Source organism: Vicugna pacos, chromosome 25 (assembly GCF_048564905.1).
Source record: "Vicugna pacos chromosome 25, VicPac4, whole genome shotgun sequence".
Taxonomy (NCBI): Eukaryota; Metazoa; Chordata; class Mammalia; order Artiodactyla; family Camelidae; genus Vicugna; species Vicugna pacos.
Window position 1 is genome coordinate 5,856,172 of NC_133011.1, and position 72,089 is coordinate 5,928,260.

Below are 72,089 nucleotides of genomic sequence, written 5' to 3' on the forward strand. Positions count from 1 at the left end.
AGCTCCACTTTCCAGTTGGGATTTTTGTCCTTATTTAGCCTTGATCAGAAGTGTCATGACCTCGGTTCATAATGGGTACTTCTTATCTACAAGGCTAATTTTATTGTAATGAGGGCATAATGAGCAAAAGGTTACATTTGGATGCTGGAGGTTCCTGCCTTTTCCCACCTTTCCTCGTCTGCCTCTAGGATCCTTGTCACCCCAAAATGTGTGGTTTCCTGTCAGTCTGGCGGTTCCTGCATTCCTTTGCCCAAGGAGCCCTGTTGTCTACAAGATGTATGGTTTCCTACCAATTGGCCCGTGTCCCCCTTTCTCTGCTCATGTTTAGCTATGTACCTGCTCTAGCACTTTTGTGTCTTACGTAAGTGAAATTCTGTAATTTGTCAGAGGCAGAAAACTCAGTTCAAAATGGCTCCACTAAAGAAAAAAAAAAGTATTGGCTTACCTAACTGAAAAGTCCAGACAAAGAGGCAGGCAGCTTCTGGTCCAGCCAACACCAATCAGGGCTGATCCCCCTCGCCATCTCCATCACTCAGGATCCATCAGGAAAGAGAAGCCACAAGGCCATTTGAACAGGGAAAATTTAATCTAAAGAATTATTAACTAAACAGGTGATTGGAGTAACATGGAATTGCCAGCAAGAAGTAAAGAGTCCTAAAGAATGCAAGATAGTGGATACCCCTCCGGGGCTGATATGGAACTCTCGGGAAAGATCTAGGCATTCCCATCTTTCCCCCCCAAGTTGAGATCCAGACTTCGTTGGAGAGAGCACAGCTGTTATCTCACCAATAGACAGACAAGTTACTGTCATGCTGTTTCAGTGTGACTTACTGCAAATCTTCCCCCTGCAACTTTCTGGAAATTCATCCCCTGAGATGCTGGGGAAAGCTTTCATGTGGAAGTGTGCCTGCCGGAAGTACCAGGGTAAGCTGCTGGCCACTGGGTGCTGCTGGCGCTGAAGGAGCAGATGCTAGGAGAAGCCACTGATGATGCAAGGGGCAGACGCTGGGGAATTCCCAGTGAATACGCTGGAACCGGGAAGCCAAACCCTTTCTTCTGCCATGTTTCTCCAGTGCTCTCTATTGACAAAGCATAACATCATGACAGCTGGTAAAGAAAAAAATATGTAAGGGCCCACTGTGTTTTTGCAAAGCAGACAATAAAGGGTGAATTTGGAGCCAAGAGGCCATCAGCTGATAACTGGTACACCATTTTTGCATTCTATTCCCCTCTTTAGGCTCTGTATACACTCTGCTTATGGTGACAAGACCGCTGTCAGAAGCTCCAGGCTTTTGTCCCTTTCTTTTGGTGAGTCCACTGGAAAGTGGATTCTAGTTTGTCAAGCTTGTGCCACATGTTCATTCCTGCGCCAATCACAGTATCCAGATGACTCTGTTGCTCTAATTGGCCAGCCCTGAGGTCTCCTACTTCTGGAGATAGTCAACCTCACCCCTATCAAATGTACAGTGAAAATTCCAAGTAAAATCAAACTGTTGATACCAGAAGAAGGAGGAATGGCTAATAGGCAGGCAGAAGTAACACTGGTGGTTGTTAGGAGCAGAGAGCATAGAACCAGATAGATCTCAACTAACCAATGCCTCTGTTTTCTCACTTCTAAAATGGAAATAATAATAACGTCTATTTGAGTTGGAAGGGATAAATAAATGACACACATTCATTTGGAAACAGTTGAGAAATACACTCAAGAGTCAGTAGGATGGAGAATAACATGTCAGCTTTATTACTGAGAAAAATTGATGTTGAATGACATTCAGTGAAAGACGTGTTCTCTAGCAGTGCTGACCAGCCCACAGGAATCTGCCCCGGCTCTCCCGCTGGGTGAACTGGCTACTGTAAAACTTCTGACATGGAGTTTGAGGAGAAGACCATATTCTGTGTTCTTGGTAAGTAGACAAACCCTAAAGACAAGGAGAGGCGTGAACTGATCCAGACATGCACAAGCCCTTTTTCTTAACTCCCAGCAAAATAAGTTATTCTTCCTCCCCTGGGGAAGAATAAGTGAGGGTGGGGCAGGAGGGCAGGAAAGTGATTCCAGGCGAGCTCCGTCTACATTTCCTAACTTTATGTTCTCCCAGTCTGATGCGTTGTCTCATGAAGAGTATGATCAGTTGAAGGTTTTAGCCACTCGCTTAGAAGAGGAGCTCAGGTGTCGATCAGAGCTGGCTCCCTCTTCCATGGGTCTGCCCACTCAGTTCCCACCCCACTTGTTCCTTTGGGTTTTCTCCTGAGCTCTTGTAGAATTTTAAATTTGAATTAGTCGCCAATGTTTAAAGAATGAGTGATAACACATAAAAATCCCATTTCCAAGTTCTTTGGGGAAAAAAAATCAAGCAACTTGGGAACCTAATTCTCAATAATCAGTCAAAGCTGAGAAGTGGCTGCCAGTTTCAGGCAGATCCTGGTTTCTCCTGCTGCTGTGGGCACCACTAGTCCTAGTTATTACAACTGGCCACCTCACTCATTTACCTACCTGCCTGGCTAAGGTAGGCATGAAATTTGTACCCCCAATGCTAGACTCCTATGATGGGTGCCTTCTCTGTCACTCTGGGTGGCCTAGTTCAACCAGGTGGACACCTATCTGTGCTCTTTTAGATGGAGCTGGTCAACACTTACCAAGTGCAGCCTAGAAGGACCCAGGCAAAGACTGGTCCATTTCTACAACTTTTAAAAGAATTCAATGGCAGTAAGCATCTTACTTTTGCATGAAGCTTTGCTGCAGTGGTCCATTATAGTCACTCTGCAGAAAAGATTTTAAAATGTCCACATTCACATTCATGAACATCAGATGACAGCACACACAGTAAAATCCTGTGGTCCTCAAAGTGTTTATACAAAAAGGCGAGGAAGGGGAATTTGCTAGTGACTACTGTTGGGAGATTATTCTCCATGTATCTTTCATGTTTCTGCATGGCTTGCAAGGGGAGGTACTGACTTCCCTTTATTCTGGATTATCTTTCTTAGCTTCATCTAACGATGTTTATATAGTGAATGGCCTTGAAAGATAGAGACAGTGTCTCCCTGTAGAGCAAAGGGCATCATGTTTACAGTCCAGTACAATAAAGGTGATGCCTCACCTGGAGCAAAGGGCATTACAACTGCCCATTGTAAAAGATTCACATTTCCTAATCTTAGGGTTCTGCTCCTCTAAGTTACCCTACTGCGTGTTCAGTTACCATCAGGCCCTCTTCACATCACCCTGACAGCTGTGTTTCTTTCTTCTTTTTTTTTAACTGAAGTATAATTGACCTACAACACTATGTTAGTTTCAGATGTACAACATAGTGTTTCAATATTTCTATACATTACTAAATGATCATCACAGTAAGTCAGTTACCGTCCATCACCATAAAAAGTCACTACAATATTATTGACTATATTCCCCATGCTGTACATTTCATCCCCATGATTCATCTATTTTGTAACTGGACGTTTGTACCTCTTAATCTTTTTCACCTATTTCACTCATCCCCCAACACACCTGCCATCTGGCAACCACGTGTTTGTTCTCTATATCTATGGGCCTGTCTCCTTTTTGTTATGTTTGTTCATTTGTTCTTTAGATTCCACATGTCAGTGAAATTATATGGTATTTGTCTCTCTGTGTCTGACTTACTTTACCTAGCATAATCTCCTCTATGTCTATCCACTACAGTGTTTTCAAAAAAAAAAAAATCCAGTAGCACTGAGGCAATTCTCCTGAGTAGTGAGTGAGGAGGGGGTGGTGGGCGTGGTGAGGAGTGGGGAATGCCTGAGAGGGATGCATTGAGATTAACCCAGAGAGGACATTAAATGATGCCAGAGACCATCACTCAGGTTCTATCAAGATAAAGGGCCCAGCAGAATTAAGCGGAGCCTTAAGATGAGTTTCAGACCAACATGGAATGTGTATGGGCTCTCTTCTCTCTCTGTGTCCAAAATTATGCATAAATATTCATATTCACATGTTATCTGGAGCCTAAAAACTGGAATAACATAAATGGACATGATGCTTAGACCCAAGGGCACAGAGAAGGGCTGAGAAGAGGCAGTGCTATGAGACTCAGGGAAGAAACTTTTGTCGAAGCTGCTGATGCCCTGGGGGCCTAGTAAATAGGACATTCCTAATTACAGGTCCTCTAAGATAGTGTTTCTAATAACTGTCATGTGAGCCTCTGGGTGTTCCATGTAAGAAAGGACCAAAGTCTCCCAACAAGGCTGATCTAGGTCACTGTCTCCCCCTGCCACCCCACCCTCTCTGCCTTTGTTGAGAAGGAAACTAAAACGCTGACTGGTAAAGTGAAAGTGACTTATCCAAGATTAGGCAAGTGGGTCTGTCTCTGCCTCTTTTTATGAAATATTTTGTCACCCTTCCAATCAATTCAGAGCTGCGAATCAGTATGTTCTTATAGGGCTTATTTTTCTCTCTATCGTCTTGGAATTACCCTTGTCCAATCCTCTGGGTGGTGGTAAAAAGCATTCTTACTAACTCAGGAAAGGGATCCTACGTTGCCCATGGAGCTGTGGCAATTGCTCCAATAATGGTGCCCATAGTCCAACAATAGCCAATAATGGTGATCAGTGACAGTGGCATATGCCTGAGAAACGGTTGGAGGAGCAAAGACTTCACTGTTCTGCCCCACGGTCTCATTAGCGTCTTGCTCCACCAACAAACCACGCACCAGACAGAACACGCTTCAGCCTCCTACCCAGTGGCCATCAAGACACCTTTGCGGAGTCTGTGTCAACAGACACAGTTTCATTGCTTTGTGAGTTTTGGTTCCCGGATGCCTCTTACTTAAGAAGCCAGATGGGTTACCTAAGCAATTTCCAGTCAGCAGTTTACAGTGTTGGACACATTCCAATAAAAATAACAGTAGCTAACACACTTTGAGTGCTTGCTACATCCAGGCACTGTTCTTTTTGTCTATTTACTCATTTAATCTTGAAAACACACCGATAAGTTACATGCTATTATTATCCCAACTGAGTAGGTGTAGAAACTAAGATAAAGAGTGGTTAAATCACTTGTCAAAAAGCAGCAGTGTCAGAACTGGGGTTTGAGCTCAGAAAATCTGGGTCCAGAATCTGCATTTTAAAATTTTTTTACTTTTCTTCCCTGCTCCCCAACTCCAGACTGTATGGTTTGATATAATGGATAATTATACTTCAAACCATGTTGTCTCCCAGTCTCCTGAAGGATATATCGGGCTTCTTCATGTTTGTTTGTTGTTTTTCCCCGTTAAGGTATAATTGGATAATCTCCTTTTTAAGCCTCAACATTCAGTGTCAGCGCTAAGATTTTTGTTGCTATGAAAAATTTCTGACAATACAGTTTTTCTTACGCTGATGGACAAATAGCTTGTAACTTTTTCAGGCAATGTGTTTCTGGAAAGGAATTATTATCCCATGTCTCTGATACCCACCCCACCCCACCCCGGGAGGTAAAAGCCGCTGGGCTGGCCTGACTTGTCTGGTCCTGGGAGGCCTGGGCAGGGAGTCTGATACTCTCAGCCACAGCTAGGAAGAGGGAGCCGAGCCCTCCAGACCAGCCGGCGCAGCCAGGGAACTCGGAAATCTTCTAACACGCCATCTCAACAAGGTAGTGTTGAAGTAGGTAAAGAGAGCTGAAGCAGGGAGGAATGGGGTCCAAAACCCAGTGAACGGAGGAGCAGGAAGAAGCGAGCCAAGGGCAGTCCCTGGAGGGCATTCTGGGCAGCTCTATGCAAGATCTGAGACAGGATGCTGTTGCCAGAAGCACAGACGTGTTTGAATAAACTTCACAAACTTCACAGAAAAGGTAAAAACTCTGTTAAAATCTTTATTATTTACATATTGCTGAAATACACAGGTAATCTGCATGAATGATTCTGTGCACCCACTGAGTGGTGGTGAGAATTCAAAGACATCGGCCACATGGCACGGCTCCTGGTACACTGTAGGAATTAACACCAGGACTCTTGCCAATGTCTGGTGGGCATGACCCACACCTAAATGGGTAATGCCTGGCACGGGCCTCCTGGACTTTGCTCCATCATTGCAGCCGCCAACTCTTCCAATTGGTCACCACCTGTGCCATTGCAGTTGCTAAATATTTTTAATCTGTACTATGTGTACTGAAAGCAAACCCACACTGAGAAGTGTGTGCTAATGAGTCCTGAAAGCGTGGAAGGAGGGACGGGAGGGAGCAGAGGGCAAAGTGACTTTTGTCTGCACCATGATAGGTAGACAGGATCTTAATGGCTCACAGCCTAATGGAGAAGCATAAGGAAGATTGTTGTATTGTTTTCTGTGGCTACCATAGTGAATGACCACAAACTGGGCTTAAAAATGAAAGAAACGTATTCTCTTACAGTTTCAGAGGCCAGAAGTCCAGACTCCCTCTGAAAGTGTTGTCAGGGCCATGCTCCCTCTGAAGACTCCACAAGAGAATCTGTCTTTGCCTCTTCCGACTTCTGGTGGCTCCAGGCTTTAACTGGCTCGTGGCAGCATCACTCCAATCTCTGCCTTCATCTTTGCGTGGCCTTGCCCCCTGAGTCTCTGTGCCTCAAATCTCCCTCTGTCTTTCTCTTAACCTTGTCGTATAAACATATCCCTTTCCTATCAAGAAGTTTTAGTAAAGACTTAATTATTTAATAATATTTCATTGACAAAGTACTCGACTGCTCTCAAACAGACTTAGTGTTTTCCCACTTATTTGATATTATAAATAATACTACAATAAATATCTTTGTGCACAGATTATTCTTTCTTTATGGACAGATTATATTCATTCACCTTTAGATCCTCAATTTTGAAAAGTTTTATCCTAAAAAAGTTCTCTTGGGATCATCCCTAACTCTAATCTCATTCCCCATCTCTCTGTGGACAGTGCCCCAATTCAGATTTTTCATCCTGATCTCCCCCCTCACTCTAGACTTGAAATCACTGCTTGTGATCACTAATAGTCATTTCAAACTAAATATGGCAAATGATTCTTGAATCTCCTGTCATTTTCTCAAACTAGCCTTTTCCAGGAATCTATATCTCAGTAAATGAGGCCACAATCTACTTGATTGCTCAAGCCTAAATCTGGGAGTCATTCTTCATTCTCTCACTTCCTTGCGGTCTGCTAGCAAGTCCTACCTGTTCTGTCTCTAAAATATACCTCACTTGTCCATTTCTCTTTCTTTCTAAAGCTGCCACCCTGATCCAAACTACTGCAATGGTCGCCTGAGAGATCTTCCTGCTTCCGCTTTTGCCTTCCATTCTTTTAAAACTGTAAATCAAATAGTTTTACTCCCCTGCTTATAATCCTTCTGGTTCAGGCCAGAACTTTTATGGCCTCTGGCTACCTCACTAAGCTTGTTGCATTTGCTCCTCCCCCAACCACACTGATCAGTTCTAGTCTGAGTTCACTGTAAACTCATTCTGCCTCAGAGCCTTTGCACATGTTCCTCCCTTGGCCTAGAACACTTTTTCTTAGCTCTTCCAAGAACTACCACTTTCTCATCTTTCAACTCAGTTACCATCTCCTTACTGAAGCTGTGTGGATCATCCTACCCAAAACAGCCAGTCACTTCCCATTAACAGCTTTATGATGACTCCAGAACTTTCCTAGAAGAGTAGTTTAGGGACAATAATCTGGTTGAGTGTATGTGATGGTGGGAGGAGATGGTGGTGACTTTTGGCTAGGAAAAGTCTTGCAGATGCATTTGCAGAAATGACTTACATAAGACTGAGAGGCTGTCAATTATCTTTCTCAAGGAAGAGTAATGGTGGTGAGGTTAAAGTACCTTCTACCCTAAATAATCCTAGGTTATGTCACAGTACTTACCATGTGTATTTCTTTTATTGCATTCTGCAGATCTGCAATTATTTTGTTTATTTTCTATCTTTTCTGCCCTAACTAGAAGGTAGGCTCCATGAGGACATGGCCCTTGTTTGTCTTTTCTACCTACTCTATGCTACCCCCAGCTCTAAGAACAAGACCTAGCTCGTAACAGTCAATAGGCAGTTTTTGAAAAAAATGGGTGAACTGATGTATAAATAAATAAGATTACTTAACCTTATCTTTTCTTCCACTTGAACCATTTCCTCAAGTGGAAGATTTCCATGGATTATTTGTGTATTCAAATCCATGGTGATGTACACGTTTATATTTCTATACGTAGACACAGCACTCCATATCTGGGAAAGCAGAATGTGTATCAGGACTCTTCCTGCAGTACAGGCTGGGAGAAAATAAGGTGAAGATATGTTAGAGATGACATAGGGGAAAAATAACTGGAAAAAAGTTCAGTATTTGAAGAAAGTAGGCAGAGGTGCAAGATGGTGGGAAGAGGCCATTTATAGCATCGCATCGCCATCAAAAAGCTATTCAGTGTTTTCCAGATCAAAACATCCTTTCCAACCCTTAGGAGTTTTGACCCCAGCTTAGAAACAGTCCTCTGCACCAAGTCCTATGGTCTCTGGCTGTGAGCCTATGTCTCTTGACTCTGTTCCCCATTTCTTGGCTGCTTTCGCTGCCTTGCCACTCAGTTTCACTTCCAAATTTGGACTTCCTTACGTGTGAATCAGAATGCAACAGTGATTTTATGCGCTGAGGCCCAGCTGTGGTGAAGCAGGACAAAAGCTCTGCAAGGAATCTGGACCTTTTCTCTTGGTCCAGCCACTTGCCTCTCTTCTTGTTCTATCTGGCCATGTCTGCCTGCTCCGGCGCCCACCAGACCTAGTGGGCTTGAGCTAAGAAATAAAGAAAACTGTGGGTGGGTTTGGGCAGAAGTCAGGGCTGGGGACGAGCATTGGGAGCAGCTCCATACAAAGTCAGAGGGAGACTATGTGATGAGCACAATTTGGTGGTTGCAGCTGAATGGCTGCTTGTTACGTAGGATTTGTGCTCTTTGTGGACATTCCTTGTTTGTTCTCAATTTCAAGTGTATAAAGAAGTGCAAATATGGAGGAAGGATCTTTGCAAGAACTGACCAGGGATCTGTGAATCAGGCATATCAAGGTTTAATATACTATTTCCTGCCTTTACATCATCTAACTGGTAAAAATTTATATTTTGTTAATAGTTTCAATAGCAACAACATTTCCTACAACTGTTACCACCACATCCACTGTTTACCGAGCGCGTATTTGCTATGTGCTTTACTTATGTTACCCCTTATAATCCTAGGGAGCAGGGATTATTTTTCCCATTTTACTGATAAGAAAATTGAGGTGCAGAACAGTTAAGCCATTTACACAAGGTTATACAGTTGCAGAATCTGAATTGAAACCCAGGTCTATCTGGTTCCAAAGTGTAAACTTTTTTCTTCTTGAAATGAATTTTTAATGAAATCATGCTTAAATTTCTTCTCTTGGCATAAAACTATGAGCAACCTATTTATACCAGTATTCTAGAAAAAATATATTGCTTTTAAAAATAGTTTCCTTGGATAATATTTGGATTTAAAGTTTCTATTGAATTTTATTTAATCCGGCACCGACTTTGACAAAGTTAATACAATGCTCTAACTTCGCAGCTAGTATACTTCTTTTGAGCTAGTTTCCTAGATGGTAAGCTTTCTCGATAACTGTTTTTGAGGTTAATATTTTGTCATTTACAGGAGTTAATGTTGAGAAATAAGGCATTTTTTTGTATAATTTCTCACTGCTGGCAGAGAAGGTAATATGCAAATCATTTAGGAGTTTTCTACCACAGAAAGCAGCCATTGTGTCTTTTTGTGTATAAGTATTTGAGTATGATTCATACTTCATTGAAAAATTTATGCATGACTATGCCTTATGTGTTTCTTTACAAAAATAAAACAATATGTACTTACTATAGATTGGTAGGTTACAGAGAAGAAGAAAAAGAATCATGCATAGTCCTACCAAAGATAGTTGTGTATTTTCTATGGCTTTTTTATACAAAATTTTAAATATATTACATGTAGTTCACTAACATACCTGGAATTTATTTTTGTGTGGGGTGTCAGGCCTTATGTTTCTAGTAAGACAGAAATGAGCATAAAATTAGTTACTTAGGTTCCAGTATGATAAATAAATGGTGTCCTTGTTGGAAATACATAAACTTAGTTTGAATTGAGGCAAATCCCTGATCCATTTATATCCATTATTGGGAAAAGTCACAGGATTCTTGTGGTATACTAGGTTTATACGTTAAAACTCCCAAGATCAAGATCAAATTTCTGCCAAGAAAACTTAATTTTTAAAAATATGGATAAACTTCTCTGTTCAAATTTAAATGTCATTTTTTGATCATAAGGTAAAATAACTTGACAGATGGTTAAAAGAGCAGTAGTCTGAGAAGTACTGTTTACAATAAATCTTTCAAGAAATGAATGTAAATGCTTGCCAAAAATCTTCTCAAATAACTCCCCAAGCTTACATTCCAATCTCTCCAAGAAACATATGCAATAACTTTTTTCTTTTTCCTATTTGAATACATTTTATTTTTTAGAGCAGTTTTAGGTTCACAGAAAAACTGTGTAGAAAACACAGAGTTCCCATATACCTCTTGCCCCGACACATGCACAGCCTCCCCTACTATCAATATCCCCCACAGATCGTTACAATTGATGCACCTACATTGACACGTCAACATTACCTAAAGTTCATAGTTCACGTTAGGGTTGACTCACGATGCTGTACATTCTATGGGTTTTGACAAATATGTAATGAGATATACCCACCATTATCCTGTCACACACAATAGTTTCACTGCACTAAAAATTCTCTGTGCTCAGTCCTCCCTCCGACTAACACCTGGCAATCACTGATCATTTTACTGTCTTGCAATACTTTTAAGGGATATTTCTATGTCATTTAATTGGGAAAGTTTTCTAAATCATCTTCTAGGAGCTGACTATAAGGCTCTCTGTTAAAACGACATAGAACTGTATTTCCATGAGTAACCAGGGCCTTCCTTTTTTACAGCAAAAAGTATGCAATGCTGCAATTTGAAGCTGTGGTTGTAATTTGGCTCTTTACATCATGAATTTTTATAAGGAATGTAATATTATTCCCACTTCGTGCAGCCCAGGATCTGCAGCAAGTATGATTGTGCTAAATTAGTTTGTAGGACACAGGGGCCAGAAAAGCCACAAACGTCCCATTTTAAATGTTTAGTATGACACCCTGGGTATGATAGGTTATTTTCCCATAGCCAGGAAGCATCTTGTCTTCTGCAAGAAGAGTAAATTCACTTTTGCTCATGAGAATTAGAAATAAGCATAAAATATATATATTTTTTAATTGTAGCTCTCAGTTTGGGTCTATTTTGAGACTCGATATTTAAGACAACTATCTAGTTTGTCTTGCATTATTCAGTATAGTTTATTTAGTGCTATATGTATTTTTTAACTGTTTTTTGGAGGGGAGGAAGTAACTTCAAACTTATGGTTTGCAAGAATAGAAATAGTGCTGATATACCCACACACTCTTTACACAGATTCACCTAACATTTTATTCTACTTCCTTTATCATTTATATATGTGATTTCTCTCTTTTATATTTAATATTTCAATTATATGCTATATATGAAATTTTTTCTGAATCCTTTTAGGGTAAATTATATACAGCATGGTCCTTTATCCCTAAATATTTCAGTGTAGATTTCCTAAAAATAAAGATATTCTCTTATATAACCGGAGCAATAAATTTAACTTTGATGCAACACTTTTATCTAATTTTCTGTTCACATTCTAATTTTGTCAATTGACCTAATAATATCCTGTGTAGCATTCTCCCCTTCCGGTACAGGACCAGTCTAGTGTCAGGTATCAACATCCTTCTGTATCTGCGGGGTTGGGTGGGGTGGGGTCGGGTGGGATTGGTTCCTGGAGGCCTTCCCTAGCCCATCCCACTCCCCACCTCCCTATGTACAGGATACCAAAACCTGCAGGTGCTCGAGTTCCTTATATAAAATGGCATAGTACAGTCAGACCCCCAGTATCCTTGGATTCTGCCTGTGCTGATTTAGAGGGCGGACTGTATTGCACTTAGTTGTCATGTCTCTTTTGCCTCTTTTAATCTGGAACATTTCCACGGCCCTTTTAAAGCATTCAGCCCCCGCACCCCCTTTTAAAAACAGGAGTCATTTTTTTCAGGTTTGTCTGATATTTTCCCAGAAGTCTAGGCAAACAGCCCCCTGTGCTCTGAGCGGCCTGAAGCTCTGCTGGAGGGTAATGATTTCTCCCTTTCTTCTGCCTTTCAGAGCCCACATATGTGTCTTCATTGGCAGAATTCAACCTGGAACCATTCAGGGTAAAGTCCTCTGGAAAACAGAATTCTAGGCTTTCTCCCCGTCTGCAGAGGAGAATGTAGAAAGAGGTGGCAGTAATGCTGAGTTGACTGACCACTACAAGCCAGCACACACACTGTCCTGTAGGGACCTGGGGGTAGAAATGAGACCAAGACAATGAACTCCCTGCCTCCACGGAGCTCACGGTCTCCAGGCAGACCTACGAGTCCTGTGGGGGACACACACGGGCCCTTGACGGACAATAGCAGGCAGTCTCTCAGGACACAGAGGCCTGGCAGACAATGAGGAGCTGCAGCTATGTGAAGGGCATGGGCTTGTGACTGTCTAGGTAGAGAAGTGGCTGGGGCAGTCGGCCCTATAGCAGAAACGAGCACGATATATTTTTGCAATGACAGAAGGTCAGCATCACTGGAAATTGGTGGGGTGTGACATCATCTTCAGATGGAGAGAATGGCAGAGGCTGGGCTGGGCTAGGCCTAAGGGGACCTGGCAACAAGCTGGCCTTTTGTTCTAAGTGAAATAGACATGTTCCTACCCTATATGGCATACCTTTGGGCAAATGAAAAAAAGGCATCCAATCCTCAAGGCATTTCCATCTTCTTGGGAAATTGTTGCAAAATACTTTTATTAGGACAAAGTACTTCACTGAAATCTGCTAAAAAATATTTGTGATAAATATAAAGTTTACAGTGCTTCACTGTGAGAGGCACGCTTCCATAAGCTTGTTCTATCACAGCTTGTGCAACTGTATATGGCAGTCTCGGTGGGGAGCCATGGAAGGGCTTCTGCAGGGGAGTGATACAAGAGGTGAAGAGATCAGACGAAGCATTTTGGAGGTGGATCCTACAGCATTTTGGAGGCAAAGGGATTGGATAAAAAGAATGAGATAGTGATGATTCATCAGGTTTCTGGCTGGGGGGGGGCATGTCACTGAGATGGGCACAGGCCAGGGTCTGTCTCTGGGTTGGGGGGACAAAGAAATCAAGGAGTAATTAAAATCCAGGTATTTGCTGTTTTCTTATGAATGTTCTGTTTTCAACTAAAAGCTCACCAAACTCATCTTTTCCAAAGTAGGTATCCTTGAAAAACTTACCCATTGGCATCAAGGACCACAAGATCTTTGCATTTGGGCTTAGAGAATTGAGTTAAACTTAAATTTTACTAATATTTTTAAGCGCCTCTGTGTTTTAGGCACTCTGCCAGAGACTTTACATACCTTACCTCATTTCCTCTGCTCAGCAGCCCATGGGGTAGTTCCTACTTTCATCTTCAGTTGATAGAGATGTGAAGCTCAGAGAGCTTATTATTTGATTTAAACAGGGTACCACAGTTACAGGTTAAAGTCAGGAGATGATCCTACTGCCCTTGTTTTTTATCAGCACTATTCAATAGAACTTTCTGCAGTGATAGGAATATTTTATATCTGCACTGTCCAGTAGTCATGTGACCTTAAAGCACTTGAAATGTGATTGATGTGACTGAGGAACTACATTTTTAATTTAAGTAACTATATGTGGCTAGTGGCTACTGTATTGCCAATACTGTATTTGTCAATAGTCTCCAAATTGGGGTGCACACAGCCCAGGGAGGGTACAGAATATGCAGAATACAGAAAGAAAACATATACATAGACATATATATACAATGTATGTTTTAAATAATTATTTTTGTTTTTTTTGTATGTATGTTTTGTAATATACCTTTTAGGCATATCATTGTAAATATTAATAAAAACAGAAACCACAATTAATACAGAGTCAGGAGCCCAGAAGAGGGCGCTCTTAATCCCTATGACTTTAGCAGAGCTCACCAGGAAGAAGAAAGACTTCCTCTTCTTGCTTGGCAGGAGCTCGGCCAATAAGAGACTGTCACAACTCAGCCAATGAGAAGCCACTGTCCTTGGAAATCTCAGTTCCACCAATGGCCTCTTTGTTCACCGCTAAGCCTCCCAGCTTCCTTTCCCCCTCTTTAAAAGAGTTCTCCTCTCTCTGCTGTGTGGTGACTTGTGCATGGCTGGCCATATTAGCATACTCTGAATTGTAGTTTTTTGTTGATCCTGAGTAAACCTATTTTTGCCAGAGAAATAACTGTCAGTTTATTTGTTATGTCAACATTATAATAGATATAGTGCATGCACACTATGTATTATCTATTATTTTAAACGTAGTTAATTTTATATATATATATATATATATATATATATATATATATATATATATATATATATATATATTTTTTTTTTAATTTAACACTTACATAGCCCTTACTGTTACCAGGCACTATACTTTACAAATATTAACTCATTTAATCTTCATAATGACACCATGACATAGATATTTTAATTATCCTTATTTTACAAATGAAGACACTAAGGCAATAATTGGATGTACCCAAGAACACAGGTAGCTGGTGGCAGGGACAAAATCTGAGTAGTTGTTTTGGCTTCTAAGTCCATGCTTTTTAGGGTAAGCTAAGTAAGTATACTGGAGGTGGAAGAGGGCAAATATTTTTACTGATAGATGTGTGACCAAAAATGTTTGCTCTCTTTAGACTAAACCTTAGACAATCAACCAGATATGGCAATCCCTGATCTCAAAATTTAAAGGGATTTTGGAGATGATCAGTGCATCCTTCTTTCCACTGACAAATGCTGTTGTGTATGTAGAATGGGATGAGGCTAAATGAATTTGGGGTAGGGTGATGGTTGAGATGAGAGTCCTGGGGACATTCAAAATTGTCCACAGAGGCAACTATAGCTAACACATTTCGAGATTTCTGTGATGGTGATTTTCTACATTTCCCTATTGAAAATTTTTATCCTTGTCAGTTTTGTTCTAGTTACTAATTTTTAAAAAAAGATTTGTTTGTTTCTGAGATATTGAAATGGGAGAGGATGGGAGGCTGAAGAGTTGGAGGGAGTAGAAGAATCCCAGACCAAAAGAAAATTGGTGGGAACCAGGACTTTATGTTCCCTATGTGGGCGCTCTTTTATGTGGCTTGGGTGCCGGCGGCTCTAAATCAAGAACAATCAAAGGTAAAACATCCTTGAAGTAATAGACCAATGGGAAAGATAAAATTTACCCAAATCTAATTTCCGTTTATACACTTTTTGTTTGAAGTGAATATGCTGTCCCCTCCTCCCATTCCCTGTCTACCTTACACATCTTTATGATCCCTCCACGTACCCACTAGCACGCTTAGCTATGGTATAAAAGGGCAGGTTTAACCTTATATAGTATCATCACCGTTTCCATGTGTATGGAGTAGGTAGATGAGGTTTGCGGCGTCAGAGAAAAATTTTGGAAAGACCACAGTTCTAAGTCAGGGAATAAAGGCACTATTTTAAAGAAAAGGCTCTGTAGAGTACGTGGGGTATGTGTGTTGTAGTCGCAGCTCCCTCTGCTTCAAGTGGTAGGGTTTTTAGGAAATACAAGTGGAAGATGTGAAGGGGCAGAAACGCCATACTAAGTGGGAGTGGCAAACAAAAGTCAGCCCAGACGCCTTTGGGCATCTAAACGCAAAGCTTTTATTTATTTCTCGGCCGAGGAAAGTTCTTGAGTTCCCTGCGGAGGCCCGATAGGTGATAGGGGAGAGGGAGATCAGCCTTCCTTCTGTTCTTCCAGCTTCCCTAAGAGCTTCGTGGAGAGATGAACAGTCCTTTCTAAGCCCCCGCCCGGGCCAGGCAGCCCAGGTAAGCCGTCCCACGTGCATCCAATACTCTCCAGGGCGCGAGTCTGCACACCGCGCTCGGGAACCAACCCCGCGCGCCCCAGCCTCGGTGGGTGTGGCCTCCGCGGTGGCCCCGCCCCTCGAGCACGTCGCGCGGGGCCGCCCGGGCGGGGCGAGGAAACAGACAAGAAAGGGCGGGGAGCGAGCGGTGTGGGTGTGCTCGTGCCCGCGCTCGCGGCTGGCGTGTGGGTGGCGGCGCGTCCGTGCGCGCGCAGGGGAGAGGCCAGCCCCGGCCGCCGTTGTGGGTTCGACTGAAGGGGCGGGAGGGTCACCTGCGAGCGGCTGCGACGCCCGCCCGCCCTCCCTCCCGCCGCGTCCGGATCGCGCCGGCTGCGCGGGGCCGCTGGCCGCACACCCTGAGAGGCTGGGGCAGGGGAGCGAGGAGAGTCCGCGCCCGGCGCCCGGGACGAGGAGGAGTCGGACCTTCGCCGCTGCTGCTGTCGCCGCCGCCGCCGCCGCCGTCCGCGCCCGGCCGGGTAGGTGAAGCCCGGGTTGGTTGTCCGCCGGCCCCGGCGGGCCGGGAGAGGAGAAGCGAAACTTTCCGGGCGCTTCCCTCGGCGGTTCCCGTGCCGTCGGCGGCGCGGGGAGGTGTCGTCGTCTCGGGCGGCGGCGGCCGACGCCATGTTGGGGTCTGTGAGAAACGGGGCGCTCCCGGGCCGCTCCCCCGCGCTGGGGGCGCCGCGCCCGCCCGCACGACCCAGCCGCCGCCGCCGGAGGGCTCCGGGGGCCACCCGGGGGGCCGCGCCGGTGCTCGTCCGGGCCGCGGGGCGGGGGCCGGGCGGGCGCGCGAAGGGGGGCCCCGAGGTCGGGCGAGAAGTTGTGAGGCGTGAAGGCTGGGGTCCCAGCATCTTTCTGTCCAAAAAGTTTGCAGGGTCTGGGCATCAGGGACGTTGTAACTTGAACAGCGTATTTTTATGTGATTTGGGGCAAAACATGGTAGTGCAGAATTTGCTCTGGTAGACGCGTTGGCTCTAACGCCTTACTCATTTAGAACCTTTTCAAGTTGTATGGTCTTTTGCCGAATTTATTTTTTCCTTTAAGAATTTTTATTGCAGGCCGAGAGCTTGCTGTTCATGTTGCTTGAACACCCTTGTGCGCTCTCGGTACCTTATAGCAGTAACTTGTGAGTGTGCGGTGGAAATAATGGGTGGTATCAAGGTTGCAGATCACCAAGCCTTTCTCTGTAGTTCATAGACTCACGAAGTATATAAGTTGACAGATACCTTCTTTGTTGAGTTTTAGTACGTTACTGAAGAAATTCAGTAAAGAAAGACTTAGACGCGAATATTGACTGAGAGACTTAAAGGCATGTGGTGTTCTCTTAATAAGGTGAAGTGATCTTGACATTGCGAAGTTTTCTCCCTCCCTTTGCTTCCTTAAAGGTGCATGCCTGCTGTGTTTTGGCATTTACATTTTTTTCTGTACTCTGGAAGTTCGTGGGGTCCTCAGGTTAATTCTGTATTAACGAAGGCTCCTATCTTTAATCTCTTTGGGTCCTCACAGCACTGGAGGTGAATGGTATTAAGTTACTTATTTGGAAAGCACATGTAATCGCCTCAAAAAATAAAACTAGTGTCCTGACCAAGGCATCAAAAAAGATTCAGCTTGAGTTACCCCAGTAAATGAATGTAAATGACTGGTTTTTAATAAAGGCATCTGGGCTTTAAAATTCTGTTAAATGAACTGGAAGGACTCTGAACCACAAATAAGATAAACCCTGAAACGTCTTGGAGAATTTCTCTTCTTAATCTGTAGGTAAAAATAAAGCGTCTGCTGAGATTTGATAGCTGATTTCCTTAGTTCTTAAAGGGAAAAAGCCTTTTTCCCCTTCATTGTCAAGTAATTGCCATTATACATTTATTTTTCTCGATGAAGAGTTACCTAGAAATGAAGTGATTTAAGTAATTTCACAAATCTAGTAGCCAAGCTGCTATTTAACTGAGGTCTTAGGACTGAAGCCTTCTCATTTTTCCTGTAGCATAACTTTGTGGGATACATAACTCATTCCTGTGGAGCAGTCTCCACTTTGTTTCCTGTCTTAGCCGCTCTTTCTGATTTTAATTTAGTTCCTCAGTATATATACTTCCTTCCTGGAGAGCTGATTTACAAGGATTCTTGTACTAAAATTTTTCCTCTTAACAATACTCACTTGAGCTTATACTCATTGCAGCTTTTTCTGCCCTGTTCTCCTTACCTCCTTTTTCTCCCCAAGAATAATTCACTTATCTATCCCACTGCGTCCCAGTAAATACTACATTTATCTGTCATGGCACCTTCTTGACAGCAGGCATTACATGACGTCTGACTTGCCTCTTCATCCCTAGTGTGCCAAGAACCTAGCAGATGCTCAGGAAAGGTTCGAATGGATAAATACACGTATGTTCCTTGTAAATATACTTTATGAATTTCTTATTAAATTACACTTTCCATGGGCACGGTAAAATCTTCTCTAATCATTTTAAAAAAAAAAAAGAATTTATCTTGGTAACTCAGTTCTGGCCTGGGGATACAGAACTTGAATTTTCATGAAATTTCTAAGTAAATAATGGACTGAAGGATATTAAAAAAGAAGTAGCAGCTGTGGATCAACAAAAGGATAATAATCATAATTTTAAAGTGCGACTGTATTTAGTATTTGCACCTGATGGGAATAGAGTTAATGCCTGAAAAATTTGAAGGTCATCTTTTTATATTTAAGTTCTTTGAAAGAGCAACTCTCATTTCTCTACTAATTATTGTTTTGTTAGAATTGTGTTAGAATTTTGTTTTAGGATGCCTGCCTTAATGGAAAGCATAAAAATTGCTTTTCTATTGATAAATTTATCTTTGAGAACCAGCTTCGTACAGCAGCTACATGCTTAATAGCAATATGCATGTTGGCTTAAGTGAATTAAATAGACTTCATTAGTATTCTCTCAGTGCTATTTTAAGTTACCAAACCTCTCTAGGTGAAGGTGTTCTGTAATTTTGTAATGAAATTACTGTAGAATTTGGGGTTAATTCCCTGTTGCTACCCAAGGTAGCTTTCTCTCCAATCAATCCATAAAGTGCAAACTGGTGTGCTCAGTTTGGGAGGTCCTGAGGGGAGAATTGAAGACATTCAGGTAGTTGCTGTAAGTGCTAGAGAAAGCAAGTTGCATATAGGGTGGACTGGAACAACCAAAAAACCAAACCTGAATCCCGACTCTGCCCCATACAGGTTTGTGGTTCTTGAACGAGTCACTTCACTTCTCTAAGCTTCACTGGACTCATTTGTGTAATGGACACAGAAGTATTTGCCTCACAGTATTACAAGAATTTATTAAGATGTTTGTCAACAGGGCGTGGTGCAGGATATTCAGTAAGTTAATTAGCAAATGAGCAGAGTGACAGTGCATTATGTAGAATCATAGAATTTTTAAAGGGAAGCAACCTTTAGAAATACCTGTTCAGTTCTCAACCTTAGCTGCACAGTAGAATTCCCTGAGGAGTTTTTTCAAAATAGTGATGTCTGAACCCCCACCCTTGAACAAATAAATCAGAATTACTGGGTTTGGAGTCAAAGCATAGGTAGCTTTGCCACTTGTTTGTTTGTTTGTTCTAATGTGCAGTTAGGGTTGAGAACCCTTAATTTAATTCAGTCTCCCTTCTTATTCTCTTCATTTTGTGGTTGAATAAAATGCAGAAAGAGGTTAAGTGCCAGCCAGATTCCTATCAGTCAGGCTAGAAAGGATGCATTTGCAGCAGAAGAAGGTGAAGTACACAGAGGTTTAAGTAACAGTTACCTTCATTTGAGACCAGAAAGGCCACATTTGGAACTATAGCTCACTGAGTCCAATGACCTTCATCTCCACTCTACATCAGCAGCCTATGTGCGTGACTCTGTTAACCTTTGTCATCCTTTAGAACTCAAGTTTTAAACTTTGAGACCAGAGGTGATGATTCAAGGGCCTATCTTTCTATTTTTATTTTTCATCATACCTGATAAACCAACTCTTTGTTCTCATTGTTGCCTGCAGTGCCTCTCATGCTGTTAGTTTTCTTCCTTCTTTCCAATCCTAAACTCTGTAGTGCACATAGTAAGTAACAACCCACTAGTACCACATAGCCCTCCTCTCCTTGACCCTTATTGTGTATAAACAGGTCAGTTCTCAACTTGTAAGTATCACTGTTTACTTTTACTAATTCTGTCCTTGCCCTGCACCCCTGAAACAAGTCACACCTCTGGTGACTGTTAAATACTTGTCTTCCACCTGCCTGTGTACTAGTTCCTTTCTAATCCTTTTCTCATCCAAAAGTTGACTCATTTTTTCTACTGCTTTTTCATTCTTAATTCATGTTGCTAACCCCAGTCTTGAAATGCTTGACTCTGGGCAGAAGACCTTGCTTCCTTCTAAAATGATTTAAGATTTTATGATGTAAATTTTTTATTTTCTTCTTTGCATCAACTTGTTCATCTCTTTTCCCTGTTTATCTCCATAAGCGGAACTATCTTAATTCTTTATACTTGTTTCGTTTAAACAATACCGGGGGAAAAGTCAAAACTTTTTTTTATTCTTTGGTCATATTTTTATTAATTACACCTAAAACTTTGTGTTTGTTATATTCTTCTAAACATTCTTTACATTTTGTTACTTAATTTAAAAACCTTTTCTATGAGAGATGTATGTTCATTATAAAATAGTCAATATCAAAGTATTTCACCCTAGTACTTAGAGATAACCAGTACTAAATTTTTGGTGGGTATCTTTCCAGACTTAAAAAAAAAAGCTTTATAGAATATGTACTATTTAGAAGACTTTATTTAATAAACTGCCTTATTTTAACAGTTTTCCACATTAAATATTAATCTGTGTTCTCTGAAAAGCTACGTAAAAAATCCATTATGTGGATATGCCGTAATTTACTTGATTAGGCTCCTATTGCTGAACATTTAGATTTTTTGGCTTTTTAACATCATAGGCAAAGCTGCAGTGAACTGCTTTATGTGAACAACTTTGTACACTGGTCTAATTATTTTTTCCATATATTCTTGGAAATAAACTTTTTAAAGTGCTTACATTGCCAAAAATGGCATTTAGAAAAGTTGTTCCAGTGTATACTCTCAAGAATGTGAGTGCCCATTTTCTTCACATCTAAGAGTGCTGAATGATACATCATTTAAATTTTTATTTCTTTAATTAGCACTGAGAACATTTTTCCATTTATTGGTCATTTTCATTTGTTCTTTTGGAAATTGCTATTTGTATCTTACCCATTTTTCTTTGGGGGTATTTTCCATTTTTCTTACTGATTTATAGGAGCGCTTTATATATTAAAAATGTTGACCCTTTGTCATAAATTGCACATATTTTTCTTTAACTCTTTTTTCACCCCTGTTGATATTTAAAATTTTTATGTAGTAAAATGGTTTCTTTTATGATATTTAGCTTTTTCATGTTATACTTAGCCATTCCTCTCCAGGGCTAGAAATTTAGGTTCTGTTTGTCACCATTAGAGTTAATGCCAGAGGGAAGACTTTTTACTTTACCACTCCCCCCTTGATAGTTTATTTGTCAGGATAAGTTTTTGTGGTTGAAGATTCCAGGGTCAAAGGACAGTGCTTTCTGAAGTAGTAGTATATGTTACGGTCAGTCCTCAATTTTTCCCATATTTCACTGCTTATTGTGACCTTTTGGCACAGTAAGGTTATTTAGTCTCTGAGACTTGTGACACATGTGAAGGCACGTTGAAAAGGTGCTTTGTGCACTCTTGTTCCCCTTTCTCTCTGTTCTTGCTTCTGCTTTCTAAATCAGACGTTCTCCAGAGTTTAGTCTTCTGCCCTCTCCTCTCTTCCACAGCATTAACCACCATCTCTTCCCGAATGACTCCTATATCTCTTTCTGTCCTGAAGCTCCCTGCTCATCTTGGCATTTCTGTTTGCCTGACAGATGTTTGTCTCACGGGTACCCTGAAGGTACTACAGGATGAATATGTCCCAAACTGATTTCTTTTCTGCCCTGAAACTAAACTAGCATCTGATCTGCCCAAAGGCTTATGCTTAAACCTTTGAAGCCATCTTACACTCAGTTGGTTCCTAAATCCTTTCTGCCTTGTCTCAATAATCTCTCTTATTTCCCTCTTCCCCTTTTTATTTCTCCTGTCAATTTTTGTCTTAGGCTTTTGCTATTTTTCACTTAGACACTATTGTAATACCCTCCTGACTACTTTTCTTGCTTTCAGCCTTGCTTCTTCAATAGTCTCTCCAGTTTCCATCCTGTGTACCGCTTCTGTGTACTTATTAATATTTTTCCTTTTTAAAAACCTTAGTCTTCCTGTGGCTTATATAATAATAAAGCCTAAACTGTTCAATCCGATGCTTACTTTCCTTTGCATTTTGTCTCTTCTCTATCTTGCTAGATTTCTACTCTGCTGCTTTACATTATCCTGGCCCTGCCTCCTCCGCCTGGGCTCAGCTGTCCCCTCCCCGGGGGATGCGCCGTATTTGTACACCATCATCCCTGTTCTCTCTTCCTCTCCCCTAAATAGTTTAACCTACTGCTTGTGCTTTAAGGCCCAATTTGAATTTCTAGTCACTTAAGAGTTGTTCCTAAATATCCCTCTGATCTGAATTATACTCCTACGCTACCCAAGAGCCTACACTATGCTTTGGGCCGTAGGCCTCATCACTCTTTTTAAATTTTTTTTTTTAATTTAAAAGATTTCATGTTTTTAGTTTATTTCTTCTCTCTCCTTTAGACTTTGAGTGCACAGATTTGAGTTAATCATATTCCTCAGTTCATAGCACAGTATATGAGTACAAACCCCTTTCTTGTTTCTTATTTCATTATCAATTACTCCATCATCCTCTTTTCTATAGTAGCACACCCTAGACTATAATACATGAATTAAACATACTTTTGTATATAAACTTGAGTATATAACTATCTTTCTCCTTCACAAAGATTGTTAGTTTTGAGTACTTCTATCTTTCAACACTGTTTTGTACAGAGTAAGTGGTCAGTAAATGTTTGCTACTTGAAATTCGTTGAAAATTATTGATTTTCTTAGCTCCGATTTTGCTTAGACTGAAAGCCCAAGGACATAATTTCAGCTTTACTCTTCCACATCTAGTTAGCCACAGCATTCCTGAACCTTACCTCTTCTTTCCTTTCCTATTGCAAACCTCAGACTCTCATCAACTTTTACCCTTTACTTTTGCAATAATTTTTGCAGTAATTTTTCAACTCGGCCCTGTTTTCAGCCTCTCCCTTCTCAGTTTATCTTTCATTGTTTCCACAGTTATCTTAGAAAAATTCAGATTAGGTTGGGTCACTCCAAAGAAATCTCAGGAACCAACAAGATCTCTTATTTTTCTCCCCTGTTTTTCTACTGAATAACTTCTTTCCAGCCTCTTCTACAGCTGTACATGTAACTTTTTTAAAGCACATTTTTACTTGCAGAGCATTATGCCTTTATCATTTTTTACCTTTTGAAGTTCCACTTATTTTTCAATAATAAGTGGTTTCAAGTGTTCAACTTCTACATTCTTTCTGTGCTTTCACTCTCCTTTTTTTTATTTTGCTTCCTTTCCACTTTAATATTTTTATTATAGTATTTATTTCATTGTGCTTTTTATTACAACCTTGTGCAAACTTGTCTTAATTGCCAGTGTCTGGTTCATTCTTCTTTTCCCTCTAACACAAAGCGTAAAGTCTTGAATGTAATGGATAGATTGTAACTGCTTTGAAAAATACTAAGGAAAATTTGTTAGGGCTGTGATGGGTACCAGCTTCAGTTTTCAAATATTATACAGTGGTTTCTTAACAGCTGTCAGCACTGTAGAGCTGCCCCTGTACAAGTACTTTTTGGAATGATGCCATTTTTTATCTGAAATCTGTTGATGATGAAAATATACATACATCATCATTTTCATTTGCTAACGAAACAGCTGTGCTTTTTAGCAAGAGATCATTTTTATATATCATGAGATTGAGTTTTTTTTAAAAAAGCAGAATCTGCTATGCTTAATACTTAGAATCCATAATTAGATACTGTAGTTAAATAAACCAGAACATTTGCTTATGAATTTAAAATCTATGGGTCTAGTAAAGCATTTGATGTGTTGGGTGTGGTTCCTGTTTTGTGTGAAAATTAGTACTACAGATGTCAAAAAGAAGCCTTTGATTTTCATCAAACTCCAGATTGAAAAACTGCTGCCACTTTTAATTGCTGGTCATACTCAGCTCAGTGCACACCAGTGGCATGTATATGTAGGAAATTTTGTAGGTGCTTTTGGGAATACAGTGTTGTAGGAAATGATACTCTTTTGTTGAGGAATTTTCCAGATCTTTCGGGAATAAGTAGGTACACAAGAAATCTGTATAAAACATAATAGAATATAAGTGCCATAAAATGGTACAAGTAAAATGGTATGAGGATTTAAAGATAAAACTATGTGGCTGTGAGGTTACTGAACTGACTGGTAAGATTTCAGAACAGCAAGTAGGGGAGGACATGTAGAGGGGCTCATGTAGAGGGGAGGACGCCTGGAGCACATCTGGGAATAGGTGGTAGTCTGGTTGGACTATAGCAAAGAGAACCTATAGAAAGGGCTAAAACTGAAAAGGTAGACTGGACAGGCAGGAGCTTGACTGAAGAGCTTTGAATACCAGGTTCAGGATTTTGAATTTAATTCAGTTGGCCAGGGAACCTTTGGTGTTTGAATAGAGAGTTACCTGGTTGTAGCTGTAGTTAAAGAATATTAATCTTGTCTTTTGTGATATGTTTTAAAGACTAGAGGACTTGTTTAAAGCTCAAGGTCCATATTCTTCCCCTCTCTGAAAACCTTTTGTAACTCCCACTGTGACTGTCCTGGTTTTCCAAATTAATTTGTTAAAATCCTCAAATATGGCTTAGTTGTTCCTTATATACCACGGTGAGTTTCTCTGTCAAGCCCAAGCTATTTAAAACCGCGTTTACTGACACCCTAAATTAGTCATAACTTCACTTTTCACTTCCTTTTAGTATTTGAATAATTATTTTGAGCATATTTTATACTTATTACCATATGTTTTAAATCTTTTCCCTCTTATCAGTGGCTTTCCCCCAATACATAATAAGGTCCACATGAGTGAAATATTTCTGGAACATCTATTTCTGAAGGTAGCAAAGTATAATGGAAAGAACATGCGTTTTTATAAAAAACTGTCTGTGAGACCATGGGAAAATTCCTTAACTAGTCCATGACTCAACTTACTTTTTTGATAAAATTGATATGATTATCCATTTGAACAAAATTGAGATTAATTAAACAAGGTAGTAAAATGTGGACCTGCCTAGCATATGTGTAGGTGTTGAGTGAATGTGTTTTCTTTTTTTCCTTTCTTGGCTGCACGTGTGGTATAGCGCATTTGAATGTACTTTTTGGTAATAGGGAGATTTGGTGCCTAGGAGAGATGTTTTAGAAAAATTACTGTGGCTCTTCTCTAAATGTGGTTCAAAGTTTTGAAGTTTCAATTCTAATTCAGCTTTATATGAGTTTAAAATTAAAATACAAAAGCTTGTTTCTTTTTTTTCCACATGTAAGAAATGATCCTGTTTCCTTGATCACTACTGATGTCTGCAGTACATGTTGTATAGTTGGTTTGCCACAGTGGCAGAAATCCTAGTGGAAAGGGTAGGAAAAAACTGTCTCTTCTACTGAAATTCCACAATTTGCTAAGTGTTCAAGTATTTCTTCTTTGCTTTATCATCCTAATACTTTATTGAAGGTCTTACCTAGAGTTTCCTGACTGTTAATGCTACCAAATTATAGAACTTTTGAAACTGAAAACTGGTCCTTTTGTATGTGGTAGGTGCTTAGAATAATTGTTCATTTGACTTAGCATTAGGAGAGGAGTAGTTTGTTCTAATACGTGTATATTTGTCCCGGGAGAATATACCTCTGATAGTTTGTTGGTGCTTTTTGTTTTTAATTTCTTCTTTTCCCACTTTCCCGTTTGTCTCTCCTTTTCCTTTTACATTTTCTGTCGTCTCAATTTATCAGTAAGACAGATTTTAAAATCTTTATTGGTATTAAGACATAGTGAAAAGTTTGAATAAAAGTTAATTTGTAGACAAATAAAGCTTGTAGTAAACCAAAAGTGTGGCCCATCTACTGTCAGAGTTCATTTTTTTTAAAGACAGGACTTTACAGATTGTTTTCTTCAAGATGGTGGCTGCTGGTGAGTGAGTGTGTGTGTGTGTGTGTAGCAGTTAGTTAGGTAATTTGTGTGAAATCTCTTATTTAGTGCCTAAGCTGAGATTAGAATCGAGGTCTTTTGGTTCATAGTTTGTTGTTTTTTTCCAGTATAATGCGTGGTTTGAATACTGAAGCTCACTGATATCAGATGTCTTATGTATATGTAAGAAATTAATTAGGTGATTTTTTTGTTTTAAACTAACCTGCATGGATGAGATAAGAAGTATCCATTTTCAGTAAGAACTGGGCCATAGTGTTCTGTGACAGTTGGGCTCTCTTCTCAATGGTAAATAGTCTTCTGACTCTTTTTTTAAAAGAGGTTTTGCCTCTTCTAGTGTTACATTTTTAACAGGTGGTAGGCACTCCATTGAAGAACATAAGTTTAGAAACAAGATGTTACCAAAAGAATAGTGTGGAGCTTGGACAATTCAAATGTAGTTCTTGTCTATAGTAGTGGAAGACTTAACCTGAAACTTGGGATGGTTTAATTTTTAAAAATTGGCATATAGTGGGGGAGGATATAGCTCAAGCGCTAGAGCACATGCTTAGCATGCATGAGGTCCTGGGTTCAATCCCCAGTACTTCCATTCTAAACAAACAAACAAACAAACAAGCAAACAAACGAAACAAACCTAAATACACCCCCCCAATTTTTTTTATAAATAAAGATAAAAAATTGGCATATAAACTGGCTTTATAAAAGTTAAGGGAGTTTTTGGTTGATTTGTTTGTTGGTATGCTTTTACTGTAGTTCTTACATTTTAAACAATGAATTAGGTCTGCCGGACACTATTTACTGGAAAAAAAGACAGAGGAAGTCAGTTGGGAAACTTAGAATGTATACTGTTCTGTGAAGTGGCTGGATGTTGGAGGGGGGTGGGAAATCCCAGAATTGTTAATAGTTTTCTTATTGGTAGTAGTAATAAATTAGAAAATACAATGTGGGAAAGAGATTAGATTCAAAATAGCAACAAAAAGTATGAAATACCTGGGAACCTACTTAAGTAACAACAGTGGTGAGAAGAAACCTACAAAATTACTGAGCCATTAAACAAGATTTAAAACCTTGGAAAGAGATAGTATCAACCTGCTAGGAACATTTGAAACTATAAAGATGTTAATTTATTCTGAGTTAATTTATGGGTGTAATAATGTTCTCCAAAATTTAAATGGATTTTGTCTTTATTTTTTCATTTATCTGGTGTAATTGAAAATGGTTCTAAACCTTAGCTACACAGTAGAATTACCTGGGAAGCCTTAAAATATTCCAGTGCCCAGGCCATATCCACATACTTCAGAACAATAAAATCAGAAATCTTGAGGAAGGATTTAGGTGACAGTATTTTTTAACCCTTTGTATTTATTACCATCACAGCCCATTGGTCTCAATTTTGCTTTGACTTTCTATTTTAAGCAGTTCTAATTATTTGTAGTGATTGATATGTTGTAACTTTTATTATTTCTTAGAGATTTTCAAAATGAAAAGGAAATTTATTTATTAAAAAGCGTAGAATAAAGCTCATTCTAGCTTGTGATTACCATATGGGTTCATTGGACATGTATAAATCTAAATTACAGGATTTTAGAGATCTTGCTTTTTCCTTTATCTTAAAGCATTTTACTCTTTTATTATCTTAGGAATTATTTAACTGAAAAGAGTAAAGTGAAAGTGGTCTAATTGCCTAGAAGGATGATGCAATGATAAGATAAATCATCGCTATTGTACTAGCATTACCCAACGTATTGCATGATCTTTCAAAAAGATATGAAAGCAGTTTGGAGCTACTCTTCTTAGTCTTTTTGTCTTTAAGCTTTCTTTGAACATATTTGAGAATTAGGATTTTTTCATTTTTTAATTTTCCATCTAATACAAAGAAAAAAATTGGCAAACCTAGACATTTCAGAACTATTAGAGAAGTCAGAAGATGAATGCAAAGAAACAGTTAAGCTAATAATGATGGTGAAATATTGTAAGTGAAATCTCAGACTGAGTCTTTTTTAAGCTTTTTTGTTGAGGGGGGTAATTAGATTTACTTATTTATTTTTGATGGAGGTTTTGGGGATCGAACCCAGGACCTCGTGCCTGCTAGACATGAACTCTACTGCTGAGCTATACCCTTAACCCTAGACTATGAGTCTTTAGATAATGATTTTCTACATGAATCTCCTCAAACTCCGAATTAATTAGTAAATAATATTCCTAAAAACAGAAATGAAAATATTGCAGATTCATGCATGATAACTTGTGAACAGTTAGTTACATTTAAAGAATGCTATTATTTTGAATCTATATACCTTCAATAACAGAAATGTTATTTTTAAAATTTGCTATGTTTAAATTTTTATAAAGATTCTTAAAGTTACTATTTTTATTATCTTTTTATTCTTATTTTTGTAAATTAGTTTAAAATGGCTTAAAATATTAAAGATAAATAAAAAGATAGTAAATTTGGGTGGCCATTTTTATCTGGTATAGTAAAGGTTAAGACTCCCGTGTGGTTCCAGGCATCTAAGTTTGAGAACCACTGTTCTGGGTAGACTTCATCTGGACAAATAAACAGAGAAGATTAGGTAAAGATTAGGTAAAATGTATTTAAAAGGTTAAGTATTGGGAGAGAGTCTCGTCTAGTCTATTTTACCAGATGCATGGTACTGACACAAGAATTATAAAACAAGTGAATGGATTAGACCAAACAGCCCAGAAGCAGTACTATAATACTATATAGAAATTTAATATAATAATGTCATAAATCAGATTAGATTATCAGTACCAATAAATAATAGCTACCACATGTTAACTACTTGCTGAGCATTTTATATGCATTATCTCATTTAATCATCCCCCTGAAATACCTGCTATTATTTACAAGTAAGGAAACCTGAGGTCACACAGTGTTTGGTGATTCTGGAGCAGTTAGCTCCTTTAGAATGCAAATATTTAAAAAGAAAGAAGAATTTCTTACCTATGCCAGAATAAATTTCAGGTGGATAGAAGAATGAAATGTAAAAGTCATATAATAAAACAGATAATAATAACAAAACATAGATAACAGTAAATATGTACATCTGGTACCTGGGTGAGGGAGGCTTTAGAAGTCATGGAAGCAAATCACAAAGGAAAATATCTGTCAGTGTCACTACGTGATAAAAGCCCCTCTATGTTAAACACCATAAACAAAATTATAGATTAATATGCTATGAAAAGCAATGAAATAAATAGGTTAATAGCCTTTATGTGTAAGGTACTCACACAGATTAATAACCTGTAAATATATGAGGTTAGAAATACAAGTTAGTAAACACATTGGAGAGTGGCTGGCCTCACTAGGTAGCTATGAAATGAAACATTCAAGTGAATCAAAGTACTGTTCTTGCCTGTCTTGGGACCTTTGCCCATAGTATTGGTTCCTTTGCAAGACTGACTTCTCATCTCTTAAGACCCCATGTGAAGCATCACCTTAGTCAGGTCTTTTTGAACTGTGAGTTCTTGTGAGTTTTTTTGTGAGTACTGTGCTGATTTCTTTTATTGCACTTCACCTTTTGGATTCGTCTATTGGTTTATTTACTTACTGTTTTCTTTCTCCACTAGACTCTAAGCCCTGAGAGGAAAAGGATAATATCTGTCATCTAGAAAGTGTTCAGTAAACAATTACTGAGTGAATAAGTGAAATGAATAAAAGACAAGTAAAAGAAATGAATACAGTGAGATACCATTTTTAAAATCTGTTCTGTTTGCTGAATTTTTTTTAAGGAAAATACTGCGTGTGAGACAAGATGGGATCGGTACAGTCATTGTGCTGCTGGATAGTTGTGTGTTACCTTTCGGAATGGAAGCTTTGTAAAAGGTGGCAAGAACTTTAAATATTGGTGCTTTTTGACCCAATAATTTTACTTCTTGGAATTTATCTTAAAGAAGTCATCTCTACCAGATGATGGGGAAGAGTTCTTCCTAGCCCTTCCTATATTCACTGAAATTCCTTCTTAAGAAAAGTAGAAGAAATCTAATTGAGCCACATTTTATGTGTCTTTTTTTGTGCCTTTCAATGAATAGGATATGCAGAGAACTCAACCCTTGGCTAGCCCAGTATTCTTATATTCTAATACTCTCACAAAGGTCTTTGAGAATTCTTGCTGCTTGGGGCATCTTTGTGCAGGTGGTAAATTTGGGTTTGGCTTTGAGGGAAGGCAGGAGTCCTGTTTAGGCCCTGGGCCAAATGATAATGCCTTAAATCCAGTTTACTAAAGAACCTTGCTTTGGGGTATCTAGCAGTAATCCAGCTAAAGGGTGGTACTTTGATTTCCTTTTCGATAAATTTCTCCCATTCTCTCAGTCCCTCCCTGTCATGCCATCCCTTGCTCCCTAATCTCTTTGTGGGGGGGTACATTTGTATATTCTGGGTTTTCAAGTTTAGTGCTTCTCTTCTTTTTCATGTCAGACACGTACAGGAAATATTTCAGGACCAATAAGGATAATAGAAAGGACTGCTTAAGGCCAAAGGCTTTAAATTCTTTGTGCTCATTGTTTTTCAAATATAGGTTACAATCCATTTCTGAAATCAATCAAGTGGGCTGCAACTATCATTAACATAAATGAAGGTAATAGAATGCATCATTCATAGAGTTACATGAGTCTGTTTGTAACATTGCAGTGTGAAATATATTTCTTGTCAACATCATTGTGAAGCTTTGAGAGTTATTTGTTCTAGCCAAATACCAATTAATAATGCCCCTTCTGTTGCATCACTCTTAAGATGGGGGAAAGATTTATGAACAGAGATTCAGGCTATTACATTGAAAAATTTGAACAATGAAACTAGCTGAATAAAATCATGATGACCTATCTTTTCAGGTTATTTGTTCAAATTAATATTTTATCTTTCTTCAGTGTTTTCAGAGTTTGCAGTGAAGGTCCAGAGGTTAGCAATGGCTGTCTTAGTTCTTGTAGAGTCAGTGGAGCTGTAAGAAATAGTGTGCCATGATATACTGGTGACAGCACAGAGCAATCAGCCTTGAGCCCCAGCTCTGTGACAGCCTGGAGCATGGTACTTAACTCCCTTATGTCTGTTTGCTCATCTATAAGATGGAGCTAATAGTACAGACCTATCATTAGGTTGCCCTGGATAGGAAGTACAGTAGCGCATATGCAGTGTCCAGCTCTTGCTTCAGCCCCCAGTGAGTAGAGTTCATGGCAGGCTGTTTTGTCTGAATCTCTAAGGTCTTTGTGCCTTAGTTTCTCCTTCATCTCACATTTCAGCCAATATTATTATGTGCTTCTTTGAGAGATAAAAACTTCTCTAGTTATTTCACAGGAGTTTGAGACAGTTAAAATTAAAAGATAATAAATGTGAAAGCACTGCACTAATTTGTGGTGGTATTGATGCCAGTAGTATCAATAATAGGAAACCTGTTTGCACTGCATGTGAACTGATACGTAACTGTATGCCCAAACGAGTATCTGGAAATCAGCAGCATCTTAGATTTGATAAAATTTGGTATGTATGTGAAACAAAAGTGAGATTATGATGTTCAACTCTCCCCACGTAAATATCTTGAGTATTTTCCCACATCACTATATTTAGAGCTGTCTCATTCCTAACAGATACTCAGCATATTATTACGAGTGTATGGTAAATTGTTCAACCAATTCCTCCTGATGAATATTTGGAGCTTTTCCAGTATTATTTTTCTGTTACAAATAGTACTGCATTGAATATCCTTGTACATATCTATGTACTTGAATGAAATTTCTTTTAAGTACCTAGATCAATGGGTATATATTTTCTGTAGCGTATGAGGATTCCTGTTTCCCTGTATCCCCAGTAAAACTGCATCTTAAGAAATGAAAAAAAAATTTCTAATCCAATGAGTGAAAAAAATATCCTCATGTTTGACTCATTTGTTTAATAATGAATGAAGTTGAGCCTCTTTTCATGTTTACTAGTTGTTTTTATTTCCTCTTCTGTGATGCACTTGTGCATAGGGCAGGATTGCCCTAACTAGAAAGAGAAGCCATCACAGTTTGGAGCCATGCACTGTCATACTAATTCTTGGGAACAACTTTCAGGGCAGAGCCCACCTTTGTGGAAGGCAAGACGGCTTTATAAGGACCCAAGACTAGGGGAGAGACGTTCAGGAATAAATACAATTGTTGTGCCCTTTATGATGGAGGCTAGGAAGGGTCACAATATCATCAGTTTGTGAGCTGAATACTAGAACTAAGACAGTGCTGTTAGTCTTTAACTGCTCCTCCTCTTTTTACTATGATTTGGGTGTAGTGTGGTATTCTTAGGTTAGTGGTCTGGAATAGAGCACAACTCTGGGACTTGAGTGACGTCAGTAGTAGACCTAGAGATTAAATCTGTGATCATTTAAGATTAGATTAATACGGGGTTTTTTGCACATTGCCAAAATGTTCTTGTCAACATTTTTGAGCATTTTTTGCTATGCTAGATGGTGTGAATTTCAAAGATAGCTATCAGGTGGTCTCTGCCTTAGTTTCCTTTGCAGCCTGTGGAGGAGACAGATTTCAATCCTTTGGTAGGAGTGAGGCCAGAAGGTGCATGGAATATGAAGAGCACAGAGGAAGGTCTTTAGTCTAAGAGTTTAAGGAAGGCTTCCTGAAGTAGATATGAAAATCTAAACAGAGTCTCGAAGGATGAGTAAGAGTTAGCTGGGGGTAGTAAGTAGTAAAAGATACAGTACCGTGAGAGAAGACGTGTGGTTGAAATGGAGTACAAGTGGTGGGGTATACTTAGAACATAAAACTTGAGGTAAAGAGTGCGTTATGGTGAGTCTGGGAAGGTAACCAGGAACCAAATGAAGGGCCTATAAATGCCATGCGAAAGAGTCTGCATTTTATAGGTTAAGGGGAGTCATTTTGAGTAATGGCATGGTCAGATTTGTATTTGAGAGATTATTTGCCTGAAGATTGATTTGAGAGGCAAGACCAAAGGCGGGAGACGTGTTGGGAAACTATTCTGCCGATCCAGGTGAGAGAATTAAGGCTTTAGCTACTCAACGTAATAGCTTACTGGAAAAATCGTAAGTCACTTCTCTTAGTTTGTATAATATTTGGCCCTCTTGTTCAGAATCCCTCTGAGGTTAAATTTCAAGGAGCTGATGACTTATATTCATTTTCATTATTTTTGTTCCTTTATGTCTGTAGGAAGTTTATCCTTTGTAAATACCTGCTTAATTAGTGTAGTACTATATGAAGGTTACTAAGTTTTTGATGATTATAAAAATAGAGAGATGTTAGTTAGCCTTTTTGGTATGCTTATCTTATCTTAGAGGGAAACAATTTTGGAGAATTTTGCCTTTGGATAAAAGTAATGATTTGTTAGATTAGAGTGTATAAATTCTATGAGTTTGTAATTTCTATGTGTTAATATCTTTTTCTTTTCTTTTTTTTAAAGGCTGTTAGCAAAAGATGGTGGATCGTTTGGCAAACAGTGAAGCAAATACTAGACGTATAAATATAGTAGAAAACTGTTTTGGAGCAGCTGGCCAGCCCTTGACTATACCTGGACGGGTTCTTATTGGAGAAGGAGTATTGACTAAGTTGTGCAGAAAAAAGCCCAAAGCACGGCAGTTTTTCTTATTTAATGATATCCTTGTATATGGCAATATTGTCATCCAGAAGAAAAAATATAACAAACAACATATTATTCCTCTAGAAAATGTCACAATTGATTCCATCAAAGATGAGGGAGACCTGAGGAATGGATGGCTTATCAAGACACCAACTAAATCATTTGCAGTTTATGCTGCCACTGCCACTGAGAAGTCAGAATGGATGAATCACATAAATAAATGCGTTACTGATTTGCTCTCCAAGAGTGGGAAGACGCCCAGTAATGAGCATGCTGCTGTGTGGGTTCCTGACTCCGAGGCAACTGTGTGTATGCGTTGTCAGAAAGCAAAATTCACACCTGTTAATCGTCGCCACCATTGCCGCAAATGTGGTTTTGTTGTCTGTGGGCCCTGCTCTGAAAAGAGATTTCTTCTTCCCAGCCAGTCCTCTAAGCCTGTGCGGATTTGTGACTTCTGCTATGACCTGCTTTCCGCTGGGGACATGGCCACGTGCCAGCCTGCTAGGTCGGACTCCTACAGTCAGTCATTGAAGTCTCCTTTAAATGATGTATCTGACGATGACGATGATGATGACAGCAGTGACTAAGGACACGTTTTGAAATATTTAATTGGATGTGTCTATCTGAAAAATCAGCTCTGGGGGGAATGTAAAATGCTGAGCTTTCATTTTGCTCTAGCCATGGATTTGCCTGAGAACTTTTAACCTATGTGCCTCAATATATTCTATAGAAAATAGGTCCTTTTATCACTCCCACCCTCACCCACTGTTGCCGCCACTCCCCCCCTCACCTCCCCCAGCTCCCTACCCTTCTACAGGGATAGACTATTGCAAATATATCAGATAATTTTTGGTTTCTTATTCTTGATTTAATTCTAGACTATTTTCTTGGATGGTTGGGAAAAAGATGTTTATTTAACATATCATGTACTACATTGTTGTTTATGTTCTGTTATATGGAAAAACTGAAAGCAAAGAATGATGGAAAAAGGAGTATGATATGTTTAGTTAATATTATTAGCATTTTTCTAACTATCCTGTCTAATGGTTAATACACCAGTAACAGAAAAAGACATGCTTTGAAAATAACTTTGTTTGGCTTTTTCATATACCAGGTGGTGCCTTATCATAATAGCACTGTTGCATGAAATAAGCCCATACCTTCTCACTTTTTAGTTTGTTTTAAAAGTACACTGGTGCTTTTTGAGATGGTAAAATGAATGTTAAATGGATATAATTAGAAAATACTTTTCATTTGACAGCTGCAAATAACTAAATTCAGAGGTTCTTCATTCTCTTTGAATAAATATTTTTCCATAAAATAGTTGTGATTATGTTTTCACTTTTATAGGTACCAAATTATAATTGTCAAATATATATTTTACATTAATAGTAGGTTGTCATTCTTGGGAACTTGGTTTGAAATTTATCAACTTGTCATTGCATTATTTCTACTTTTAGTAAGACATATTTGTAGGTATAAATTCATCTGCTTTAACATTATTTCCAGAATGAAAGATCTTAAAACTTCTTGAAATTAAACAGTCTTTAAAAAAAAAAAAATCTCATGATAGAGCACAGATCTTAGGCTGAAGATTTGGAAGAAATAATGTATAAGAATGATGAAGACAGACCAGTTAAATTTGACTAGACTTCAAGTCTGTGGAAGTATTACCTATTTCAGTGTGAAACTATCTTGAATTTACAAATATAGTGTTATATTTTATAGAGTTTTGTAGAGCCCAAACAATATTTCTATTTTTGTAAAACAGTTGTATGTTTAATCTGTTTCTGACGTTATTTTGCAATCTATGAAAATAGAGTAGCAATTGATCTTTCTAATTTGTGAACTTTATTGAGTCAGTCTAGATTGCTTTTGAGAAGGAGTAATTTTTCACTCTTTGCTTTTGAGGCAACCATTTAGGTTGAAAGTATATTTATCATATAAAACTTGACGCATTTTGCACTACTCTCTCCATTTGTATGCTGCAAATAACTATAGTCTTTCAAATATGAAAAAGCAGTCTGAAGTTTTTTTAAAATTCTAAATTCTTTAAAAATCTTTGAATCTGGATATATTGCAAGTGTCATGAGAGGTTTCATTTAATAACTTGTGATGGAGGATTCTTTGGTTTGATTAGGGCACTAACTTTACTTTTAAATTGCGAAAGTACCTGAGATACATAAATCTGTGAAAGAAAGGCACAACAGGTTGGTTGGTTGGTTTTAATATCATATGGACTTTTGTTTCTAAGCAATATATACATATAATCGATAAACATATCTGAAAATGACCGTGACACCTGAGAAGTGCTGATGGAGACTTGCTGACGCATAGGAACCGAACAAATTCAGGAACCAAGGGGAAATGTTCTGAGATAACATTTGTGTTGTCAACCTCTATTGACTCTGTTTTTACAATAAAAAATATTTTACAACTTACCTTCTGTGCTGTGCATATTGTGACTCGAAGACTTTTTACCCCTTGCTAAGGTTAAAGGAGATGTCACTCATATTTTGCCTCATTTCAGCAGCCGTGAGTGCCTTTTGTATACTAGCCATTGTTCTGGGCCCTAGGGGTAGAGCCATGAACAGAAATTGCCTCTTTTTCATGGAGTTGACAGACAAATAGGATTCAGGCTGTGTTTTCTTCCTAATTTTTTTCTGTGATTTCGAAACCTTTTATGTATCTTAACATATATATATATAAACCTGAAATGATTTTGGTGCCAGTTTCTCATGCTCTTCTCGAGTGAAATCTACTTGAACTGTACTGGACCCCCATTACATTAACCAAATTGGTAACTGTTGACATAAAGGAAGCAAAATTCTATAGATGCCAAGGAAAAAGGATTAAATTGAATACACTTTAATACAGGAGTTCGTGCCTTTGGGCCAGATGCAGAAAATGGCCAGTTTTATATGAAGTCACTCCTGTTCAGTCCCCAGTCCCCCAGCCCCAGGCAACCACTATAGATTTGCCTTATCTTGGACGTTTCACAAATGAAATCATACATTATGTTGCCTTTGGTGACTGGCTGTTTTTTCCACTTAGTATGTTTTTAAGATTCCTGTTGTCTCATGTGTAAGTACTAACCCTTTTTTGTTGTCAAATAATACTCTGTATGGGTAACCTACATTTTATTCATCAGGTGACATTTGGGTTGTTTCCACTTAAGGGCTATGGTGAATAATATTGCGACAAACATGCGTACAAGTTTTTGTGTAGACATGTTTTTATTTCTTTTGAGTATATGCCTAGAATTGGAACCGTGGATTATATGTTACTTCTGTGTTTAACCTTTTGAGGAGCTGCCAAGTTATTTTTCAAATTAGCTGCACCGTTTTGCTTCCCAACCAGCAATGTAGGAAGGCTCCAATTTCTCTACATCTTCCCCGACTCTTAACTGTCTTTGATTATAGCTTGTGGAGTATCCTTTGGTTTTGATTTGTGTTTTCCTAATGGCTACTATTGTTGGGGACCTTTTCATGTGCTTATTGGCTATTTGCATATCTTCTCTGGAGATGTGTCTGGTAATGGTCCTTTGCCCACTTTTAAATTTTTTCTTTTTTGGGGGTCATTTTTGAGTTGTAAGAGTTTTTTTTTTTAACATTTTTTTTAATTGAGTTACAGTCATTTTATACTGTGTCAAATTCCACTGTACAGCACAATTTTTCAGTTATACATGAACATACATATATATTCATTGTCATTTTTTTTTCTCTGAGCTACCACAAGATCTTGTATATATTTCCCTGTGCTATACAGTATAATCTTGTTTTGTTTTTTCATTTTCTTGATGGTATTGTTTGAAGCACGAAAGTTTTCTTTGGTGAAGTCCAGTTCATCAGCTTTTTGTTTTGTTGATTGTGCTCTTGGTGTCATATCATTGCCTAAGTCAAGATCATGAAGATTTACTCCTATATTTCCTTCTAATTGAGTCTGATGAAGACTTGGTTGATTCACAGAACATATCTTTAATATTTCCTCCAGAATTGGGAAGTATTTCCTAATGAATGAGATAATTAATTCATTACAATTAGCGAATTTCCAGTCAAGTAAAACAGCAATGTGTTCGCATTAGCCTTTTCTTTCAAGTCAGTAGGGTAAAACTCTACTTTTGGATATACTTGCAGGCAGGCTAAGAAAACAAATATTCTTCCATGTGCTGAAGACATGGCTTATTGTTACTGGGAGCTGCGTTAATATAATTTGGCTTTGTAGTCCAAGTTACTATCAGAAAGAATGCCTCAAACTATTCTGACTTAAGATAAATTACTACAAAAGTAATTGTAAAGTTTAGATTTAAAAAATATATATATAGATCATGCTTTCTTATAGGAATATTTTAATGGCTTCAAGAAAACAAAATTCCAAAGTTACTTAAAGTGAACTTTACTCCATAAACATTTACTGTGTCTACTACTGATTTCTTTGATACTCATGACCTTGATATTTTTAAAGCTAATGCACCAGTGATTTTGTAGAATGACCCTCAGTAGGGGTTTGTCTGATATTTCATTACTAAATGCAGGTATGCCTCTGTGTAGCAGGAACATCAGAAATGTTTTCTCATCACATCTTACAAGCTGGTGCTCAGCTTTAATTTGTCCTACTACGTATGTTCATTTTGATAACTTGATTAAGGTTTGTAAAGTTACCCTTTTTTTCCTGGTATTTTGTGAGGTGGTATCTTGGAGGCCATATGGATATTGTATTCCTCAACAAACTTTCATTTATTTCTTCAGTGGACTCATGGTTTCCTACTTCATTGGTTCTCAGACTTGAGTGTTCATGGAGAACCCTATAGAGGGCTTGTCTCCAGAGTCTCTGATTCTGCAGGTCTGGGGTAGGACCCAAGAATGTGCGTTTCTAACAAGCTTCCAGTTATTGCTACTGGCCCAGGGGCCATACTTTTATTACCCATTATTGTAATTTATTCTGATGCTCAAATTGTCCCTAATTTGGCTGGTGGCAGGCTGGCTTCTGTGGCCTGTTGATAAGTCTTAATTATTTGAGCCCTTCTTTACATTTTTGCTACAGGATGTTCTAGGTTCATCTTGAACTTTCCCTGCCCCACCCCAGGAATTGGCCATTTCTCCACTCATTTCTGACTGACCACTCATGCCAAGCCACTCCCTTCCGGTGGACACCTGGCCCTCTTTGGGCTCTGATTCACTGCACCAGGTTGCCCACCCTCTTCACCCATCACTACCCTCCCAACATACTCACCTCTCTGGCTCTGACATCCCCCACCCCCCACCAGGCTGCTCCTCTGCACAGACCCCACCCCTGCTCTGGTCTACCTGATGGCTTAGGACTGAATTGCTCAGAGAGAAGGGTTATACACATGATATAATTATTATATGTGTTTTTAAAAAATAATTGTTTTTATTATGTTTTATTAAAATTATGTTTTTATTAAAAACATAATTATATACATGATATAATTCCTAGAAAAAGAATAAGGGAGTGGAAAGAAAGAGAAAGGAAAGGAAGCAAGCAAGCAAGCAAGCAGGGGAATATCTTTAAACTCACCTGACAGTATGTGCAAATAAGATACAACTAGAGCTCTGAGCTGCTCTGGTTGAAGGGAGGTTTGGAGGCCAAGAACCAGGCCAGCCCCTCGCTTGTCCTACCTCCACCTGCTAAGACCCCAGGGGATTTGAAAACCACGGCCTTAAACCAAGTCAGCTGACATCTGTCATGGCACCCAAGCACTGGGTTGCCCAAGATAACCCAGGTGGTTTCCAGTTCTTATTTAAGGGTGATGGAAAAGTAAAGGTGTAAAGTTATTTTCAGGGCCTTAGTTTGACTTGCAAGTAAATCATAACTTGTTTTAACAGTGGTGTAACCCTAACATAAAATAAGCTTGAGGGAGGAGACTTAGGACCCTAGCTTTGATGAGGAATTCATGAATGGAATTTATTGAATTTTAAGAGTTTTAGTGAAAGGAGCCAAAGGAATGGGTTTGAAGCACACAATTCTCCAGAAATAATTTGAAAATTTATTTCTATAATATAAAAAACAGTGGCCACTACTATATACCTTTCTACATTTACGTTTGAACCATGATACATTGCAGAAGAATATGTGAAATACGTATTCACATGTACAAAGGTAATGTTAATTAAATGAAAATAATTATTCAGAGTAATGTGAGAAATAGAAAAAGCAGAGCAAACTGCTAGAGCCAGGATGATGAGTTTAAAAGAGATTATTCTTTTTGAATACTTGGCTGCTTTGAAACCAATTTACTTTTAACTTGGTATAAAAAAGCATATTTGGGGATGTGATGACTCTCAATTTCACAGGCTTCTGTCTTCTAAAAGCATTTCTTGGAGGTATTTTATCTACATCTCTGAGCATAGAAACTGAAACCTGTGCTAATAAAGGTCAAGTTTTTACTTGTTGCTCTGCATTAATTGAAGGTGTGAAAAGCATGTTTGATGTATAAGCATAAACAAATGCCTATAAAGCTGTTCCTGATTTCCTAAGATTTATATCCCGTAACAGGGAAGTATTACGGTAATGCTGTTAAGCTTACAGTGATAATTTGACATTTTGTATCCGGTGATTTAGAAATAGTTTCTATGATTTAGAATATTTAGTAGTAGCTTTTTAGGTCTTAAATGCAGAAAGAATGACAAAATGTAAAAGTAGCTTTCACCTGGCCAGTTGTTAAAATGCCAAATTATCTTAATTCCAGCCAAAGCATGTTGTGGCATCTGGGCTGAAAGGTGTAAATTAATATAATTCCTTATTTTCATTGGGAACCTCCCTTCTATGTAGTGTCTCTGTTTTATAAGCTCATGATGTATGTGTGTGAATAATTAAAAGATGTGTTAAATCAACTATATCTCAATTAAAAAATAGAATAAAACTTTCAAAAACTTAAAAAATAAAAAGTTACGCTAGCTGTGTTTTAGGCAAGATTTACCTGGACTGTCAGAACCGTCCCTCTTGATGGTTGTAGGCCCCCGTGGAGAGGTCCAGTTGACCCCACTGCCTAGGGTGGAAGTGACAACTGCCTTTAAACCATCACTGGTGATTGATTTCACCCTTAGGCATACTGTTCTATTCCTAGTAACAAAGACAATAGGAATAGTTATGCCATTAATGACAATAAAGCAACTACAAAGACAATAGGGATAGTTACACCATTAATGACAATAAAACAACTATCACTTGATTTACTCTATGACAGGCCCTGTTCTAAGCACTTTTATGAGGTCAGTCAATTCTCACATCAACCCCCTGAGGCACGTATAGTATTATTAGGCTTAACCCAGAGGGATAGTGAGGTAGGTCACCCGTCTGGTAAGTGGCAGGCCCACCGTGTGGAACAGGGGGTCTAGCTCAGAATTCGTGCTCCTACGTTCAACCTAAAGAGGAGGCAACCCAAAGTGGGGGAAGATTTGAGGAAACTACTGAAGGCATTTGCAGACGGGCAACCCTGGCAAATTCCCACTCTTACGTAAGCCTCGAGTCAGACGTCCCTGTCTGTCCTCCTCATTTCGTTGTTGATTTTCTGGGGCTTCTTTGACACTTTATTCGTATGTTTTGCAGCCACCATGTTTATCAGAAGGTGTCTTTTTACCCTTCTAAATGTGACTTCCTGAGGGAAAGTGTCCCATATTGTTATGTTAGAAACTTGGATGTTTATTCAGTCAAACACATTTTTTTAAAATTCATTTATCCATTTAGTGGCAGGAATTTAGCTGCTCTCCCCAAATCTCCACTCTTCTTCACACCAAATCACCCCAAGACAACACTATCTAAGTAGAAACAATGTGCTTGCTGTGCAGACTAGTTTTAAGACATAACCTTTCCTTCCCACCCTAGACGGAGACCCATCAGTTTCTTTCCAATGGCAATGATGGAGCGACCCATCATGTACTTTAGCCAGTTACCCTGCACTGCACACTGCCTGGCCCATTCATTCACCTGAGTGAACGAGCAAGTGTCTCACTCAGCAAATACACTTTCCACCAGACAGTTTTAGGCCATGGGATTATAGCAGTGATCAAAGCAGTCAGGTTCCAGTCCTCACAAAGCTCACGTTCTAGTAGGTAATACAATGACAGGTAGTGTAAAGGCTGTGATGAAAATGAGATAGGTGGGGGGTCGAAGGTGGTGGAGAGAGCTGTTTTGAATCCCTACTGTGTACACAGTGGGTGCTCTGTTAAGCGCTGGGAAGGATGAAAATTAAAGCTCAAGGTAGACATTTAAGGGGAGGGTATAGCTCAATGGTAGAGTGTGTACTAAGCATGCGTGAGGTCCTGCATTCAACTCCCGGTACCGCCATTGAAAAAATAAATAAATGAACCTAATTACCTTTCCCATCCTGCAAAAAAAAAAAAAAAAAAAGACATTTAGTCTACTGTCCTAAACTGGAATCAACTATTAGGTTATAATTGCATTCTGAAGGATGAACATTTGTTTAAAGTAACCCATGCTTAAAAATAAAGTTGTCCTCTAGAACCTAGAGGAAGCTAGGCCCTGCTAAGAAATATTTGAGTTGGAATCAGAAACTTGCTTTCTTACTGAATTCAAACAGAATGATAGTTTTCAGGGTCACGTTTACACGTATCTTTTAATGTTTTTTAAATTTTTTGCGGGGGGGCAGGTAATTAGATTTATTCATTTATTTATTTTTAAAGGAGGAACTAAGGTTTGAACCCAGGACCTCGTGCATGCTAGGCAAGTGCTCTGACATTTGAGCTATACCCTCCCCCTACATGCATCTTTTAATTATTGCATATTGAGTTAATAGTTCCTTTTGGGGACAAATCCAGAGGGGTTTATCTTGCTGTGGGATGACAAAGAGGAAAAAAGGCCTTTAGGAGTGGGTAAATGGGCATGCCAGCTAGTGGTGATAATTGGAATGCTGGCAAAATGTAGCTCAGTCAGGGCTTACTCTCATTTAAAGTCATTCTGTGTCCTAGTCTGCCATCCGCCGAGTGGCTTTGAAGTCTGCTCCTGGCTGCTTTGTTTGGCTTTGGAGGATAGCCACTAATTAGGACGTTATGTATCTAAAGAATGTAGCTCTTTCCAAGCCTTTGCGAGTTCTTCTTAGAACAGTGAGCTTTGGGAGGAAAGACTAGGGTTTGCTTTCTGGCGCTGCAAGTTTGGAGGAAACCCAGCTAAAGTGAGCACTTTTGAGCGCTCCCCCAGCCCTCTCCTCTCGCCCTTCGCCTGCTCCACAGCCCACCACCCGACTGGCCTGTGTTTGTCCACTGGTCTAACCTGCTCCTGGTGTGTTAGAGTTGCTTTATTCCTGCCTGTTTCTTGGGCTTGTTTGGAACCCTTTAGGGGCAGGAAGCTGCCTTGTTCATCCTTTTATCCCCAGTGCCTCACACTGCGCCTGACATACACTAAGTGCTCCATAATTGCTCGTTGAGTTGAATGTGACAAGTGTCCACTGGAGCATCCTCTCTTAGGAGAAAGGGGAATGTCTCCAGAGGCTGCCTACAGACATTATTATCTTTAAGCGAGTGTTGGAAGCTTAAAAGAAGCCCTGCTGCTTATTGACCATTTAATTCATCCAGTGCGAGGGTGCCAGGGGACGCCAGGACACCTGTTCCTGCCCAAGAAGCCAGCTCTGTGGTGTGCCCAGTGCCAGAAGGACGAGCCCCTGGCGGGGCTGCCCCAGGAAAGACGCCTGTGCCCCTTCACCGTCTGGGCTCTGCCCTTGCCGAGCTCACACCTCTGCAACAGATGGTGCCATAGATTTTTTTTTTTTCCTTTTTCCAAGTGAGCTTGGGAAGTAGATGAACTCTGCTCTAGCAAAGGTGAAGGATGTCCCTTCTGCTCATCATCACCTCTGTCCTGACCCCTCACTGAGGTTACTCAAATCCGTTCTCAAACCAGCCCAACAGCGCTAAGCTTCAGGCTGGCTGCAAGTGCGTTTCCACAGCCGCTCGGGAGGAAAAGCTTTGCTCCCAGCTTCTCTTTGGGAACAATTTGAGTCTGTTTATTTAAACTTAGAGGCCTCACCGCTGTGTTTCCCTGTGAAGTGAGAGACCAAAAGCTGCCTCTTAAGTGAAGCCTCTGGTGGTTTTCTAGGTCAGCAGAGGCCAAGACTGTGATCAATTGGAAACTTCAAAAAATACGGCATATTATAGGGTAATGTATGGCGAGAAATGCCATCTTTTTCCGGAGACTACTAAAATTTTAGTCAGTATTCCATTGTAGGCAGTATGGCTGAAGAAAAATTCAAGGTCTTTGATATTTTTCACAAAACATTGTGATCAGAGTTTGAAAAATAGGAGCTTTAAAATTTATCACTATTGTTTCTAATGGCAAAAAAGAAAGTTGAGAACTGACTTTTTAACAGCATTTTCTTACAATAAAACTTTATAAACAAAATCTGGGTATAGGACATTTCAATACAGGAAATAGTATTCTAAAATGTATGGTGCAGACATCAAATCATCTCTGTAAGGGATGTCATCTGTGAATTCGATTCTGGGGAAAAGGCTCTGGCACTTTCGCTATTGGCTATAATGTTGCGTATTGTTTACATGTCATAAATTACAAGCATCTCCTGTTAGCATCGTTAAGAGGCCCATCACTGAGCTGGACGGGTGCAGAAATCCCCATACTGGGGAGGCAGAACGGGTAGAAAGGAGGTGGGCTTTAGTTTCCGTCAGAACCAAGATTACGTTCCAACCCACACTCTTATTGCCTTATGTGACCTTGCTGGTCATACAAGTTACATAATCTCTCTAGTCTTATTTCATCCGAAAGTTGGGGTCAATAATACCTTGCGGGATTGGTGGATAGGTTCATTGAGAGTCTACAAAACTTACACTTGTGCTTGACACACAGTAAATCTTATACTTATATTTGGGTCAGGATAGTTCTCTAGTTCCAAAAATTAAACACAGAGATTGAATAGTCTCCTTGCGAAAAGAAATTGCAAAGCACATGACTTGGCATCTTGTGTAGAAAAACAAATTCAATGACACAAATATCCAAGCCAAGTCCTTGAGATTATCAAGGGAGAGTGAGAAGAAACCAACGGGTACTCAGGAACACTGACACTTCAGGGGAAGGCAAAAGCCATCTGGAAAGGTGACTTAGGGGAGGGAAGTTTGTTTCCAAAACCAAGGGAGGAGCGTATGGCTGAGAGAGTGAGGATACTTGTGAGACGGTGACTGACATTATGTGTCGTGGAGCCTGGGTTTGATGGGGAAAGAAGTAAAAACAGGAGGGGTTGATAGAGAAGGAGGGAGCAGGGGAGTCAAGATACTGAAGGTCTTGCTGAACTAAAATCCAGATGTGGTGATGGTAACTGGAATGAAAAATGGTGTTCAGTGATCAGAGGGAGCTATTAGATTTAAGATTTCATAGGTAGAGCACTTCTGGCTGATGATGAGGTCCAGGGCATGGCCAAGAGAAGGGTGGCGTAAGTGGCACTGAGCAGATACTCTTTTGAGATCAAAGAACTAAGATACTGAAGCTACCCAGGATAATGGCAGGACCAAGTAGGGGTGGAAAGGAAGGTCGAGTAAGGTGCCACAGGCTCCTTGACCGAGGAGGAAGAATGACTGGGGTTGGCTCTGACGCTGACAGAGTAGAGAGTGAAGGCTAGTTTGGTGTCAGCCTGAATGTGCGGGGGATTGTCATTGGGAGCTGACATTAGGGATCTCCTAACTCTTGGGCCCAGTCTATGCAGGGGAAGAATGAGTGGCATCTCCTTGGGATAGCTGCAGGGGAGAAGTGAGGTCCTTGCAGGGATGAGCTGGGATTCATTTAACCTAAAGAGATGGAGGGGAGGACCCCTAGTGACATGCTGGGGGTAAGAGAGACTTTATCATAGAATGAAGTTCTAGAAAGCTTAGGGAAAGTTACAGAGGAAAGGGGGCAGTAATAGAAGTTTGATCAAGGGCCAGGAAGCTCAGAGCTCTTTGGGGCTTACAGTGTAGCAAAGAGATGGCAGAGGGGCTCCCATCTTGGCCATTGGCCTAAGATAACAAAATCCTGTGCTTGAAGGGACCGGCTGGCTGCAAGCGTTCCCAAGGAAGAGACCAGAAGTCCCCTCATAGATGGGAAGGAGAGGAGTGCTTAGGTCTTTCGGGAAGGAGGTAGCCCTCCTTGGACAAGGAAGGGAAGGCTTTCCCACAGAGGGAAGGGGATGGTCAGAGGTTCAGAGAAGAGGGAGTTTCATGCTTTCAGGGACCAATGACTAAGTAGTTTGGTGGGGCAGGATGCAGGGTCTGTGGAAGAGCGAGTGTTGGGTGGGGTCGGATGATGGGGGGCCTTGCACCATCTGCTCAAGGTTTATAAGCACAGGTGGGCCACAGTCAGGTAGCAGTGCCAGTGAGCAGAGAGCAGAGTGGGCTGAATGTGGATGAGGGAGGGAGGGAAGAGGGGAGAGAGAGAGGATGATGATGACGATGAGACCAGAATATTGAGGTTCTGGCTCTGGCTGCACTGACCCTCACCCCGCAACAGGAACATGTGAAAATTAACATAGACACTAAGGAACAGATCTTTTCATACATTTTGCTTTTTCAGGACCTGGTGTGAACCAGTAGATGTAGTCGCTGTTTGTTATCCTTCCTTTTTATAAATATTGATTATCGACTGTAATGAGTCTCTTGTAATTTCATCCAAGACCCTGAACTCACTTAGAAACCAAATATATGCACCTTACGGGCGCTGCAGTGGCTTCACCCCTGACAGTCCTCAAATGAGACTTCGTCATTCCCGATTAACAAATATATTCACGCCTTGACTTCTTTCATTAAAAATCCCGGGGATAAGTAACTCAGAAACACGAGGACAGATTAGAGAAGTAGAAGTCTAAGTAGGGACGCGCGCTAGGATTTGAGACCCTGACGTGCACATGGTTGATTATCAGATGCGACATTCGCAGAGTTGTCCACCATCTGGAGGTTTAAACATTCCGAATTTACTCTGGGTTTCCTTGTGACTGCTCATCACTATTTTATTCCTTTTGCTCTTTCTAAATAACGACAAAGAGTCTGTAGTTTGGGGAGTTCGGTCGTATTTCAGGGAAAGGACAGATTGTTGTGTGACTTCCTGACCATCAGTTTGTCCTAGGATGTTCTCGGGGACTCCCATGCAGTGATAGAGTGTTTTTCCTGCTCTCTGTTTGTGAGGTATGACTTCCTCAGCCTGCATTTGGTATACGGGATAGAGGCGGTGTCCACGTGTGTGCATGTGTAAATGTTTGTCTTCCTACGCGTGAGCCTGAACGGGCCAGTCTTGGGTAGGTCCACACATTGTTCAGAATTTGAGGTTTGGAGTTCTTTTTAACTCCAGTTTCCACCTGCTGTGAGGCGGTGGGTGAACCTGAGGATGGAATTTTGTAGTTGGAGGGGTTTAGGTCGTCTGACCCACTCCGCCAGTCCAGCCGAGGGGTCTGGTCCCCAGAGCTGACTTGCCCGAGGTCATGCAGAGCAGTGAGACAAGGACCTGCCGAGATCCTAACTTCCTAGTTTTTCGGTGGCCATTTGCTGGTTGGGACAATTGCACAACATTGTAAATCAACTAGACGTGAATTTGGAAAAAAAGCTGCTGCTGTCTTATCTCCGTCCTGGGCCAACAACTTTGCTTTCCCAGAGAGTATCTCTGCATGCACAAACATGTATTTTTTCTCTCATTTTTATACAAATGATTGAATAATAATGACAGTTCTGCACATTGATTTTTTCACTCATCAGTAAATCTTACAATGTGAGTATAAAAAAAAACCCAATGTAATTTTGATTATAAAATGCTGAAATGAAGATACGTCATTCATTTAAAATGAGTTTCAATGAAGAGACTGGCGAGCAGGAGGACCCACTGTTGATACAGGAGTGGTTTCTCTGAACGGCATGTCTCACGGTTCCGGATGGCGCTAGGGCTTGGGCGCAGCTGGGTAGGGAGTGGAAGGACAGTGGCCCCTCGAGTCCATCTGTCCATAGGGTTACTTTCTACAATAGCACAGGAGGCAAAAATCTAGCAAAGGTAAGGCTTCTTCTGAAAATCGTTCAGGAAGAGACTGGCACACAGGCTCTCAGTAAGACAAATGCAGCTCAATTTTCCTCTAGCATCAGCTGTTTCCTCATTTAAGCACAAGATGAAGCCACTGGCTTGCACTTGGGGCCACGATGTACCCCAAACACATATTTTTAAGCTCTGAGCAGTGAGATGTTCCACCACAAGAGATCTGAGGCTCTGAAACTGAGGGACAAGGGACAGCAGCTTTGGCTCCTAGGGAGGGAGGGACAGAGGGAGGGACGGAGGGAGGGCAGCAGCATCCACATGAAACAAACACTAAAAAACGACACAAGGTTTTTAACGTAACCATACAATTGAATTTGAGTAATTTAAAAGCATCTTTGCATATTCGCTGCCACCATAGACTATCATTTTGTTGAAACCAATGCATTCCAATATGCAAGTCACATAAATTAAATTGTCCCACTCTTTAATGTATTTCTTCCTCTCTTCTCTTAGGTCCTCTATTTTCCCCTCTTCACTTTTTTATCTCCAATCTTAGCTTCCCCTCCACCCCAGCAGAATTCTTTGAACACTCTCTCCCCTGAAGATGACACCCACTTTCTATGTTCCTGTGTTTCTTATCTCTCTCTTCCTTGAAGCTTGTCAATCACAGCTTGCTATCCTTTAGAGATAAGGGTAAGGGTTTTATATTTTTTTTAATTAAAAATTGTTTATATTTTTGTTTCTTTTTAGGCAAAAAGTATTTGGTGATTATTTTTTCCTCTCTTCAGTTAAGTTCCCAGCTGGTTATTTATTGGCTGTGTGATGGGACACAATTTTCTTAACCTGCTTAAGCCTGTTTCCTCTTCTGTAAAGCAGAGATAATAATAGCACTTTCCGGACAGAGTTGTTTTTAGGAAGTTCATGAGATAAAGTGCTCAGTTCAGGGGACAGCAAATATTTAATTACTAGTAACCACTAAGATTTTCAGTTGTTTGATTTGATACTTGTAGTTTAAATTACATGCAAATACCTGCAGCCTAAGGATAAAGAATATTGTTATTGTTCATTTCCGTTTCTTTTTGTTTTATTCGCACAGGATATGTGAATAAGGTTGAGCTATGAGAATGATTTTGAGTAGTGAGATCTCCCCATAGCTTTTAATTTTTTTAGTCTTTAACGGACTCTGGTTTTTAGAGTGTTTTGGGTTCACAGAAACACTGGGGGAAAGAACAGAGAGTTCCCACCTGCCCCATTCTCCCCAGCATACACAAACTCTCTCACCATCAACATCCGGTTTCAGAGTGGTACCTTTGTTACAGTCGATGAACCCACATTGGCCTTTTATTTTTTTTAACTGTAATGCTTGCAGGCATAAATCGTTTCTTAAAGTGTTCATTTCTGTGTTAAAGACTTCCTTTATCCAGCATTTAAGGGAAAGGTATCAGGTCAACAGGGCCCAGCTGCGCGTGAACATTTCATTGTCTATTCAAGATGCAGGAGCTCCTTGGAACTGGATGGATGGTGAGAATAGTACGACTAGTGTGTCCTGTCTGACTGCCCCTTTTCTTTTTTCTTCTACTTCACGAAGTTCTTTCAAGGCCTCGAAATGCAGAAACGCAGCCCAAACCTAACAATGGGTAGGCGACAAAGCCAGCTTCAGAGATGCCAGTGTTTACCCTGGAGGGACGTGGGCAGAATCCGCCGGCAAGTAACAACACCGGAGCCATTCAGCCCGAGTTTCCGAGTGGGCGTGGCGCATGAGTAATGAGTGTCCGTCAGCCTTCTTCATTCTGCGTGAGAGCACACAACAAACCGGGCTGGGGTGGGGAGCACCCCACCTCCAGTCACTGCTTCCTCAGCCGGCGCAATGCCACGCCTCTTGCCACCCTGCCGGGTCCAACTTGAGAAGCAGGCGGGAAGATTTGGCAAAGCATTAACTTTCAAATTAAGCTCTGCCCAAATTAAAGAGAGGATGCGTGGCGCTGTGTCTGGATGGTTAGCGTATTTGATGCTGATTTCTTTGCAACATCACGTTTTGGTTACAGAAGTGATTACATAATCTCTTCTCCCGAAACTACAGACGTCTTAAAAGTTAATAAAGTGGGAAAGAGGGTGGGGAGGGATAAATTGGGAGTTTGGGATTTGTAGATATTACTTACTATATATAAAACAGATAAACAACAAGGTCCTACTGTGCAGCACAGGGAACTATATTCAGTACCTTGTATTGGCCTATAATGAAAAAGAGTATGAAAAGGAATATTTATGTGTATATGTATAAATGGATCACTATGCTGTACACCGGAAACTAACACAGCATGGTAAACCGACTATACTTGAATAAAAAAAAATTTAATAGCAGCAGATTTTGAATCTGGGATGTGAAAATGACCCAAGAACAAGGTCCCAGAGAACCTCCTGATAATCTTTTGTATTGATTTGCTAAAAGGGGAGACAAATATCATACAAGCAAGGAATATAGAGAAAATCTTCATTTTTTTCTAAACCTTTCCATCTTAATGTCTATTGTCAAATATTGTATTTGTCAAGAAATGTAATACAAATTTATTTTTTAAATGATCAGACATTAGTAAGCAATTCTCTTGGAGAACTGGATGGTTTCTAGAGACGTTTGAAAAGACAGACTGGCAGGTAGAGTGTTCTGGAAGGTCTGGTGTTGGGGTGTGTTCAGCTGGCGGACCGTGCCCTGGCGGAAGACGCGGCACCCTCTCGCTTTCGCTTGGGCAAACTGGACGTCTGATTTACAGGCCTGGGGGGAGCCCCCACCACTTTTGGCTTTAGTTATGGTACCTAATGAACCGGCTCATTTAACCGTAAGTGTGAAAGCTTTGACTAAAAAGCTGATTTAAATGTGGGCTACTGAACTTTCCTGAGGCCTCGAGAACTCATCATTTGTTCAGCCCTCACGTTCAAGGAAACTCTCTCTTAATGAACCTGATTTCGCGTTTGCGCAGAAGAGACCAGCTTGGCTGGAAGAGACAGGAAGCTCCCTGCGCAGGTGCCCTGCCTGGGGCGAGGGTCGGGGTAGGCGGGCAGGCGTCCCGCATAACCGGTCTCCGGTCAGAAGAGCTTTCCTGTCTCCCACTGCCAGCACCTGCCATCTCCCCGTCAGCCTTCTCCGCTGTCACCTGTGATATTTTCTCTGGTCTTCACTCTTGCAGTAAATGGCTGTAAAACGTTAAACGTTAACGCCTGGAGTTGCAACCCCCAATCCAATCCCTCCTGCCCCCTGGCTGGTTTATTTTTCCTTCCTTAGTACTCAACTACCATCCAACCCACTACTTACTTTGGTTACACAGTTTCTTTATTGTCTCTCTCGCTAGAAAGTCAGCTTTCTGAGGCCAGGGCTCTTTGTTTATTTCTATTGTTTTCTCTCCAGCACCTAAAACAGTGCCTGGCACACAGTAGGCGCTCAGTAAACATCTGTGGCACGAAAGACTAACAGCAGGCCCTACTGCTCAAGCCCTGACGGGCTCTGCTGTCACTGGCTCCGAATCCTTAAGAAGTTTTTTCTTTAAACTGCTTACAAGTGAAGGCGGGTGGGACCATGGAGCATGCGCATAGTGGTGAGGGATGGGCGACGAGAGGGTCCAGCACCAGTTTTCTCCCCACTTGCTCTGAAAGGATGCTGTGGAAGGAAAGGGAGAGAGAACTTTCCTCTAGGCCTCCCTACTTGTCAGTAAGCTGACAGCGGCCGCCTGGTACTCTGCTTTGTAGTGAAGAAGTGAAGTAAGATTAGTTGAATTAATTTCCTGCAGCATTTCCACTGTTCTGTCAAGAACAAAACACACACGCATGTGCCAATTCTGAAACAGGAGTTTTGGAAAATGCCTTTATGTTTACATTTAAAACTGGTTTGTATAAACAGTAAAGTTCATTTCGATGATGGGGCTGGCATTGCCCTCAACGACCACTTTGTCAAGCTCATTTCCTGGTATGACAATGAATTTGGCTACAGCAACAGGGTGGTGGACCTCATGGTCCACATGGCCTCCAAGGGGTAAGAGCCCCTGGGCCCCCAGCCCCAGCAAGAGCACAAGAGGAAAGAGAGGCCCTCAGCTGCTGGGGAGTCCGGGCCCCAACTCGATCCCCCAACGCACTGAGAACCTGACCTTCACACAGTTTCCATCCCACACCCCCTGAAGAAGGGGAGGGGCTTAGGGAGCCCTGCCTTGTCATGCGCCATCAATAAAGTACACTCCACCCAGAAAAAAAAAACCCAAAAAACAGTGAAGTTCATGCTAATACTTTAAAACTTTCACTTCTTCTTTACTGAGAATAACAGTAAACAGCAAATAAAAAACACCCATGGAAGAAAGGAGAGAGCTTTACGTTTTAGTACCTTTCTTGCTTCTTGAACAAGGGGTCCTACGATTAGTTCCCACAAATTATTATGTTGCTGGCCCTGTTTGCCATGACTGTAGTTGAATAATCCAGTGCAGCCTGTCAAATTCAGGGGCCGTGTTTCCAACATAATTTTGTAAGTGTAGGAAATCCAGCTTACCAACAGAGTGCATTCCACCTTGATTTTACAAGTCAATTACTTGGAATTTGGCACGTATTTTCTTATGGGAATATTGTTTTGAATAGAGGTCAGTTTTCCAAGCCAGCCCTCAAAAACATCTTGAAACAATAATTTGGCATGTGTCATGAAGTATTATTCTTTTAATTTTTTTCTACTATTTATTAATGTAAAAGCCATTCTTGGCTCCTGGGCCATAGAGAAACAACCTATTTCCCCAGCCTCTGGGCTGTGTCTTTTAACGATGTCAAAAGAAACTTGCCAGCCAGGCTGAGGACAAGCTCTGTCGTGTTTTGGCCTCTGCACATGTGAGAACTTGGCCTGGCACGTCTGCTTATCCCGTGTGCATCTCCCTGAGTCATCTGCTTAGATAGCACCCCGTATGAACTTTAAATTTAGATTCTAAATTATTGCTTAATGTCTTGAGAAAGATCACATGATGATGTGGCACTGAAATGAAAGTTCAGAAGATGGCTTGCCCTTACCAGAAAATGGAATTGAAGGCAAAAAATGGAAAAGGCCAGATTCCTTTGACTGGATCCCATAATTCTCAAAATGCAGAAAAGTTAAGAGTAAAGGACAGCTTGTCAAAACTTCTGGTTTGACTTTCATGAGAAGTCATTTAACTTCCATAATGTGGAATCCCATGAAAGAAAAAAAGAATTCCCAGGGGACCTAAAAACTGTGGGCACTCCTAGGGTTCCTCCAGGGGCCTTGAACTTATGCTGTCAACTTTAAAGGTATCACAGAGGTGAAGGTCACAAGTCCCGGTCACAGAAAGCAGTATGGTGTGGTGGGTGCTTTGCATAACTGCTGATGGCCAGCAGTGATTCCCAGGGCTCTTGGATGCTGAGTACAGAGCAGGCTTAGACTTCAATGTTGATTATGGTGCTAAAGAAGAAAGGGAACTGTTGGTGTTCTGATAAATGTACACTACTGACGGCTGAAAAATTATGTAATGTAAGCAGAACTAGGGTGAGGTGAGTGAGGTACTTGGGACACACGTGTCAGGGAAAGGTCACTCTCAGGGTCCTTGCCCAAGTCGGGGGTCAGCCTGAGAGCGAGCACCTTTTTACACTGATATCATAGGGGCTTGCCTCCCCATAGTCCCGGCCCTGAATTTAAATATAGTTTATTTTTCCTTCCTAAGGAGCTGAGAAATAAACGGTATATCTTCCAATCCACAGTGTCATAGAAGCAAGAAAGTAGAGTGGTCTCAGTTCTTGGGAGGAGGCAGGGCCCTGGCCTCCTGACGGGGTCTTCCTGGGCTGGCTGGCTGGCTGTATCTTTTCACCCTCTGCACCTGCCCTCCCGGGAGGCTGGTAGGTGCCCTCCCTCTGCGCTCTCATCAAGCTCTGTGCTTGTCTCCTGCAGCTTCTGAGCTCATGTAATTTTTTTTTTTAAATCTGTGACCTCTTTGGAAAAAAAAACTCTTCATCTCTTTATATTGCTGTGGCCAAGTCCTGTGTCCGGCAGTACTGAGGGCAATGGATGCTTAAAGAAAATTGTTGAATGAATAAACATTTTTCATAACAGAGTTCAAATCACTTTCAATGACTGGAAGAGGCAGAGAAGGCAAACCTGACCCCACTGTGCAAGTTATTTTTGAAAAGATCTTCCTTCATCTGGCCAACTTGAGATTCTATGGTGACCTTGATTTGGAAAATCTGAACTTGTACCTTTTCAGATGATGAATTTGCTTTATAATTTTCTAGGTCGGAGCAATGACCAAATCTGGCCTCCAGTGCCAGCGGAGGGAGACAAGGGCAACTTGAAGGGTCAGGATTTAAGAAATTGTGTCATGCCTTCCGCAGCTGGCACAACAGTAAAAAGTTGATAAGCTAGGACAGGCTTTAGAGTGAATCCCTCTGCTGACTGAGGGAGTAGATTTTCTCCCTTCACTGTCAGTGTAGCCCCGTGCTGGGAGCCAGAGGGCCCTGCCGGTCCAGGTCTTCCCTTGCCTTCAGTTGCGGGCTAGCTTGATCAACCAGATAAAGGCAATATGCAGCTTTTACAGTATAAGACAACTCCAGCAGTGGTTTTTTTTGGGGGGGTTTGTTTTTGCTTTTTATTTTTTGTTTTTTTGCAAGATGATGTAAATATTCTATTTTCTTTTTTGAAAACCCTCACCAGATTTGCCTCTTCACCACTAAATTCCAAGCAGCCTGATGCTTGGTGGGGATCTATTGTCCAGCTTTTGTGTGGGGAGTCAGAGCTGGACCACTGCTTCCCCGTGAGCACGATGCTCAGTGTGGCTTATCTCACAGGGTTCCTGTGAAGTTCTGTGGTGCTTTGGGAAATCGTTTATCCTGAGCAGTTGCAAGAGCACCTGTTTTCCAAAACACCTAGAATAAGCATCCAGTTACCTATGGCTGTGTAGTAAACTGCCTCCCCCCAGCCCCCACGACTTTGTGATTCAGAGCGCTGATTGTGCAGCCTTGTCTGTTCTGCAGAGGTGGGGACCTAGTCTGGGAAGCAGTGGTTGGAGTGAGGCAACGTCCCTCATAGGTTCCAACAGTTTAAAAAAATAGTGCCAGAAAGTTAGTCAAAGTGGGCGCAATGCTTAGGACTCTTTGGAAGAAAAATGCTAATATCCACGTGCTGGTGCCTTGTGTGAGACTATAGTTGTGTTTTGTGGGGCTGCAAGCTGTTTGAAATCCCTCTTGTCCCACGGAAGCTAACATGCTAACTTCCTAAAGGAGCGAGACTCCTAGTTTTGCTAAGATTGCTAGACAAACTGCTTTTGTCTAAGCAGAGGCATAATTCTTACCTGACTCCAGTTTCCAGAACTGGATGTTCAGACCTGATGGCCTTCTCTAATTTGACCTACTTCATAGCCACATAATTTCCTATTCATTTTATCCTGAGAAGAGTTTAGATCAGTTTGCACTGGCTCATTATAATTTGAGAAGTCCTGAATTCGTAGCATTTAAGAAAGTAATTGTGTAAACATATATGTTTGTATTTTTCGGTCAGCAGGATGGGGGCATGGACAGAAAGAGGGAGGTACTGATGGGTAGACAGATTCACAGCAGGATAAAGCAGATAAAAATCACGTCTTAATATATATATACATATAACTGAGTCACCATGCTGTACACCAGAAACTATCACAGCATTGTAAATCAACTATATTTCAATTAAAAAAAAATCATGTTTCATTCCCCCTTCCAGATATAACTGCTAATATAGTTCCATCCACTCTTTGTTAATGGCATATATTGAAAACATTTTGTTATAAAAATGATACTCAATTATTATAGAAAATTGAAGGATAACCAGTGTTATCCTATAGTCAACCAGTGTTACCATTATGATGTCCTTTGTTTTTTGCCCCCATGTAAATGCAAACGCTGAATATGCATTACAGAATAAGCATTTTCCCAACCAAAAAACTTAGCACAAACTTTAGTTGCCCAAGACAGAAATAATAGCACAGAAAGCACACACATATCTCGCATTTTAATCTTATTTATAAACGTTGATGAAAAATATTAAATAAAATATTGGACATACATACTTTAAGAATGTGCCATGCCCAAGTGAATTTCATTTCAGGAATACAGCGGTAACAAAATATTAGGAAACCTGTTAGTATAATCAATCTTATGTAAAAACTTCATATGATCATTTTGAAGCTGAAAAGCCATATGAAAATTCATCATGTGATTTTTAAAAATCTCAGACTATAGTATTATGCTTAATTAGACAGAGTCCTGTTAGAGTCAGAGAAAGACGAGTCACCCTTTTCTCCTTGTTGAAAAGTGCTTGTCAATATAGTGAGCAAGATACCTAACCAAGGTGTCTAAATATCAGAGAGAAGAAGGCACAGTTGTCTTCCTTTGAGGATGGTATGGTTGCTGACCAAGAGAATTGCTAACAAGCTTTCAGAAGCAGAGTTCCTTGTAGTGTGCAAGTACAGAATACACATGTATAAAATCAATGGTTTCTTACATGTCAGTAACAGCCAGTCAGAAAATGTAATGGAAAAGATATTCCACTGGCAAAAACATTAATAAAATTAAATACCTAGGAGTACATGTAACCAAAAACAAAAACAAAACAGAATAGAATCTTTATGAAACTCTCCTGGGAGACGCGTGGTTTGAATACATGGAAAGACGGATCATGTGACTGGATGGTGTGCTAGTTTCCTGGGGCTGACATAACCAATTACCACTGACTGGGTGGCCAAGACACTTAGGGTCACAGTTCTGGAGGCTGAAATTCTGAAATCAAGGTGTCAGCCGACTCTCTCTGAAGGCTCTAGAAAGGAATCTGCTTAATGCCTTCCTCTTAGCTTCAGGTGCTGCTGGGATTCTTGGCATTCCCTGGCTTGTGGACACATTGCAGCAGTTTCTGCCTGTGGCGTTACATACCATTCTCCTTGTGTTTCTGTCTCCATGTCTCTGCTCCTCTTCTTATAAGGACACCTGTCATATGGAGTTAGGGACCATTCTAATGGCTTCAGCTTGACTCCATCTGCAAAGACCCTATTTCCAAATAACGTCATGTTCACAGGAGCCAGGGGTTAGGAGTTCGACATATCTTTTTTTGTTTTAAACTTTCATTACTTTCTTTTTTCTTTTTTTGGGGGGGTGGGGAACTAGATTTTTATTATTATTATTATTATTATTATTATTATTTTTATTTTTATTTTTGTTTTTTTTTTAAATGGAGGTACTGGGGATTGAACCCAGGACCTCATGCATGCCAAGCACTCTACCACTCTACCACTGAGCCATACCCTTTCCTTCAATGTATCTGTTTGAGGGGACACAAATCAACCCATAACAAATGAAAAGATAGTGTTAAAAAGCTACATTCTCAAACCAATCTCTAAATCCTGTGCAATCTCAATAAAAATCCCAAAGTGATTCCAAATGAATTCTGACCCTCACGGCGGGAGAGCAGCAATGTGAAAATAGCCAGGACAATTCAGAATAAGGCAAGTCACGAGGCGGTGCTTGCCCAGGAAGTACTGAAATGTATGACAAAACTATAGCAACTGAGCGTATGGGATACGCGCGTAAGAACAGACGGATCAATGAAACAAGATGCTCAGCCCCCAGTGAGTGAGTGTGTGTGTGACGTGGGCTGAGCTGCGTCCCCACAGCATTCAAGTCCTCACCCCAGTATCTCAGATTGTAACTATATTTGGAAACATCGTAGGGTCCTTAAAGAGGTGATTAAGTTAAGATGAGGCCATTAGGTTGGCTTTAATCCAGTGTGACTGGTGTTATTGCAGGAAGAGGAGATTAGGACACAGACAGGTGGAGAGGGAAGACCACGTGAAGGCACAGGGAGAAGACAGCCACCTGAAGCCAAGGGGAGAGACCTTAGAAGAAATCAATGCTGCCAACACCTTGATCTCAGACTTCTGGCTTCAGAACTGTGAGAAAATAAATTTCTCTTGTTTAGGTCATTCAATCTGTGGTACTTTGTTACGGTAGCCCTAGCAAACGAACACAGTGTGTGCACACAGATACAGATCAGGATTTAGTTATGTATATGGTACAGGTGGCGTTTTAAGTCTCCTGGAGGCTAGGATATAGCTCAAGTGATAAAGTGCATGCCTAGCATGCACAAGGTCCTGGGTTCAAACTCCGGTACCTCCTCTAAATAAATAATACACCTAATTCCACCCCCCCCCAAATTAAGTTAAAAAAATTAAAAATCAAATCTCTGGCCATGAAAGAAAACCATAAATATTGATCCTTACCTCATTTTCTATAGCAAAATAAATTGTAAATAATAAAAAATTCAAAGATGAAAAATGAAGCAAAAAAATACTAATATGGGTAAATATGTTTATAGTCCTGAAGTGCAGAGGGATGATACTGAAGGGAAACTATAAGGAATATTTTACAGATTCAAGTACAGGGACAAGCATGCAGAGATGGCTGCCTGAGTGTGCCTCTTGTGGTGACTGTCTTAGCAAAAATGTAGGGAATGTCCCTCTGTAGGAAATTAATTATCTACATAGCAGACGAGCCACATTCTGGAGTACAATATGGCCCTTAGAAATAATGGCCAAAAAAGTCTGTATTTATTATTATGTAAAAATACCTATTAGAGGCTCAGTGAAATCAGTTTGGGAAAAAAAAATGATATCAGGATTCCATTTTGTGAAATTATGTGCCCAGAAAGATGTCTGGAAGATAATTTGTTGGAATATTGATAGTGATTGCCTGTTGATGTTGGAATTTGGGGTAATTGTCATTTTTTTTCTTTGTACTTTTTAATGTTGTTTGGAATTACAATGAACACAGACTATTTTTAGCATCAGAACAGATGAATAAAGGTATTTTCCTTTGAGGAAAACTATTCATAAATATTTTTAATGATTGTAAAATAATAATGGCTCCACTACTTTGTACACAAATGTTTGTTCATATTTCAGATTAGTTCTTTTCCTGGAATGGAATTACTATATCTTTAAAACTCTAGATAAATATTATCAGACTGTTTTTGAGAAAGAGCATGTCAGTCTACATGGCTTTGATCATCACACTCTTATCAATATTGAACATTATCACTTGGAACAATGTCTGCTAAATTAATGGGAGGAAATGATATTCCATTGCTGTTTTTATTTGAATTTCATTTTTTAACAGATATATTAGTTACTAAAGAAGATACTTCTTTTATAATTCTTCAGTCACATCATATGCATTTTTCTGTTATAGTCTCACTGTTTATCTTTTAACTATTACAGATGCAGTAACATTTTTGTCATATTAATAGTAATATTTTAAAAATTTGAGTTAATGTTATGATTTTTGCCATGAGTTTTAAGTTGTTTAGTGTTAAATTAATTGATCATTTCCTTTGTAATTTCCTTCGTTACTGTTACACTTATGTAGTCTTTCCCTATCCAGATATAAGATAAAGTATCTATGTTTTCTTCTATTTTATGTCTTAATTTTTCTTTTTACATTTTAACATAAACATTTTCTGTGTGAAGTATTCTAAGTATTTTCCCAAGTTTCCATTTCCTCATAACCTTAACTTAAAAAAAAATTAAATTGACTATTTTTTAGAGCAGTGTTGGGTTCATAGCAAAATTGAGCAGAAAGTACAGAGAGGTCCCATATACCCCCTGTCCCCGCCACACACACACACACACACACACACAACACAACACATACACACACACAGCCTCCTCCACTATCAAAACCCCTCAGCAGAGTGGTACCTTTGTTACAAGTGATGAACCTACATTGACACATTATTATCATCTACAGTCCATAGTTTACCTTAGGGTTTATTCTTGGTGTTGGACATTCTATGGGTTTTGACAAATGTACAATGACATGTGTCCACTGTTATAGTATCCAACAGAATAGTTTCACTGCCCTGAAAATCCTCTGTGCTCCACCAGTTCATCCCTCCCCATCCTCCAACCCCTGGCAACCCCTGATCTTCCTATGTCAATAGTTTTACCTTTCCCAAGATGCCATCATATAGTTGGAATCACATACTGCAGCTGGAATCAGCTTGTAGCCCCATTGCATATTGGCTTCTTTCACGTAGTAATATGCATTTAACTTTCCTTCATATTTTTTCATGGCTTGACAACTTATTTCTTTTTAGTAGTGAATACTATTTCATTGTTTTGATGTACCAGTTTATTTACTCATTCACCTACTGCAGGACATCTTGGTTGCTTCCCAGTTTGGGAAGTTACAAATAAAGCTGCTGTAAATATCCACGTGGAGGTTTTTGTGTCAACATAAGTTTTCATCTCATTTGGGTAAATACCAAGGAGCTGGATCTTAAGGTAAGAGTATGTCTAGTTTTGTAAGAAACCACCAAACTGTCTTCCAGTGACTGTACTATTTTGCAGTCCCAGCAAAAATGACAAGCATTCCCATTGCTTCACGTCCTTGTGAGCATTTGGTGCTGTCAGTGTTCTGGAGTCTGGCCATTCTGATAGATGTATAATGGTATCTTATTGTTTTAATTTGCATTTCTCTACTGACATATGATGTTGAGCATCTTTTAATATACTTACTTGCCACCTGTCTTATCTTCTGTCTTCTTTGATGAGTTGTCTGTTCAGATATTTAGCCCATTTTTTAATATTTTTTTCTTTGTTTTTATTTTTGAGGGGTGGTAATTAGGTTTGTTTATTTACTTATTTATTTTAATGGAGGTACTGGGGATTGAACCCAGGGCCTTCTGCATGCTAAGCATGTGCTCTACCACTGAGCTGTACCCTCCCCCACCTCCATCTTCATTTTCATACATCCCTCACTCTCCTTGAATCCAGCCTCTCCCTCAGCCTGTTTTTAAATCAAGTTGCTCATTTTCTCATTGTTGAGTTTTAAGAGGTTTTTGTATATTTTGGATACCAACCCTTTATCAGATATGTCCTTTGCAAATATTTTCTTCCGCCCTGTGGCTTGTCTTTGCATTCTCTTGACAGTGTTTTTTTTCACAGTGCAGTTTTTAATTTTAGTGAAGTCCAATTTATCAGTTAGATCTTTCATGGGTTATGCCTTTGGTGTTGTATCTAAAAAGTCATACTGTACCCAAGGTCACCCGGACTTTCTCCCGTGTTAGCTTTTAGGAATTTTATACCTTTGCATTTTATGATCCATTTTGAATTGTGGAGAATCTAGGGTCTTTGTCTAGATTTTTTTTTTGTTTGTATGTGAATGTCTGGTTGGTACAACACCATTTGTTGCAAAGGCTACCTTTTCTCCATTGTATTGCTTCTCACAATCTTTTGTTAAGTAATCCATCCTTTTACCTTTTGTTTGAAGCGCAAGCTTTGTCAAATTTGTTGTATCAGGTACACATCCGGATTCTTAATCCCGCTCTGTTAATGCATTTGCCTATAACTTGCATACACTTGCTATTTTAATTTAATAAGAAGAGCTAAAATGAAGATGCACCAGTCCCCAATTATTACTGTTTTTCCCCTTTACATTTCTTGGTTTTCCCTGGCCACTTATTTTTCCAGATTTGTGAGGTTTCACCAAAAAAGTGAATCTTGAATGGAATTTATGAGGCCATAAATTAATTTGGAAAGACTGACACATTGGTTTCCCATTTTTAGGAACCTGGAGGATCTCTGTCGTATTGTTTTGCTCACTAATGGAATCAGGCCAAAGGGCGTGAAGCTGAAAGCAACCTCAACAGAAAGGTGGAAACCAGCTCTGAGAGGCACTCTCTGAGGCTGGCTTGTGGAAGGAAGTGGCCAGAAATTGTGAGGACCACTGGGACACTTCCAATGAGTATTTATTAACTAGAGGCATTTGTTTTCAAGTTTTCATTCCAGGACAGATTGGCCCCGAGGGGAAGTGAGGCTGTGTTTTAACCCAGATTCCTTTGGGTGGACGGGCATGAAAGAGCTGGCTGGAACTAGCATTGTCATGTTTGTCTCACTGCTTCCCATGGGGACAAACTCCCTTGGTAAGAGGGGCCGTGGGGAGCAGTGGAAAGCCCAGGGGCTTCGGAATAAGGCATATCAGGGGTCAATTTCTGACAGCTGGGTGATCAGGTCTTGCTTCTTAAAGTCTCTGATCCTCATCTGAAATGTGGATAACGGTCCTCACCTGATAGTGTTGTTAGTGTTAAATGAGATAAACCACAAAGGACCTGTACAGGCCGGCCAGCACACGGCAACACACAATTGGTGGCTATCAGTAATAGTAATACAATGATTGTTTCTTTGATGTTGGGGGGATTAAAAGGAGTGATGGACAGAAGCAGTTCTCATGTGCCTGGTGCGTATTAGTTACCGTTGCCACGGTGTTGTTATTGGGGTTCCTGTTACACACATGGCATGTAGGCATTCCACACATGATCCTAACTCTTGGGTGCAAAGGCACCAATTACAGTGGTGGCAGTTGCCACTGGGCCGTCCCTGCCCACCTGTGTGGTGCTGCCCACAGGAACCCTGGTGGACTCGGCCCATGTGCCTGGGCTCTGCTCTGAGAGCTGCATCTCTGTCCTAGGATCCCCCACAGCCCCTCTCACCCTGCCGTCCCCAGCCCCCTAAAGAGTAAGCTGGAGGAAGCAGCCCCGCACTGTGAGGTCAGGGGCCCAAGGTTCCAGTCTCGAACTCACTTTTTTCTGGGCTGAAGTACATTAAGCAAATCAGCTTCTCTCCCTAAGAATCCTTTTGCTCATCTGTACACGGAGGTCAGTAACTTAATCATCACTCCCTTCCAGGGCCATGTGATGCTCAGAGGAGAGAGTGCAGATGGCACCCGGCCCACGGCAGGCCTCCAACTAGGGTCACCCGACAGGCTATGGGACACCCAGTTAAATCTGAATCTGAGATACATAACAAAGAATTGTTTTAGTATAAGTATATCCCAAATATCCATAGGACATACTTATCCTGAAAAACTTACTTGCTGTTTATCTGAAATTCAGATTTAACTGGGAGCCCTGTGCTTTTATCTGCTAAGTCTAGCACCCTTATCCCTAACAAATGTCAGTTCCCTTCACCCTCCAACCATCTGTAAGCAGGGATTTGTAACCCTGGCCATCACCCGGGTCCCTGTGAGGCTCTCATGAATTCCCATGAAGGGATTCAACCGAGAAAGCCTTGTTGGGCTGGTGCGGGAGGTGCACAAAGACAGAGGGATATGGGTTAACCAAGATTTCTGGCTTGGACTTGTATTATGAAGTGGCCTGAACAAGACATGAACTGTTGGTGGTAGGGTGGCTGTTCAGTTTCCAGGCCTCCTTTTGGACTGGAAACTCCAGAAGAACAGCATCTGATCTCTTTCAGGAGCTTGATGTGGTATCTGTCACCTCCCCTTGGTTCTCTAGGAAGGCTGTTGGTGCAGAGGAGGAGCTGGGTCACATGCAGGTCAGGGCAGAAGCCGGGATTAGCACCTCCAGGCTCTCAAAGCCGCAGTGTAGTCCTCACTCCCTCCTGGGCTCTGCTCACACCTGTCCCTGAGTCAGCGCTGTGTTCTGGCTCCTCTGACCGCAGGAGTCCTCCTGCCTGCCCCTCCACCCCTGCTCCCAGGGGAGATTCCTTCCTGAGCTCTTCAGAACTATAAAGGCCCGCGGGTAGGGGGCAGATGGCTGCCTGGCCACACTTTCAGACTCCCCTGGGTGCTGGGTCCCCCGCGCAGGGAGAGGGGCTGTGAAGCCTTCCTGTCTTGCCATCCTCCCAGCACTTCCCAGGTCCTGCTGGTCCTGCTGAAGCCAAAAGAGGGCCTCCCCCTGTGGCCGGTCCCCGTCGGGGTGGGGAGAGGGGCGACCCGCCTATCAGAGTCGGGGCGGTGGGTGTGAGCTTTCCTCCTGCCTTCTGGGGTGCTTGGGGTGGAGGTAAGGCAAGGCTGTCAGTCCTCTTCGGGAGGGGAGAAGCTTCTTAGAAACTTGTATCAGGTCAGGTGGCTTGCAGGTGGCGGGTTGAGCAGGTGTCATCTGAGGGGAGAGCAGAGGCCCCGTAGTGGAGACGTGGGTCGGCTCTGGTGCAAACACCGTAGGCTCACGTTAGTGCTTCTTTGTGCCCAGTTCCCTCCTTGCAAATTAGGTTTAATAAACCGCTAAGCTCATGGGGTTGCTGGGAGACATAATGAAAAGATGCAACTAAGCTTCTTAGTCCAGCTCCCTGTGCTCATAGAAGGGAAAGGTCTCCCTGAAGTTGGGCTGAAATAGTTTCTCTGCAGTAACCTGAAAAGATTTCCATGAGACCTTGGTTTGTGCAGATGTCCTAGGCGGTGGGTGGAAGGCTTCTGTTGCCCTCACCTCACCCTGGCCTCCAGTAAGGGGTGTGTGTGTGTGTGTGTGTGTGTGTGTGTTTAGGGTGTGAGACTAGCTCCTGGGCTCACAGCAAAACCACCTGATCTTCATAAACCAAAAACCTGTCCCTGCAGAATTCCAGCCAGCAGGCGCGCCCAAAAGCCAATGCCGGAGGAATTTTGTCACGCCTAGGAGGGGCCACTGGTTCCTGATGCCTCTGTGCTTAGTCCCAGAGGGATTGGCATCTGTATGCTGTAGGGACAAAGTTGTAAATACGCCCCTGATACACAGGCACAAAGAAAAGGTACCCCAGAATGCTGACATGGGGGCGTCTTAGAGGAGGAAAGAGGGAAATAACATTTATTGGGTCCCGGGTGCTCTGCAAACATCACTTCATTTAACCTTCATAAGAATCCTATATGATCGATAGCTTACATCCGTTTAGAGAAATGAGGACCCAGGGGTTAAGCCAGAACCCCCACATCACACAGCCTAGAAGTGGGGGTGGCAGGACGCACACCCACGGCCGGCCCTGCAGCCGCCTTCAGGCGCGTGAGAGCGCGCCCCAGCCGCCGCCCTGCCCCGCGCCCCTGCCCGCCCGCCGGCCCCTCCGCGCCTGCGTGGGGCGGAGCGTGCCTCCCGGGCCCGCGGGCCGTCCCGGCTCCGTTCCAGCTGCCTTCCGATTGCCCCCCACGGGCTCTTTGTGCCAACTCGGATGCGTCTTAGGGCGCAGCCCCCCCAGCCCCCGCGGAGCGCCGATGCGGGGCTCGGGTGGGCGGGGCCGGGCTGTGGCGGGCTGCTCCGGGAGGCTTATGCCTGACGTGAAGCACTGTTTTCCTTAGCAATGTGTACGCTCGAGTCGGTCATCGCCCTCTCCTCTGTTAAACCCTGGGAACTCTGGGGTAGGTGATACCCACACTTTACTGCAAATTTATTTTCTGGATCACATTTTTCTTTGTCCAGAAGGATAAGCTAGACTTTTCCAGTTGTCTGTGGCTATTGGCCGAAACCGATAGCTTAGAACAACAGATGATCCCCCCGCCCCCGCCCAACACACATGACTATCTACGAAGAACCTGCCAAGGAGTATCCAAACCGGTCGTGCAACTTCTGGTCTTGGCACGTGACCCACCTCCAGCCTAGCTCTAAGGAAAGTCCAAAGGTTGCTCAGAGAGCGAAGGATTTCCTTAATGAGCGTGCAGGCCTCCCTGTGTGGTGGCTTCTTTAAACTATTTCTTGGGAGGGGCATACGTACACTTCCAGAATTTGTTGGGCCAGGGCTGGAATGTTTCCCTGGGGTCCAAGGTGACCTGACTGACACCTTGGGAGGTAGCTAGGCTCCAGGGCCTTGAAAGCACCTCACCCAAGATTTCTGCCTTCTCAGGAAGGGGGACTCCAGCAAAAATTGCTCTGTGGGCTGTTCTTTCAAGCAGGAGCTAAGGAATGTTTGTAGAAATTTAGCCGGAGAGGGCACCACCCATGTCGCCTGGATCAGAAAATAGGGCAGTGCTGCGGACCCCCAGCAAGAGGTCTTCAAGAACCCACTAAAGGCTCCCTTGAGGAATAAAAAGTCTGCCTGTAGACAACCGGTAAATAACAGCCCCTAAAGATGTCCGTATACTAATCTCCAGAACCTGCAAAGATGTTGCCTTAATGACAAAAGATGTGATTAAGTTAAGGATTTTGAGAAGTGGAAATTACCCTGGATGATCCAGGCTGGCCCAACATAATCACCAGAGTCCTTGTAAGAGAGACCTGAGGACAGGAGCAGAAGTCAGACAGGAGAGAAGGTGCTATTGGCTTTGAAGATGGAGGAGGGGGCCACACGCCAAGGAATGCAGGTGGCCTCTGAAAGCTGAAAAAGGCAAGGAAAAGGATTGTCCCCTTGAATCACCGGAAGGAACGCAGCCCATTTTAGACTTTGGCACTTCAGAACCGTAAGAGAGTAAACGTGTGCTGTTTTGAGCCTCTGTGCTGGTGGCAGTTTGCTAGAGCGGCCATAGGGGGCGAATACACCTTCTGTGACTCGGAGGCATTCAGCAGCCAGATAAAATACAAACAGGGTGCCCAAATCTGGCGTGCAGCATTCTTATACCAAAAAATTATTCACTGTTTATCTGACGTTCAAATTTAACTGGGCATCCTGTTTATTTATTTATTTATTTTTAAATTTTTTAATTTGCTAATTCTGGCCAGAGAGGAATAGAAAACCCATTAACTAAACCCACTAATTAAAAGGACCCTTTGCCCCTCTGCTTCTCACTTCTCCCTGCCCCAAACCGGGTGACCCAGAAGCAGGTGGAGAATATAGAAGAGGGAGCGGGAAGTCAGGAGGAAGAGCCTGCGGCCCTCCCCAGGGCAGGTTTCTGTGTCTGCAACAGGTGTGGGGCTGAAGAGGAAGGAGAGGGAAGGGGACTTGAGTTGGCTGAGAGATTCAGGTTTTCATTTGGATTGGCCTGGAGTTTTTAATATCTGAAAATAAGGATCGTTTGTTAATATCTGAATATGAGCAAGACGTTTTGGGATCTTTCCAAGACATTGACTCAGGAGGGGAAGAGAGAACCCAGAGCAAAGGTCTGAAGGCAGAGGGGAGGAAAACTAAAGGTGACGTCCAACCCCACAGCAGTCCAGCCCGGTCGGTAGACCAGCTGCCATTTCTTTACTCAGTCACAGCTCTCAGCTCTGTTGAAGGGCACTCACCGCTTCTGGAAAAGTGATGTCCATATCTTACCTGCCATCATTTGACTACATTGCTTCCGTTCTAGGCCAGGAGGGATGACTTAGCACAATGAGGGGAGAGGGTGAGGAAAGGTGCAGACATTCGGGAGGGGACCTCAGGATTGGAGGACCACGTGTGAATTCCGTGACCTCCTGGAGCCTGGCCATCTCTCGAGACGGGGCCTGGGCAGCGTTGGTGAACCAGGCCCAAATCCCACCATCAAAAAGGGAAACTATGGTGAGGCTGCAGAGCTATGTGCTTGGAGTTTTCTGGACAGGTCCTGTGAAAATCCCCCAAAGCCGGGCTCTCACCAGCATTCCCCGTGACTGTTGTGTTGGCTGCCGGGAACTGCTTAGAACATTTCTCTCCACCTGGGTTTTCTCGACCTAAGCAGATGTGAGTGGCTTCTGTCTGACTCACCCTAAGCCTGACCTATTTGTGAAATGCTTTCTCTACAAAAATGTGGAGATAAGTGCAGGGAATTATACATTTATAATCCCAGTATAGACAGGACTGTCCAACCCTCTCATTTTAGCTGCTCTCTGCCCTGCCCATGGTCAGTGAATGCTGACCAAATGTTGGCGAGTGTCTAGTGGCCTAATCTATTGGCTTCAGCGGTAACTGCTAGGGAGGTAGGGGTGGGGGGCAGGGATGGGGAGTCGGGGAGGGCTTGCAAAGTGCCAGAGCAGCAGGCGGGGGAGGCTGCAAGGACCCAGAGAGCCATCCTAATTCTGCCTTTGCTCCGTGGAACCCAAGGAACCTCGCAAGGGTGAATGGGCCATAGGTGAGGTATCAGCCCAGCGGGGAGCTGGCTTGTTATAGTGGGAAGAGCTGGGACGTAGATCTGGGTTTGGATTTTTCTACCATCTTACTTGCTGTGTGATGGTGGCTTTTCATGCTCTCTTCCAGAACCTGTTTCCTCACCTACCAAATGGCCGTAGTGATCTGCCCTTCACACCTCTCAGACTCCGTATAAGAGTAACAGAAGTGCTACCTAAGAGAGGACATTATATACCGCGTAGTGCTCTACGAAATTTATTGAAAGTGTTTAGAGAGCTTTACTTGGGGCTTCTGAAAATTTGCCTTTTTCGTGGGTAGAGAGAGAAGCTGAGTTATTTCCAGATGATGGCAGATGCTAACATGACTGGACTGGCTGAACCAGCCTGGGACCCTCAGTTCACCTGGACTCTCCCACCTGACTCCCTGGGAGGGTTTGGGCGGGGAGCCCCGTGGGCCAGGCCCCGGTCACTCTGGGTATCAGCTGGAGCCACCATGCCCAACACCACAGAGCTGCTGGTGCCCCTGGGAAGGTCTCTGTTTCCACCTCTGCGTCCCGTTGAGGAGGAGAGAGTGCTCAGGGGCTGGTGGAGATGGGGTAGAGGACAGTGGTCCCCTGGGTGCGGTGGTGGCTGCCGTGCTCAGCCGTCTCTGAACGTGGAGCTCTGAGGGGCATTGGTGGTGACCCTGGCTTAGCTCAGGTGCCACCCTTGTTCCTGCCGCTGAGCGCAGCTGCCAATAAGGGCAGGTGTGGGCCTTTCCTATGGCGGAGACTGGGGCTGTATCACTCTCCTCAAGCTCCTTTTGGCTTCGTTTTATGAAAAGAGAAGATGTGACATGGTGGCTGAGTCATGAGCTGGGATTCGGGCTTGTTTCCTTGGAGACTTGACGCGGCGCCATCGGGCCCGTGGGCAGGAGTGGAGCTGGCTTCTTCCTCCACATCTGTTTTTGTCAGTTTCTGACAGAATGTCCGGATCCCAGAGACTTCCAGGTCTAGCTGGGCCAGATTGGGATCCGAAATGAGACGAGCAGGGGTTCAGGGAGTACCCACACGGTGGGGGAGGGGGAGGCTCAGACAGGCTTCCTGGTGGGCCTGCTACCTGCCCCAGGTGTGAGGGCCCTGGGCCTGCAGAGGAGCTGCTGTGGGAAGCGGGGTGGGAAGTGGGGAAGAAGCTGGACCAAAGTGAGGACATTTCCTGACAGAAGTGTCTCTCGAAGGACTTCAGTGAACAGCCGTTTAGGATGTGATGAGTCACTTTGGCTGACACCCAGCATACAAAACTGTTAAGCCATTCTCATCGTTGTCTTTTGCTAGGATCACTAGCACACGGATGGGACCAGCACAGCACAGAGGCTATCTCAAAATGCACGTTTTGGACCCAGACTGCCTGGATTCAAATCCTGACTTTACCCCTTGCTCACTGGGCCACTTTGGGCAAGTGACTTAGCCCACCTGTGCCTCAGTTTCCCCATATGGATAATAATAGCATCGACCTAACAGGATTGTTGTGAGGGAGGAAAATGTAAATTAATACCTGCAGAGTGCTTAGCACAGGGAGGGGCCCAAGTTAAATAAATAGGTTTCAACTTGTGTGTCAGGTTCTGTCACTTGGTTGCAGCTGTCTGGACAGCTGTGTTGAGAAGGATTCTGAAGCTGCATCCCATCGCAGCAAGGGGAGTTAGAAGTGTCCCCTTAGCAGGGTCTGTTGTGGGTGCCACACAGTTTGCCGTTCTGTGCTTTAAGGTTTTTTCTCTCTCTCTGTCCCAGCCCTCCTCTCGCTACCCGCCTTTGCCTCTGGCGTCCTGGTCCTTGGATGGGCTTTCCAGCTGAGAGCAGCTCTGGAGAATCTGGAGTTCATATCAAATAGGAACTTTCTGAGACTTTTTTCCCTTTGGAGAAAGCAAAGCCCACAAGGCCTGGTATCCAGGATCCTACCCGCTTGGTGGGGCACCTGCGAGCTCCTCTGTGTGCAGAGCAAGGATGTTCTTAGAGAGACCAGGAGGCTCTTCCCCAAGCAGCTTAGTCTCCTGTGATCCCCCTGGTTCTGGAACCCGAGCACTAGCGGTGAGCTTGGGAACCCCCTCCCGGCCCAGGCAAGCATTGACGCGTTAATCCGTGCAAGACTTTGTGCTGAGTTACCTCTGTTTCCATTCAGTGGTCAGTCTTTCTGCCTGAACCCAGATCGACTGTGGTGGACAGGTCACCTGGTGGCACCTTGTGGCCATGTCTGATTGCTGCGCGCCAGTCTGCCAACTTTTGTGAGCTGTGCTTTGCCTTGAGTCTGAGAGACCCGGGTGTGAATGCCTTGTTCAACCCATCACTAGCACCATCATTGGAATAAGTTCTTTAACCTCTAAGCCTCACTGTCCTTGTCTGTGAAAGCGGGGAGCAGCAGACCCACCTCATCAGGCTGTAGCGAGTCCCACATGAGGGACGCTTGGCCCACGGAGCTTGCCCAAAGGAGGAGCTATTATTTTCTTAACCAGAAAGCGCATCTTCATTAAATGATATACAAATAATGGTTCACTATAATGAAAAAGAATATGAAAAGGAATATATGTCTGTATATGGATGACTGGAACATTATGCGGTACACCAGAAACTGACACAGCATGGTGGACTGACTGTACTTCAATAAAAAAACAGAAACAAAGTAAGGGCAAAGAAAGAGAAGCATTACACTTATAACGGAAAACAAAATTTTGTTTCTATCAACCTCAAAAATTAAACATCACTCATATTAAAAAAAAAAGTTCACATTTGTGTGACACTTTCACCTTTATTATGCCTAGCGCAGAGCCAGGGCTGAGTATCAGCTATTATTATTAATAACAATATTGACAGCCACAGCTCTACTTAAACAGCTATGAAGGGTGAGATGATCGTCCAAGAAGCCTTGATCAGACTTCTTAATCTGGGGCCCAAGGACCCCTTGATGGTCTGTCAATAGAGTTAGTGGGGTTTGTGACCTGGGAGAAGGAGAAAAAAAAGACCTTTATTTTCACTAACCTCTAACTGAAATTAAGAATCTCCTTCAATTATGAACGAAGGCAACAAAATACACTAGTTGTAATTATGTTACCTGTGACCTTGACGCTAACACAAGGTCACAGGAAGTATTGGCTATGCTTGATATTACTTCAAAACTAGATATTAAATCTAACAATGTTAGAACTTGTTATTTAACATGTTAAATAAAGAAGCACGCATTTTGATACTTAAGTTTCAACATAAGTGGTTTTTTTGAATATGTTACACTTCATGTTAGGCGTTTAAGAACATGATCCTGAGAAAAGGTGGCAGGCTTCACCAGACTGACTACCGAGGGAGATCAGGGCATGAAACGAGTTTAGAGGATGTGGAGGCAAATCCCAAGACCACCCTCACTTCTGGGGGTCCTGAGTTCCCATAGACCACCCTCAGTTTTGATAGATTACTAGAAGAACTTACAGACTTTACTGAAAGCTGTTATGGTTACAGTTTATTACGTGAAAGGAACGAGCCAAGGGAAGAAACATCTGGAGTACAAAGTTCCGAGAGTGACGCTTCTGGCTGTCCTGTCGCAGTGGAGTCCTGGACAGTGATGTGTGACAATACATGTAGGGAGGCTCCCCTGAGCCTCGGTGTCCAGAATTTTCGTTCAGCCTCAGTCAGTAGCCACAGTGGGCTGCTGACCTTTCATCTCCAGTCTTCTGGAGGTTGAGCTGATAGCATGTGGCCAAATCCCTCCCCACTTTCCCACCACAAATCACATTCTAGACTGTCCAGTGTGGTCCAAGTTCCCCAGTAAAGTTTTATCAGGGAGGACACTCTGAGAATTTAGCGATGACTCACGGGTGCTGAGGACAAAAGCCAGACCTCTCTTTGGGGAAGGTTAATTCTTTGCTGCGCAGGCTCCACTCTGGAAACTGCCCTGGAGCTGCAAGCGTGGAGGCGGCCGAGTGTGGCGGGTGGGGTGGGAACCAGCTAGCATGCGCAGTCATAGCTCCGGAAACTCAATTTAGAGTAAGATTTTTTTTTGTACCCAGCAAAGACAATGTAGAAATCATTGTTTCCAGTAGCCACTGAATAATGCCAATGATTAAAAACATCACTCGGTTGACACAACATTGTAAACTGACTATACTTCAATAAAAATATATATATTTAAAAAAAAATCCCCAAACAGAAAAGGAAAAACAAAAAACAAAACCCAAACATCACTTGGTCTTGGCTCCGCACCTAACACTTTCCAAAGACTGTTTCCATCTGTTGTCTCATTTAATTCTCAAAAGAGGTGGAAAGAAGGGGTCCTGTTAAACTTCAGAAGCGGGAGGCCCCAGTGGTGGGGACGGCCGTGGCCTCCTCCCTCACCCCGGACCGCCCCCACGCCGCCTCCTGAGCTGTTCAGACAGAGTGAATCCTGTGGCCAACAAGATCAGCAGGTATTTTGCAGAGTCAGGTTAGCAGGTAATGCCGGGGTGGGGCCAAGAATTCAGCCAGCTTTGGAGATGGCCCATTCTGGAGTTCACTGGCGGGGTGATTATATGACATCACCGCCTGCGGATGTGACCAGCTTACATGGGGGAGAGCACGCATTTGCCGGAGTGTGGAG

The 72,089-nt window shown here is 41.7% G+C and overlaps 1 protein-coding gene across 2 annotated transcripts; it reads left to right on the forward strand.

Moving 5' to 3' along the window:
• Positions 1-16,167: 16,167 nt before the first annotated feature.
• Positions 16,168-36,213, forward strand: PLEKHF2 (pleckstrin homology and FYVE domain containing 2). Of its 2 annotated transcripts, none has more exons than XM_072949482.1 (2): positions 16,168-16,455; positions 33,596-36,213. In XM_072949482.1, exon 2 carries the CDS (start codon positions 33,610-33,612, stop codon positions 34,357-34,359), a length of 750 nt encoding a protein of 249 aa, XP_072805583.1. In that variant the 5' UTR covers positions 16,168-16,455; positions 33,596-33,609; the 3' UTR covers positions 34,360-36,213. The 2 variants fall into 2 exon arrangements, with proteins under 2 accessions (XP_072805583.1, XP_006209739.1); XM_006209677.4 differs by lacking the exon at positions 16,168-16,455 and adding an exon at positions 30,297-30,776.
• Positions 36,214-72,089: the final 35,876 nt, after the last annotated feature.

Excerpts from the sequence above, each read along its gene's own strand:
- PLEKHF2 (XM_072949482.1), top strand. The coding sequence starts at position 33,610 with ATGGTGGATCGTTTGGCAAACAGTGAAGCAAATACTAGACGTATAAAT.